The sequence below is a fragment of the Erpetoichthys calabaricus genome, chromosome 13 (genome assembly GCF_900747795.2).
Source record: "Erpetoichthys calabaricus chromosome 13, fErpCal1.3, whole genome shotgun sequence".
In the NCBI taxonomy this organism is placed as follows: Eukaryota; Metazoa; Chordata; class Cladistia; order Polypteriformes; family Polypteridae; genus Erpetoichthys; species Erpetoichthys calabaricus.
In genome coordinates this window covers 120,916,085-120,986,110 of record NC_041406.2, presented here as the reverse complement: position 1 = coordinate 120,986,110, position 70,026 = coordinate 120,916,085, and the positions used below count along the sequence as shown (strand labels likewise).

The following is a 70,026-nucleotide window of genomic DNA, read 5'->3' as shown; positions in this document are numbered from 1 at the left end:
CACCTCATGATCAATTTCTCTTTACTTTGTCTACATGTATGAAACACATTTATACTGTAGACACAAGCACAGGGTTGTCCCAAAACCACCCAAAACACACCCACCCAATGTTTTGCCTTTTCCAAAATTGTTATGGGTATGATATATTTTCTAAGAAGCACAAAAACTACACCCTGTCCAACTGATATTTTCATGCATGGAGCAGTTATTAACTAGCCCACATCTGGCAACACGGTCGGAACGTCAATTCCCTTTTTAATGCATGCTAATCAAGGTTTGCTCCCATTGACCCCTGCACCCTTCAGTCAGAGTGACTGCTGGGAGCTCAATAACAGGCTTGGTTATTGAATAACAATATACAGTAACACTACCCTCTAAGTGCAAAGAGGAAAGTACTTATCTTTAAAGTTTTTAAGGGTCAAAAGAAAGTCCTCCAAAGCTATGGAATGTTTTTGGCAAATTTAAACAAACAAATAAATAAGTAAATAAATGCATTGAGAAATGTGCATGTTGTGTAATTTTATAAATTGGGGAAATCTATATTATAAAACACTAAGGTCATGTGTGTGTCCAATGTCTATGAGCAATAAGATTAGTCAGTTTGGCTCTGATGGGATTTTTCTGTTTGGTTCTGGTGACATGATAGAAAGAGGAAGTGTAAGTGAGAGACACACAATGAGGAGTAAAGGCATAGGAGGCACGCTGAAAGTCACTTTCAAGGATGGAAAGTTAAAAAATGAATTGGGAGTGAGCAAGGGACCGTGAAATGACAGAATCTGAAATGACAGAAGTAGGCTTTATGGGAATGTGCTCAACAGAGGGAGAATTGAGCAAGAGAGGTTCAGACACATGAGGATACAGAGGAAAGAAGATAAAGGCAAATGTTAGGTAAGAGATACCAAATATTTTTAAAATTATTTTGTTATCTGCCTTCGACAGGTAACGTGGCTCGTAATTAAATATACTGTATACATAAAGCAATACGCAAAAAAATGTATGGCTCGTTTGTTTATGCTCATATTCATTTCATTAATAGTACTTTATTTTTAAATTAAACAATTCATATATTAATTTGCATGCACATTTATGTAATTATTTTGTCCAAAATATTCCTCTATAAAAACTTATATGGGCTGAAACTGAGAACACGGCTGGTGTACACTGTTTACAACCTAAAGAACTGTTGGTATTATAGCACCCTTACACTCTTCATCTTGATGCCCCAAATAGTCAAAAACTAATGCCTGCATGGCATTCTGATTTATTAATTTCCAAAGGAAATCTCTGCCCTGGTTCTCATTCCTTGCAGTGGAGTGCTGCCACTTAAACATCTTTTCTGGCCCATCCTTCTGCTACATACTCATCTCACCCTCTTCCAATATGTGAAGAGCTCGCATATAGCCATCTTCCATTCATGCCTGTAAAGAGCTTTCTGCAATAAGCTACAATATTATTCTGCAAACTCAGAAATGGGCACTAAGTAATTTATAACACTAGAACATATTTTTATATTTATTTTTTATAGCCCCCCCACAATATTGATTTTTTTGAAGGTCCCTGACACTGTGCTATATTTATTTACTGATTTTGTTTTCAAGAGTTTAGAATCTTGTTTATGCAATATTTTTCCAATTTCATTGTTGTATTATTATTTATGTCCTTTATTTTATGGCTGAATAGACAGGCTTTTGTCTAGCGGGTGAAACACATTAATGCACTTTGCAACTGTTTTTGGTCTGAAAAAAATTGATCCAATATTTTGTTTCAACATTTGTGAGCACAATTTTTTTATCAATGACAGGCTCTGGGGAAGGGTTAATGTGTGGGGGTGCCTTGTGTACTGACACAGATCATAGAGCCAACTGACTCTCACACACGCACACACGCACACACGCACACACACACACACACACAGTCAGACTCACAAGGGGCCGGTTTGGAAGCTCATTTCAGTTCAATACAATATATTCAAATGTGTTAATATCATATCTTACATTACAATGAAATGTATTTTTTAGTAGTTCCACCAGTGCAGAAACATAGGTAGAATGACAGAATACAGTAGATGCAGGTCACTAAATAAAGAAAAGGCAGCAAACAGTATCACTAGGCATAAATAAACGTAATATTATCAAATTAAACATTTAAATAATACATATAATTATACTATAAGTTCTAGACAGAGCAAATGACAACTGGACAATACAGGTAACTGAGCTGCAGAATTGGTGGGTAAAATGATTGAAGTGCAGGGGCTTGTATTATGTCCTGGTAATAAATCAAGCATTTGATGATGGCATCTTAAATAGCAGTGGACATAAAAACTGTCTGTTGGTTGTAGCAGTAGAGGCTTTTATCGACCTCTTGAACCCTCAGGTACCATTCCAAACACCAGGCAAAAGTACAATTATTATTTATTTTATAATAATAATGTGCACAAAGCACCCTCCACTCCACACTACTCATATGATAATCTATAAACACTACAAATACCAATCCTCCTCTCCCAGACACTTCGCCACCCTTCCTCCCAGCTCAGCTCAGTGTCTGGGCTTGCCCAGAGTCCTTTTATACCCCCTGACCCAGAGGTGTTCCTGTCCCACAATCCACAAGTCCTCATTACTTCCGGGTCAGGGTAAAAGTCCTTTTCTTCAACCCGGAAGCATGTTGTTTCTTCTTGTCATGTGATCATGACTCACTTCCAGGTTATAGGGCACGTAAGAGTCCGACAGCCTCCCTACAGCGACTCCTGGTGGTCCCCATGGTATCCAGCAGGGCTGTGAATACAAACTACAAAGTCCATGAGGCCCTGCTGGAATTCGGGGAACGTCCATGCTGTCGGGAGAGCTCCACCTGGCGGCCTGGGGGTGAGGGCCAGAATATTTAGCCAGCCATCCACCACATGGTATTACATATGGTAAGGCCAGCTGGATGACAGAAAAGAGAAAAAATCTGTTGCTGTGGTGAGTGCATTTAAAACAATAAACAGTTGTTTTTTCAAGCATTTCTTTTTATAAACATAACACAGGAGGGCCTTGTATTCTGCCACAGTGCAGATACCATACCAGATTGTCATGTAAATAGTCAATGTGCTGTCCAATGTGTGTCTGTAGATGCTAGGGAGGACCTGGGGGAAGCACTGACTTTCTTCACCTTTCTGAATAAAAATGAAAACTCCACTGAGTCTTCTTAAGAAGACATGTGATCCTCAGGTAGAATGTTGTATGCAATCTTTCTCTCTTGCGTAGCCAGACGGTCAACCCTCTACACTTCACTGGATGGTATAACGTATACTGCCTAATTTACACTGCTTGTATTTCCTGCTTGCATTCAAAAGACCTTTAGAAGTAGAATTTTAATGTACTTGTTGCAAATAGCAAAAAACTCCAAACTTGACCAAATACTGTGAATTATAAAACATTTTCTCTCTCTCCTTCTTTTTTCTGTTATCTGTTGTCTAAGCTATTTTATCCATGGTGCTTTTGATGGCTCTGTCATTTGCAAAATGGTTGCCTGCAAACCACTTCTGCCAGTTGCAGTATGGAGTAGTTCACCACTACCATACTGCTATTTACTGCTTCCACTGCTGCTTACAGCATTATACACCCACCCTCTGTAGGTGTCGAAATTCCAGCTGTGTCTTCTTTTGGACTCAGACAGCAGACAAACTCCTTCAGGTGGAGCACTGGCCTGTGTATGAACTGTGGTCTGGATGTAAATGGTGATGCAGCAGCTGTGTGGCCAGATTTGTAAGAGATGGCTTGGATAGTGTATTACCATGACATTTCTGAGACTTAGCAGGAATGTTTATTAGGTTTATCTTCTCCTGCCCTTGAAAATTAATACACATACACATAGGGATCCTACCCAAAGTCGAGAAAGGAGCCAATCGGTGCCTCAATATTCCACATAGCACACAGCTACACACACATACTTACAGTATAATGATCCTAGCCAGGCAAAGTCTCAGGTGATGTAAATTGTGAATCACTCCACAATATTTTGTATAGGATTCACTACATGGGGACTTACTACCACCAACACTAACAAACATGAAGATGCCCTCGCAGCACACATGAAAGCACAACTCTTTTGGTTATATGCCACATACTAACCAAATTATGTCTTGCTTTTACCACAGTTATTCTAATTATTGAGGAGCAACCTCAATAGCCTTGTTAAAACCAGTGCACAAGAAAACAGTAATCTTCCCCAAACTAGGTGTTCTGTTTTTACTTCAATCACTCTAGATAAAACACAAAGTATAGAAAAAAGAAAAGCAATGTGGTATCTATTAATGTATAACAATATCAAATAGAAGAAAACATAACAGAAAATAAAATAGATAGGAAAGTCTGGATATAACAGTCTTAGAAAAGTGTACATAGAATCAGTAATACAGTATCAAGGAGTGGATGTTGCCCTGAGCAGCTTTTGATTTAGTGATCTGTCTTATTTCCAGGTTATGTTTTCTGATATCCAAATCAGATGGTCTGACATCTCTTTATTTCTGACGTTGCTTCCTATGCCATTGCCCATCTGTCGTCATTTCTTTGGGCCCTCGGATGAGCTATATTTACAGTATGTTAGAATGCACACATGGGATTCTGTGACACACAACATACATTTTTGATTGGCTTTCTTGTCCTTATGATGAATGGCAGTGATCAGAGTGTTTGATCTTTTAAGTACCTCTGTATTTCTTCCTTTCTCAAGCTATAATCTAATTCTGTAATTCCTAGTCCTAGGGACTAGAATTGAAATAAATTAAAACATGTTCTGTGACATCTGCACTTATTTCTCATTCCCAGGTCATAATTTAATTGCAAAAAAAAAACAAAAACATTGCAACTGATACATAAATTACTGGTACAGTGCAGGAAGAATATACAAGAAAGGATACTTGCAATGCCTATAATTAAAGTCCTGTAAATTCAGTTGATCCTGGCTCATTTGAGAAAAGTAACATTTGATAAAAACAGTCCATAGTTCAAAAAATGCACTTCAAGACAGATAACTATAGTTGTTAAGAACATAGGCAGCAGGATTGTTGGAACAGTGGAGCTGGGAGGAGGCACTTAATTTTGAGCTGATACGGGGTGAGTGAACCACAGTGGAATTCTATTTCTTAGCACATACTTTAGCTGGATATATCACCTCTTTCAGCAGAGACAAAATGTTACAGGTATGTTGTTAGACTTAAGCACAGCATTTGACACAATTTATATTCTATTTTACTGCACAGGCTAGAAAATGATATTGGGCTTACAGGCACTGTCCTTTCCTGGTTTAGTTCTTATTTATCAAATTGATTCCAGTATGTACAGTAATGTGCTGACAGTGCTCCATCATTATACATAGAACTGAGATATGGTGTCCCTCAAGGCTCAGTACTGGGACCTTTGCTCTTTTCACTTTACATGCTTCCACTGATCTATTATTAGAAAAACATAATGTTGATTTTCACTCGTACACAGATGTCATACCATTCGTTTAGACCAAATGAAGTTCCTCCAGTGTTGTTTTTAATTAGTTGTGTTAGTAAATTAAAGGAGTGTATGGATGAGAACTACTTGTCTTTATACACAGATAAAACAGATATGTTAATTATTGGAGGGAATGATGCTGATCACAATATTGTGTCATCATTTAACTCTGTTTGAATCACCATTAATTTTATTGAATCAGCCCAAAAGCTAGGAGTTATCTTTGACTCTAGCATGTGATTTAAAGTGTACATTACAAAGTTGTCTAAATCATATTTCTTCCATCTTACAAATGTTGGGAAATTAATGCATTTTCTAAATACAGGTATGTAGGATTCTGAGAAATTAATTCATGCATTCATCTCTAGTAGGACTGACTGCTGCAATGTGGTGTTCACTGGATGTTCAAACTGTTCTTTATACAGCTTCCAGTTAATCAAAAATGCTGCTACAAGACTTATGTGTTCATATTTTCTTTTTTCTTTTAATAACTCCAGTTCTTAAATTCTTACACTGGCTCCCAGTTAAGTTTAGGGCAGATTTCAAAATTCTCCTTTTACCATATAGAGCCTTAAATGGCCAAGGTCCAGCTTACTTATCTGAACTTATCATGACTTACAAACCATAACAAACATTAAGATCTCAAGATGCCAGTCTGCTTATGATTCCGAAGATTAATAAAATAACAGTGGGAGGTCACGCTTTTAGTTACAGCGCTCATAAACTGTGGAATCATCTGTACTGTACTTTCAGAGATGCTCATTCGGTCTCAGCTTTCAAATCCCAGCTGAAGACTAACTACTTCAGTCTAAACATGCTAATTAACTGTACATACTGCATCTCTGCTGTTAGTCATTAGCACTAAAACACAAGTAATATGATAGTTATAATTTGTTACTAACCCACACCTATTCTGTTTCTCTTCTCGGTACTCAAATGTGGCACTTGGTGCCATTGCCCTATTGCCAAGTTGTTTTGCCTGCCTAAGGTAAAGTTGGGTAGAGGGGTCCTTTCCTCAGATTGGCTGGCCCAGTGCTGACTCAGTTGTGGAATGGCCAATAGCAGGAGGCAGCTTGATGGCCAAGATCTCCAGGAGTCTGAACAAATTCAAATCATGTTATGGAATATTATCTACTGTTGAATTCTTCCCTGTACTTCTAATATTTCTATTGCACTATTATATTGTATTGAGGATTACTTCTATTCTGTGTAATGTATTGTATTTACCCCCTTTTTTGACACCCACTGCACGCCCAACCTAGCTGGAAAGGGGTCTCTCTTTGAACTGTCTTTCCCAAGGTTTCTTCTTGCCTTCTTAGTGAGTCAAGGCTGGGGGGCTGTCAAAAGGCAGGGCCTGTTAAAACCTATTACGACACTCTTTGTGTGATTTTGGGCTATACAAAAATAACTTGCATTGTATTGTATTGTATTGCACTTTGGAGGAAAGGCTGACAGGAGAGAGCACCAGCACTAGAATGTCAGGTTCAAGCCGAATGCTTGATGAGGGCTCCTTGAAGTTTAAAAACCAGGTGAGTGAGGTGTGGTCAGTTTGCAGAGCAAATGGCTTACCATACAAGCAGGCTCAAACTAGAGCAGACAGCAAGCATAACCCTTCTAGACCCGCAATAACATCTGTCTGGTTTGCATAAATATCAACTGAAGTGATCCGACAACTCTATCTGGGCTCCCCCTCAGCCAAGTTGGAGCAGCACTGACCCAATACCCTGGTTTCTGGCACTAGTGTCCATAGTGAACCCTATCAAATGACCTGGTACAACAAGCACTGGTGTGGTGATAAGGGCTTCATTTAGTACTTGGTTGTCCAATGAAAGATGGACATCAGAAATTGTCTTTGTTATCAACATTGGAGTCTGTAGCTAGTAGAGGTTGCACCCTAGTACTCCTGAGCATCCTGAGTAAGAATAGGAAGGGGTGCACATACTCTTGAATTATTCCCTAGTGCACAAAGAAGTTGGGATAATGTGATGTCACAAATAGGTATGGGAGACAACTTCAGGGTTTGTTGACCCTTAATACCACTCTGTGTCTAGGGTTGTCACCTAATGCCTCATGGCTCGTTATACTTAAAAATCAAGTGATTTTCACTTCAAGTTCAAATGCAGTCATACCCCTCTATTCCATCTCGCACACCTCATAACTGGGGCTGTCTCCATCATCGTGGACATTGTGTTACAGGTAATGACTCATCAAGCCCTGTTTGAAGAATTGGAAGATCATCAGGTGGCCCCAGTGGCTGCTTATATGGAAAAAACATTCAGCCCCTCACGGGTACTTATACTGCTCTAACCTAAAAACAATGTGGAGCCTTATTTCCTCATCTTTCAGCGGCATACAGCTACCTGGCCTCATTGGGAATGTACAGAGTGGGTACACATACTGGCCCCATTCCTAATGGGAGAGGGTGGGAAGGCATACTATGACCTCGATGATCACGATGCCATGGATTACAATCGGCTCAAGGCTGAAATTCTTGACAGGTTTGGTGTGACTGTGAATTTGTAGCTGAGGCAGTGTTGGGAGTGGCACTTTGACTCCCAAGCATTTGAGCTATGAGGGAAGTTCAGATGCTGGCTTGAGCCTGGAGCCAGTTTGAGAAACTACTTGAGAAACTAGTGGGCCTCACTATGGATAGGGAAAACCCACCCCAAGTTGCCTCTATGTTGTACTCTTTCCCTGGGGAAGCATGACAACTCAATATGAGGCTAGTGACAGCAGCCAAGACATTGCAATCTGAAGTTCCACCCCCGGAGGGCACATCTGATCCTCTCTCCTAGCTTCATTTTATATTCTGGTAGTTGTTGGCATCCTTTAAGAGGGAACAATGGAAAGACGATTCCTTGAATTTTGCTAAGAAAGCAGCTGTTCTACTAGATGGGCAATGGACTGCATATTGCATGACACAGGGTCCACATTTTGTGATAAATAATGAGGACACAAATACACTTTGGTTCTCATGGACTATGCTACCCAATATCATGAGGCTATCCCACTGCAACTCTAAAAGTATCACATAAGAACTTGTGGGGGTGTTTGCACATATGGGCATCCCAAACAAAGTCCTCCTGGACCAAGGGACAGCCTTTCCCTCAGTTAAAGGCAGTTTCCAAGTTACTCAAAATAAAGCACCTTAAAACCTGAGTATACCATCCTCAAACTGATGATTTTTTAGAGCAGTTTAATTAGACACTCAAACAAATGTTACATAAAGTAGTAGCCAAGGATGGGAGGAACTGGGATCAGTTCCCCCCACCTCGTGTTATATGCATGCTGGGAAGTCCCACAAGCCTTGATGGGGTTCTCACACTTTGAACTACTATAAGTAAGACAATCCCAATATCTACTGAGCATCCTAAAAGAATGGTGAAAAATGAAGCACTCACTTCCACCAATATTCTTGTGTATATTATATTTGGCAAGATTTGATCCCTTGTTAAAGAAAACATGGAGCATATGCAAGCAGTACAAGTTTTCCGATACAACCACAACCATGGTACAACCCTCTTTGAGTTCAATCCTGGTGATCATGTCATGGTCTTTATCCCCACCTTGCATTTCAAATTGTTAGCTCATTGGCAGGGCCCCAATGAGATCAAATAGAGAAGAGGTTTGATAGACTACTTGGCGAAACAACCAAATCATCAGCCAGCTGAGTATGTTTAACTCATGAATTTGCTAAAGTCATGAAGGAACAGGATCTCAATCCCCACTCCAGTCAGCCAAAACCTTTCTTTGTTAATAGAGAGCTTTAAATGTTGGTACTAATCAGAAATCCCAGCAGTGATGTGAGCTAGAATCAGCCATCCTGTCTGTCCTGCGATTGGTGAATGAAAACCTTTGGTGGACTTCTCTGATTGCTCACAATATCATCGTGGAACCCAGACTGATTAAAAGAGTTTAGCAAAATAAGCAAAAGTAGAGCTTGAAATCAAGCTAATTTTAGACCTTGGTGATATTGAGGAAAGTTTTAGTCCCTGAATTAGTCCCATCTTTCTAGTCCCAAAGCATGGTGGCAGCTGGCACTTTTGCAATGACTTCCATCAGCTTAATCAAGTCTCCTGATTCGATACCTATCAGATGCTGCAAGTGGATAAACTCCTTGAGTGCCTCAGAAAAGCATGTTATCTGACCACTCTTGACATGAAAAAACGGTACTGACAAATTCCATTAAAAGAATCTGCCAAGTATAAAAATGTGTTTAGCACCCCTAGTAGACACTGGAAATACCATTTGAATTTTATGGGGCACCAGTCACCTTCCAGCATTTGGTGGATAAAGTGCCATGATCCCACAATTTCTTTTCTTTTCTTTTTTTTTTTTTTACATTTTATTGATCTCTTTTAAAAGCAAGTAACATTTCATACAAGCCAGTCAAACTTGACAAAACTAAATTAAAATTAACCCCCACCCATAAGAAAGAGAGCAAAGTCAACAGCTAGGGGAAAAGGACTAGGGGAAAATCCTTTTCCCTGATTTAAGTGCTTATTCTAAAATGTTATTGATTAGATCCTGACAGGTTTTAAAAAGTATTGAACAGATTCTCTAAGTGAGAATTAGATTTTTTCCAATTTCAAATAGTATATAACATCAGTTGCCTAATGACTTAAAAGTGGTGGGTTAGGATTCTTCCAGTTACGCAAGAAAAGTCTAAGTGCCAATAGTGAAGTAAAGGCAATTACAATCTGTTTGTCTTTCTCCAATTTAAGCCCATGTGGGAGTACACCAAACACAAGATGTTAATGGATTAGGAGAGACTGTGACACCAAGGCTGTCTGAAAAGCATTTAAAGATTTTTGTCCAGAATGATGTTAATTTGGTACATGCCCAAAATGTATGGCCCAATGAGGCTGGAGCTCGATTGTAATGTTCACAGGTTTGATCTTGCCCTGGAAACATTTTGGACAATTTTAAATGATACAGATGTGCTTGATAAAAGATTTTAAGTTGATTAATTGTATGCTTTGTGCATATAGAGCTTGAGTGAATTCTGTGCATGGCTACCTTCCACTCCTTTTCTGAAATGTTGAGTAAGAGATACTTTTCCCACTGTACTCTGGGATCTTTGAAAGGAAGGGACTTTAAAATGTATTTATATATTACAGAAATTCTGTCTGAGTCCTCTAGACTGTTCAATACTTCTACCGGAATAGAATTATGTCGGAGGTGAGGAAAATTGGGCAGATTTTGGAAATAGTGGAAGAACTGTGTTGATAGAAAGTTAAATTTGGAGTATAATTGTTCGTAGGATGCATAGACATTATCTATGTGCAAATCTCTAAATGATTTAATCCTGCATGTTTTCTAAACATTAAAAACTGTGTATGTTTGAGAGGGTGGAAAAGGTGGTTATCATGCAGAGGTGCCACAGATAAAAGCTTCTCTAACTTGAAATACTTTCTACATTGGTTCAATATTCTGAGTGAATGAAGCACAACTGGGTTTTTAGTATATTGACAGTAACTCATTTACTGGGGTACAAAGCAAGGAATTTAAAGAAGTACTGCAGGATTTTATTTCTATTGTGGACCATAATCCCACAATTTCTGTAGTGCCACCAATCTAGATAATGTCATTATCTATTCCAGCACATGGAAGGAACATATGCAGCACATTCAAGCTGTAATTCTGATACAATGTGTGGCTGGCCTTTGGATAAGTCCAAAAAATTGCTTTTTCAGACTTACCAAGGCCAAATATTTTGACTAAATGGAGTGTGGAGGGGTGGTTCATCCACAATATTCCAAAGTTACTGCCATTTTACATTGGCCCTGTCCACAAACCAAGCTGCAACTTAAAGCCTTCTTGGGGTTAGCAAGGTACTATTATAAGTTTGTTGCCCACTTCATTGAAAGGGCTATGCCCTTATTTAATTTTACAAAATAGTGGGCTCTGAACATGGTGGCATGAGATGATAAAGTAGAGACTGCATTCTGTGACATAAGCAGGCCCTCATGTCAGCACCTATATTGATGTCTCTTAACTTTTCTTTCTACTTTATTCTCAGGGCCAATCCTTCAGACACAAGTTTTGTTGCTGTGCTGAACCAAAGCATTGACGGTGGTGAACACCCGATTATGTACCTGAGCTAGAAACTACTGGACCAGGAAACAAGATAGGCTGCCAAGGAACAGCTGAGATACACCTATTGGGCCACAAATTCACTCTTGTCAATGAAAATGCCCCTCTCCAATGGATTTCTTTGCACAAAACGTTGAACCCACACATCATGAGATGGTTCTTGGAGCACCAGCCATTCAAGTTTAAGGTACAACATTGCCACTGTGCCAACACCAGCACTCTTTCACTGGTATATGACCTCTTGGTTTGGGCCACCTGAACCTAAAGATCTGAGCTGAGGTGGGGGCCATGTCACACATGCACACTTAGGAGATAACTAAAGGGCTTGTCTACCACTCCGTGCCAAGGGATGGCACTGTCACTTAATGCCTCCCTTCTCATTATACCTGCAGATCCAGCAATTGGTGGTGAGTTGCTGAGTGACGTCACTTCCGGTTCGCATGAACCTAGACCGGCCTCTTCCCTCATAACTGGACCTGCCACCATCATGGAATCTTCTCCATTTTAACTGGCTTCAGGTGTGATTGCTATATTGCCAGCACCTGTTTCTTGCCACAGGTGAGTTCAAACGAGCATCATATGCTTGAAATAAAATGATTTACCCACAATTTTGAAAAGGTGCCAATAATTTTGTCCAGTCCATTTCTGGAGTTCTGTGTGACGTCAGATTTGGCTATTTTCTCTGGTTTTTTTTGTGTTCTTCCAATGCACATAAAGGAAATAAACATGTGTATACCAAAACATTTGTAATTGCAACAATTTTCTGGGAGAAATGGTGCATTTTCTGGGAAAATTCCAGGGGTGCCGATAATTTCGGGCATGACTGTTTGTTACTTCAAACCATTACAGCAGTCGAGGTCGCATCCAACAGAGGCCATGCAAGAGTTGTTTCTTGAATAGCTGCCAAACGCGCTTTGATGGAGGCAGGCGTGACAGATAACGCTGGCTACAAACTTCCTACTCTGGCGGATTGGTTTTGTAATTGTTTCTCGCCACTGCAGCTGGTTACACTCTCCCTTGCTACTGACACTGTTAACTATACGGAATTGCGCTTAGTGGTGTACTGTACACTGGTTGGCCATTTGTATAAAATGCATTGCACTTCACCAGAAGGGAAGTGTACCATATCCAGAAAAGGTTGGGGGAAAGGGGGAGGGGTTGAAGAAATTAACATTTTAAAAGCATAGCTTATGTAAAATGCGTATAATTATTTCAAAAGCATTTTTATGTTGAAAGGAAACAACTGGTTGAAAAAATAAATGGTTTGCTTTGAGTTTCAATATATTACAATCAATGGTGCAATAAAAATGGAACAGTTTAAATAACACTTCAAAAGAGTGTTGAAGCCTTAAGAAGTAGGTGATTGACAAACCCATCCCATTCCTGATTTGTTAGGTAAGAGTATTACAACTTTTCTTCAATACAACTATTTACCCTATTGAATTTTCATGTCAGCTATCCTTTCAAAAGGAAACTGTATTTTTGGTGTCCTGAAAGCTTTGCATTATTTTGCAGTAATGTATTACGACGCTACGTGTTCAGATTCATGCAAATGTTTTGCTTTTCCGATGTTTTAAATACCTGTATACAGAGTTTTAAACGTTTGTTATAGGTTTACAACGGTTTAATAACAAAGCATATATATATATATATATATATATATATATATATATATATATATATATATATATTCGAAATAACAAATTTGAGCGAAACGATGTTGAATTTGGTTCTGTGTCATCTTGTTTCAATCTAGGTATCTGTAAAGTTATTTTCTTTTACGTCTGTTTTTTTTTTGTCTGTTACTCTGTGTAAGTGCTAAGCACGAGCATTCTACTTAAAGTGAACGCACCCGCAAAGTCTCTCGGTGCCCACGACAGTATACTGGAAAAAGAAGGTTCAGAATGTGGCTCCCAAATGTAGTTTTACATGTTGGTTAATTCACTTTTATTATGCACTTTATAACATAATAATAGCATTATATAAAGACTTAGTTTAAACTTTTTTTTTTTAGGTGTCACCCAACCAACCCTAAACATCTGCGCATTTCTGCGCTACAAGAACGTCCTTGGTGGTATATTCCTTTCCACCCTCCTTTTTTCTCGTTGGTAAGCAATGGTTTATTCGATGACGCAAGCGGAGTATAAATTAAGACGTATTTGAATGTACTCCTCCCCTAAACCCCGGCTGTTAGTGCTGTGTGTGTGAGTGTGTGCTCCTGAGGTAGCCTCGGCACACATCTTATTTAAAAAAATTAAAAAAAAATAAAAAAATTAATAAAAACAATAAAAACACAAAAACATTTCCTTTTTATTTTTTTAATAAAAAAAATACGGTGAAGCATTTTCCATCGACTGGTCAAGAAAGTAAAAAAAGGAAAAAATCGCAGAAGAAAAACCTTGGTGTCTGGTGACGGAAAGGCCTACCATTTTTGCATTTGATTTTTTATCTTCTCTTTTGGTTTTACTCCAGTCGTTCAGTTTGAAGAGGCAACTTGAAAAAGATTTTTAATTTGACCATCTTATATTTTCACTACTTTTGTCTTTTAAGAAGTTAAGAATTACGACACTAAAGACGCAGCCTTGATCTACACGTTTAATTGGGACTCTTAAACGACTTAACGAATTCTGACGTCGTCGTATTTTTCATTTTTATTTTGTTTTCGTGAACTACCGAGATGAATCCCAGCGCACCGAGTTACCCGATGGCTTCCCTCTATGTTGGCGATCTGCACCCGGATGTCACCGAGGCCATGCTGTATGAGAAATTCAGCCCAGCAGGGCCTATCTTGTCGATCAGGGTGTGCAGGGATATGATTACACGTCGCTCTCTCGGTTACGCCTATGTCAACTTCCAGCAACCCGCCGATGGTGAGTATTAACCGGTCGTCTTGCTAGATATTTTCCAAACATCTTGATGTAAGTGCGCGGGGTGTTGAAATAATTAAGTTAAACTCGTGATCTTTGCAGAGTATGGTACTATGCAGATATTAACATCCGGTAGCAAATTGCTTTTTTAAAATTAAGCTTTAGCTTTGATTGGATTAAATTATAGGCACACAAGGTTTGCCTTCCTTAATTTTGGTGGGAAGGCGATTTGTGTGCCATTATGGCGTCGTGATATATAGGCCTTCAACCACGCTTTAATGACGTTTCAGTGGGATGGGCGGTGTTTTGCGACGACAGTGACAACGGCTTAATTCATTTTCTTTCTGATTATACGTATAAAATTTCCTAACAGCAGTGTTCAGTTTGTTTTGAAGTGACTTTAGCGTTTGACAACGATGCATGGACTTTCTTGTAACTTTCTAATCGACTGTAATTCAGTAAAGATGGTGGCCATTGGGCGAAACCTAAATGCACGTGGATTTCGTCTTCCCATAGTTCTAAAGTGCTTGCGCAACTTGTTGCTGATGTGGGCGGGCTTATTCGACAACTAAAACGCAAGGTTTGTCTGCTGCAGGCTTGTTGGCGGACCTGGTTCTCCCCACCTGGAGAAAACGGCTTAGAGCGGGTTATTTTCCGCATATTGCAGTGTTTTTTGTCTTTTAAATTAACCTTGCATTGTCCTGTCGCTCTTTTTGTAATTGACTGAGCACGTTAATCTTCGGGGTTCCTTTTAAGTGTAATGTGTTGAGTAGTGTTGCAAGTATCACTTCCCCCATTTGATTATTTTTGTTTCATCTGCAAATCTGGATTTTTAAATAACGGGGTTAGACGATAATTTTTATTGGCTTCATTTTGTTGGGACATTTAAGCAGTCAGGCGGATGTGCACTTTTCCTGGTTTCTATTATAGGGTGGTAGTTGTCGGGCCAGTTGCCGTTGTGTAATGTTTTCAGTAACTTGTCTTGAAGTAAATTATTTTTGGAGAACGAGATTTTTCTAACAGTTTTCCTCTGATTTAAGTTTATTTGAAGCAAGTTTTTTTTGCAGAATTTTGGTAAATATGTGCAGTTACCCTTCCTTGAATTGAACTGATGATGCTGTTGAAGTTAATTTTTTGTGTGTGCATTGCAACTCTGGCGTTTTTTTGGTTTAAGATGGTTTGGCTTTATATGTTCTCCATGGATTACAGAATTTCCGTTTAACCCGTTATCACCCAAGTTGTCTCATTTACAATAGCTACCAGATGGAGGAATATTTACATAACTATGAATTGAAGGCAGCTTTTCTCCATAGTGCAAAAGCACTATCGCTGGTTTTTGCACATACTAATATAAGTTGTTGCCATAATTTTTAAATTTTAATTTTGTGAAATGGGGCCTCCTGCATAACGCCGTGTGTGTAGGATGGTCCAGATCTAATTATGCAACAATTGAATTGCATTGCATTAAAAGTTGCATAGTTAGATCTGGACCACCCTCTAGACTTTATACTAAAACATGGCGTACGGACAGAAAAATTCCAATTGTATCCGGCTGCAGGTCGCAGACTCGGCCTTCCGCGCCTCCTGCCTTCCACACTACGCCCCCAGCATTCGCGTCCGTCCTCTGTAACATCGCTTTCGTTGAAAAACTAGTAACGTTGATTTACCATGTAACCCTAAAAGACGATATTAATATGACTTCCTGCAATCACGAGGCAAGAATCCGAGTTTCTCTTTATGGTATTACTGTCGTGTTTACTTAAACAGTTTTATAATTTGAGTCAGGATTCGATTGTTAAAAGAAAGAGGGCATAACATATTTTTAGATTAAGGAAACCCCATACTAAATTTGAATGTGGATGCTCTAACTGCTATTATAGGGAATTCTATCATTCAAAATATTTGAAATTATTTTTATGGTACTTTTGTACTAAACGGCATGTCTGACATTATTTCTGGAACCTCGTTCAATAAAGGAAAATTCCGTTAATGACATTAATTTGTTATATTACAAAAGTACTAGGGTGTTGTACCGTGTTAGCCATTATGAATGTAGAGAAAAGCCAAGCAAAATGACACCTTTTATTGGCTAACTAAAAAGATAGTTAGCCAATAAAAGGTGTCATTTTGCTTGGCTTTTCTTTATATTACAAAATAAATGATGATCAGTATGTTTATATTGAACAATTTTTTTAAATGATCCAGCTTACTAATACAGTTCATACCTTCATTTCCATTGTTTGTCTTGAATTGTGTTTTCTTAATTTTGTTCTTCGCTGCCGCTATAATGTTGATAAATTTCAAGTGGAGTTATTAAACTTTCAGATGTTTACCTGGTTTTTAATTTTAATGCATAATTCCATCCATCCATTGTCTCCCGCTTGTCCGAGGTCGGGTCGCGGGGGCAGCAGCTTGAGCAGAGATGCCCAGACTTCCCTCTCCCTGGCCACTCCTTCTAGCTCTTCTGGGAGAATCCCAAGGCGTTCCCAGGCCAGTCGAGAGACATAGTCCCTCCAACGTGTCCTGGGTCTTCCCCGGAACACCTCACCAGGGAGGCGTCCAGGAGGCATCCTGATCAGATGCCTGAGCCGCCTCATCTGATTCCTCTCGATGCGGAGGAGCAGCGGCACTACTCTCCCGGATGACTGAGCTTCTCACCCTATCTTTAAGGGAAAGCCCAGACACCCTGCGGAGGAAACTCATTTCAGCCGCTTGTATTCGCGATCTCGTTCTTTTGGTCACTACCCATAGTTCATGACCATAGGTGAGGGTAGGAACATAGATCGACTGGTAAATTGAGAGGTTCGCCTTGCGGCTCAGCTCCTTTTTCACCACGACAGACCGATGCAGAGCCCGCATTACTGCGGATGCCACACAGATCCGCCTGTCGATCTCACGCTCCATTCTTCCCTCACTCGTGAACAAGACCCCAAGATACTTGAACTCCTCCACTTGGGGCAGGATTTCGCTACCAACCCTGAGAGGGCACTCCACCCTTTTCCGGCTGAGGACCATGGTCTCGGATTTGGAGGTGCTGATTCTCATCCCAGCCGCTTCACACTCGGCTGTGAACCGATCCAGAGAGCTGAAGATCACGGCCTGATGAAGCAAACAGGACAACATCATCTGCAAAAAGCAGTGACCCAATCCTGAACCCACCAAACCGGACCCCTTCAATGCCCTGGCTGCGCCTAGAAATTCTGTCCATAAGTTATGAACAGAATCGGTGACAAAGGGCACCCCTGGTGGAGTCCAACTCTCACTGGAAACTGGTTCGACTTCCTGCCGGCAGTGCGGACCAGGCTCTGGCACCGATCGTACAGGGACCGAACAGCCCTTATCAGGGGGGCCGGTACCCCATACTCTCGGAGTACCCCCCACAGGATTCCCCGAGGGACACGGTCGAATGCCTTTTCCAAGTCCACAAAACACATGTAGACTGGTTGGGCAAACTCCCATGCACCCTCCAGGACCCTGCTAAGGGTATAGAGCTGGTCCACTGTTCCGCGACCAGGACGAAAACCACACTGTTCCTCCTGAATCCGAGGCTCGACTATCCGACGGACCCTCTTCTCCAGGACCCCTGAATAGACTTTTCCAGGGAGGCTGAGGAGTGTGATCCCTCTGTAGTTGGAACACACCCTCTGATCCCCCTTCTTAAAGAGGGGGACTACCACCCCGGTCTGCCAATCCAGAGGCACTGTCCCTGATGTCCATGCGATGTTGCAGAGGCGTGTCAACCAAGACAGTCCTACAACAACCAGACCCTTGAACTCCGGGCATATCTCATCCACCCCCGGGGCCCTGCCACCAAGGAGTTTTTTGACCACCTCGGTGACCTCAGTCCCAGAGATGGGGGAGCCCACCTCTGAGTCCCCAGGCTCTGCTTCCTCATTGGAAGGCATGTTAATGGGATTGAGGAGGTCTTCGAAGTACTCCCCCCACCGACCCACAACGTCCCAAGTCGAGGTCAGCAGCGCACCATCCCCACCATATATAGTGTTGACAATGCACTGCTTCCCCTTCCTGAGACACCGGATGGTGGACCAGAATCTCCTCGAAGCTGTCCGAAAGTCGTTCTCCATGGCCTCCCCAAACTCCTCCCACGCCCGAGTGCCTCAGCAACCACCAAAGCCGCATTCCGCTTGGCCTGCCGGTACCTATCAGCTGTCTCCAGGGTCCTGTAGGACTCCTTCTTCAGCTTGACGGCATCCTTCACCGCCGGTGTCCACCAACGGGTTCGGGGATTGCCGCCACGACAGGCACCGACCACCTTACGGCCACAGCTCCGGTCAGCTGCCTCAACAATAGAGGCACGGAACATGGCCCATTCGGACTCAATGTCCCCCACCTCCCTCGGGATGTGGTCGAAGTTCTGGTGGGAGTTGAAGCTACTTCTGACAGGGGGCTCTGCCAGACGTTCCCACCAGACCCTCACAACACGTTTGGGCCTACCACACCTGACCGGCATCCTCCCCCACCATCGAAGCCAACTCACCACCAGGTGGTGATCAGTTGACAGCTCCGCCCCTCTCTTCACCCGAGTGTCCAAGACATGTGGCCGCAAGTCCGACGACACGACCACAAAGTCGATCATCGAACTGAGGCCTAGGGTGTCCTGGTGCCAAGTGCACATATGAACACCCCTATGCTTGAACATGGTGTTCGTAATTGTTCTCCCTAACTTATAAATATGTACTTATCAAAAAAAGTGAAGCAATCTCTCAAATTGCTTAATAGATATTATATCGTTTGTTTTTCTAAAGAAATGCAAACATTTGCATTATTGAAAGTTGCACTTCCATAAACCGTCGTTTTTATTTATTTTGGAACAGAACTAACAGATTTTAAACTTTAAAAATGTTTCGTTTGGGTCGATACAATAATTACAAATCAATTTTTTAGTGGTTTTAAATCATTTAATCGCCATATACCCTTTCTTGTATTAGGAATTTGTCATTTGTTGCATACCCCAACTTACTCTCCAAATGGAGATGTACTTTTTTGTAAATAAGATTACCGTGTTTAGGTCATTGGTGTCACTGCCTGCTCAGGATTCTTCCCGTAGTGTGTTCAGCTGTCTTTGACCACTTTGTGCCTGCGTGCGTCATCGTCTCTGTTGTCTGATTTGTTGTAACGCCTGAATCATACAAAGTGTCCCCTCTTGATTAGTTAATGGTTTTTTTGATTCTGTCAGACCAAGTATTGTTACCTTAATAAATGCTAGCTTGATTTCTGGTTGTGTTCCTGCTGCCTTGAAACACGCTGTGGTGCAGAAACGTATTATAAAAAACAAAATAAGGACCCTCTAATGTGTCAAATTTCAGGCCAATTTCTAAACTGCCTTTTTTATCTAAAGACTTTGAAAAAGTTGTCCTACCTCAAACATTTCTAGATGAAAATAGTATTCTGGAAAAATTCCAATCCAGATACAGATATTCTTGCAGCACTGAAACATCCTTGTTAAAGGTTAACAGTGACCTCTTCCCAATTACTAATCCTGGAGATTCTGCCTTTCTTGTACTGCTAGATCTTACCTCAGCTTTTGATGCTGTGGATCTTATGATTCTTATATCCTGCCTTGAATAGTATGTAGTCATCCAAAGTAATGCCCTGAAATGGTTTAAATCTTATCTAAGAAATAGGAGCATTTCTATTCTTTTGCGTGAGTTCTCATCCTCTGTAGCTCCTCTTACTTGTGGGGTTCCATTCTTGGACCAGCTATCTTTTTGATAGGCATGTTACCTTTAGGCTCCATTGTTAACAAGTATGGCTTCTCTATACTGATGACACTTAAATATATTTGCCACTAAAATCAAAGCGAGAAAATACTCTCCATGTGTGCTTGAATGATATTAAAACCTGGATGGCAATGCATCTTCTTAAACTAAATGATGATAAAACTGTGATCATGGTGTTCAAGAGTTAGTTTGAGTGTCTCTGATATTGCTCTTGGACCCCTTTCCATATACATATCATAAAGCTTCAGTTAGCCCAGGTGTGATCTGTGACAGCTCATTCAAACTCGACAAACAGATAAATTGTGAAGTTAAATGAAGCTTTTTCCAGCTGAGACTTTAAGGTAAAGGCTTTTCTTTCTTTCTGTGATCTTGAAAAGGCCATCCAAGCTTTTACAGCATCTCATTTGGACTATTGCAGTTCTTTGTATGTAGGTATTGGTCAAGCCCTGTTACGACACCTACAACTATTCCACAACTTTGCTGTTCGCTTATTGAAGGCTCTGGTAAGTGTGGCCATATTTCACCAATACTGACCTCACTTCACTGGCTTCTGGTCCATTTCAGAATTGATTTTAAAATTCTGTTTCTTGTTTTTAAATGTTTGAGTGGATCAGCCCCATCTTGCCTCTTGGCATCTCTTCACTTGTATATGCCAACAAGATCCCTGTGGTCTACTAGCCCGATGCTCTTAGTTGTGTCGAGGCTGAAGCAAAGGAGGAATCAGGTGTTTGTGGTGGCTACTCCTTTTCTCTGGAATGGCTCTCCTTATTATATTAGGTCTGCTCCATCACAGGCCATTTTTAAGTCATCATTAAAGTCTTATTTGTTCTTGCTGCCATTTGACCCTCCAAAAGGTTGACATTTTTTGTATATTTTGGCTCACGTACATTCAGGATTATAAATATGTATATATGGGTATTTTAAGTTTATCTTTTATGTAATGGCTGGTTATTCTTGCAGTTGTGATGTGTACATATGGTATATTTGAACTGCTTGTTTTACCCTTTCTTGTACAGCACTTTGGTTCAGTTCTGGCTGCTGTTGTAAATGTGGTTTATAAATTATTGCCTTGCCCTGCTTTATAAAACATTATTTTAATACATAACACTAAGACAATGGACTGTAAAGATGAAGTTGGTTTGCAACATTTATTACAAAAAAGTTAAAGAATATATACAGTATAGAACAAGAATTGTAGGTTGTAACTGAACAATGAGGGACATGTATGTTTGTTACATTTTCTCACAAAACTCAGTCATTTTCCTTTTTCCTCTCACGATAATCTAAAAACAGATGCATGTCTTCCGTATGTGAAAAAAATATGTCTAAAGACATATTCCCTCTCCTCTTCTTCTGGAAATTCAGATAGCAAATCAAATTTCTGAAGGGCCTCCTCAGTGTCGTCTTTGTCCATTGACTAATGCAGGTAGTGAGATTCGCCCTCTGAACACAAATGTTCTCAGCACACCACTTCTGTGCCTCGGTGAAATGCTGAAGGATTCCATGCTGCTGTAATACATTATATTAAAAAAGAAAAAGAAAATTCTTTAAATGGTCATCATAAAGCTCATAGCCTTTTCCTCCACATTTACAAGGAATGTAAGGAAAGTAAAAAAAAAAAAATGTACAGTAAATTTAATTTATTATACATTATTAACATTACTGCTTTCGATCACTGATTCTACAAGTCTTCAATGTTTCTTACAATACACTATTATTAATACAGCACACAATGCATTTCAAATGTGTTAAGGCCTTTAAGAGTTGTACTAGTACTACAGTTTGTCAGATATAAAACAGGTTTTTAGTTTTTTGGGCTTTGACTCCTACTGCTTAACGATTAACAGTCGGCATCTGAGACCAGCATTAAGTCTTTTTATACATCTTCTTCACTATACCACAGGCATTGTAAGCCAGCATCAACAAAATGTAATTTCTTTCTTATGGAAGTTTATAAAATGATGCGTCTGTACCTGCTCATCAGTGCCCTGTGCTGGATGTTGGAGAAGGGACGCTGACACTTCTAAAAGAAAAAATCTGAAATCTGCAGAATGCAGTGCTATGGAACAGAATAGCAAGACATTTGTTCATTTCAGATGTAGTGCCAAGTCTTTACTCTGTCTTCTCATTAATGGCTCAATAAAGTCTAAACCTAAAAACATAGAAAATAATATTTACCTAAGGAAATGTTAAAAAAGAACCAAAAGAATAAGCACAAAAAATGACCCCTTCCTGGCTGTTCATTGTTTCTGTACCTTCTAATTTTTTGTATGGTTCTTGGCCTTCATTTAGAAAGGCGTTTGCTCGCTCAGTCTGATGTGAGCAGTTACTTCAGTGATTTCAAAAAGAAGCACTAAGTTTATAATGGTAAACATTTGGACTATTTGTCTTTGATTTACAATATGGCTAAGTATATTTGCCATATTGCTGCAGAACTAAATTAGAGTTATTAAAGGAAATTTAAATTTCATTTACCCCTTGGTGCTGGAGTTCTCAAGTAACATTCTACACCAGCTCTTCCACAAAGCCAGCATGTCATTCTAAAGAGGACTGAGCAGAGTCACGTTGTTAAAAGGAGTTTAATGTTACAAAAATATTTATGCAAACCATTATAAACATACATTTAAATGATCTGGATTTTGAAAGGTAGGCGTTTCTGGAACTTCAAAATCACTATGGACAGTATGTTGAAATTAAAAAAAAAAAAAAAAATATATAATAAGTTAAACATAACACAAATATCCAACACAAATTGTAGAAGGTGACAAAAATGGGAACCAGCAACCAGATATAATCCTCCCTCTACAAATACTACAATGAAAGAAGAGAGGACTAAAGTTGACACAACTCATTAAAATTGAAGGGGGCCTCGAGGATGAAATACAGAGACACCACAAAATGGTCCTTTGGAAACCTGGACACAACATTAAATACAGACATACAAAAAATGATAGTTACAATATGAAATGGTCATACCATCAACATAGAAGTTCCACAGCCATGGCTATTCATTTGGCTTGGAAGGCCCGAATACATCCATCCATCCATTCATTATCCAACCCGCTATATATCCTAAATACAGGGTCACGGGGGGTCTGCTGGAGCCAGTCCCAGCCCACCGCAGGGCGCACACACACCAAGCACACACTAGGGAGGCCCTAATACAAGGGGTAAAAAAATTTAATCAAAGAAAAATATTAAATACTGACATACAATAAACTGTTGACAGTGACTTTTAACAATGGAATTGGCCACTTGGGGAAACACCCTGTGTTACATCTGTAAATAGTAAAACCTGGCAAACAACGGAAAATGCTCAGCTTTTTAACCTGTATTTAAAAAAAGTTCCAGTTCAGAAATCTAAACGTCAGTATTGTTTGCAAGCACACACTCTTAGCATACATATACTACCTGCATACTTGACAATGTGGCCTTCACGACTCTGAAGGTGACGTAGCAGGATGCTGTAGTCTCTGTGCTTTTTACAAGGTGACGTAGCAGGATACTGTAGTCTCTGTGCTTTTTACAAAGCGGGCACTTGGATTCATTTGGATATTTAATCAATGTTATCAAAGTTGTTTTTATATTCTCTGCCTTTATGGTGAAATGTGACTGTGGAAATCAAGACAAAATAATATATAATACTAATTTGGCAGAAAGTGCTAACGTGCTTTTATAAATAGCTAACTTAACTAAGTTAAGATATTTAATATACGTTAATGACGACGATAAACATAAATACCTTTCATATTGTACACTAACATTGCAGATTCTCTACATAACTTTTTCACTTATTTATGAGATGCTAATATAGATGAAATAATACGGCAAATATTAAAAAGAAACAATACAAGAGGTAAAAAATAATTAAAACGATATGCTTAAAAATAGGATATGTCGGTAATGACGATAAACAGAACACTTGGATTCGCTATACTGTATATAATCGTACATCTCATTAGTTTTGTTTAATGGATCTAAAGTTTCTTTAAATATACTGAGCTTTTTATTCTGTGAGTCCATACCTGGTTCTGTTGTGCCATTGTTCCGTGTCGGAAAACGTTTTCAGCTCCTTTTCTTTTTTGAATTGGAAAAACTGTACAGCAGCTCTTCTCTTTCTACGGACTATAGGCGGTTGTGGGGTGGACTGTGGAAGGCCGGGGGCGTGGAAGGCCAAGTCTGCGACCTGCAGCCGCACCCTTCTCAAAAATTCAGCTGCAGAAATCCGTGCGTAAGACAACTTCCGCTACGTAAATCCCGGTCTGCGTGAAATGTAACGCTCGTGCACACGCCTACCTCCCTCAAGACTCCCCCCAGACTTAACGCCTCTTTGAATATGTAAATCAATATAAATACTCCCTTAAGTTTAAAAGACTTAAAAGATTTTAAAAGACTTTAATGACAAAATAAACTACGTGATTAAAGTGGAAATGTCGAGCTTCACACTTCTAATTTACTAGTTTCTCAAATCCCATTGTATCTAAAGTAGCGCATTAAATGCTTCATATTTTTTTTCTATGTACTGTGTGAATCACTACTAGCTTCTTAAATTACAGGACACAGAATACATTACATTAATTACAGCTCTCTGAACAATTCAAATACTAAGATGTATACTTGATATCATTTTCATGATGAAATTAAAGCATGTATTAAACATGGGGCCACATTGGTGCAATGGAAGTGACAAGCTGGCGGCCCCATTCAGAGATTGTTCCTGCCTCCTGCAAGATGCTATCTTGCTCCTTGCACAATGGTTGATGAAATGTATTTATTATAGTACTGTCCTTTTCAAACGTTCCAATTCCTGTCCATCCTCTTCTTTCTCCAAGTAACCAATTGCCACACTATCAGCTCTTTAATGTCAAGCCATCTGTCAGCTTAGAATGCAGATTCTTATTTTCAAGGACCATTAAAATCTTCGTAGTACATTTTTAATTATTCCATCCATGGTAGTACCAGTCCCAGGAAGCATACAGTGTGAGGCAGGAACAGTCCTTGAAGGGGCACCAGTTTGCTACCACTGTCCATCGTGAACATACGTTTATTAACAGTATACATTATGTAAATGAAGTTAGAAATTTCTGTATAATGTAATATATACTTTATTGTGTTTCATCAAGAAAGATAGTGCCTGGAAATTGAAGTCATCTTAGAAGCCAGTCGTCCTCAATACGTGCTCTCTTCTGTTGAATTTAATTCCTTTGTTTTTGTATGGTACAATGAGATTCAATATCCAAATCCTCTAAACTTATTTTTCTATAAAATGGTTAAAAAAAAAAAAATACGTTTAATAAAATGAGAAATACACAATATGAAAGCTACAACTGTAATGCAGGTTTACAGTGAGGTAATTGTAATTATAATGCAAACAGTTCTAGAAGGTGTGCTTGATGGACTGATTGAGTGCACTTGTGCCTCTTGGGATGAAACTTTCTGAACCACTAGGTTCATGCAGGAAAGGCTCTGAAGTGTTTGCCAAATGAGAGAAGTTCAAATAGTGTGCATGGCTGAGGCAGCGTGTGCTAGAAGCTGTACCCCAATAATTCTCTATGGTCTTGACGCGGTGTGTGGTAGTTTTCCGATCAGCTGCTGTAGAGCAGATTCCACACTACAATACAGGGGATTAAAATACGCTGTGGTACACTGAGTAAGAATGCTAAAGCAGCTATAGATTTTGGAATAGTTTGGCCATTCCGTGCACCATTTATATGGTTACAGGTTGATTACAATCGGATGCCTTAAACTAAAAAACAATGTGTGGTTAATGTCGGTGTATTTGATAAAGCCATGTCAGGGATGTGAATCTAAAAAATAAAGGGTAGCTACCCAGGAACAGTAGCACTGCTTTGACGCTGGGTCCTGCCAGTTTGCAAAACTGAGCCGAAAACTTCTGTACGCTATGGTTTGAGCTAGCTTGCGAATGTGCCTGGCTTTACACCAAGTTTAGCCTATACATCGCAATGTGAGCATGGAAACGGGCATACACAATAATTTTGTGCATACACACAGTTTGTACATGAGGCCCCTTGTGTTTACCATTTGAGATGTAAGTAAGGTACTTGCCTTCAATTTTGTATGTTAATGGGGCAAGGTTAGTTGGATGTATTTAGCCTAATCCTACATGCAGACTTCCATGTGAGGTTTTTCTTGTAACAAACTTATCTGAAGAATCACAGAATTGGCATATCACCTAGATTGCACTTTCATCCTAACCAAGATTGCTAGTCCTCTCCATGTAATTCTACTGAAATAGCCAAAAAAAAAAATTTTTTAATATAAAAATTAAAAAAAAAAATAAATAAAAAAAAAAAATAATAAAGTCCTGCTGTATCACATTATTTGGTTGCTTATTCCATGTATCTATGGTTCTGTGTAAAGGCAAACCTCCTGTTGGTGTTAAATTTACCTTTAAGTTTCCAGCCGTGTCCGTGTTCTTGATTAACTCATTTTAGTCTGTTCACTGCACTTGTTCTGTTCATAATGTGTGTGTGTGTGTGTGTGTGTGTGTGTGATATATAATAAACACACACAGGTGATCAAAAGCAGAGAGAGATTTATGAACACTTGGCTTTTTCTGAAATAATTTTCATTGCTCAAAATTTTAAAAGAACATTAGCTATGGATATCGGTGTTCTAGCATGTTTTACAAAATCAAGGCACTTCAACAAAAAATACTTGAGCACAATTAATTGCACCCGTTGGACATACCTAGTTTTTCTTGCTGATCTGGATTGATCTGTCTACTGTTTTTCCATTATATTCCACAGTTCGGTAACTGTTGTGGGTTTGTTAGCCTTCTTCAAAGCCATAACCCCAAAAACGGAGATCAGGTTTACATGTATATCTGTATTTTGGGCTGGCCATTACATCGCTTCAATGAACTGCTTTACCCGTTTTTCAATGTGACCAGGGGGTATTGTCTTCCATGAAAATTGTGAACTGATTGTGAGATGCTTGCAGGGAAGGAATCGGATGTTGCTGAAGGAGGTTCTGAGACATTTGCATTTGCACAGCCATGTGGCTGTATGAGTGGCCAAGTTCCTGCTGCCAAAAAAATCTCAAACCATGGCATTTCCTCTTCCAAATGTAACTTTTTTGCACACTTTGGGTTCAGTCTTTACTCATTTTTACACTGAACATAATGTTTCCCATCAGACCCAAGGAAATGAAACTTGCTTTCATCACTAAAGTGAACTTTGGACCAGTTATCCCCTCTGTCCAAGCAACAGCAAAGGTTAGTGTAGCATTTTGATTGTTAATTACAGACTTGGTCACTGCAGAGTGAGCTTTCAGTTTGAATTTTCATTTGAATGGCGAGACACTGCATACTCAGTCTTAGCCTGTTCAGAACTGGACTTGCGTGCAGTTCCAGCTGCAGTGTTAAACTGATTCCCAATTGAGTCTCTGCATTATCCTGTCTTGTGTGGATGACCATTTTTGGGGGAATTGAATGAACTAGTGTCATTTTAAGGCTGCAAATATACTTGGAACAACCAAGTTCTCTTGCAGTGGTTGAAATTTTAATATTAAGGGTCTTGGTCAAGGGCCCAGCAGAGTATGATCCCTTCTGGTAGTAACAAGATTTGAACTGGCAGTCTTCCAGATACCTGCACAGATACTTGGCCTCAGAGCCACCACTTCAAATAGGTATAAGCAGTGATTTTTGAAATTTAGGAAGTTTGTAAGTTCTAATTTTGATCACCACTATATATATATATATATATATATATATATATATATATATATATATATATATATATATATATATATATATATATATATATATATATATATATATATATATATATATATATAATATAAAAATTCACTAAGCCAGAAGACAAGTAGCCAACCATGGAAAGCACGCCGGAAGGAGCCACGCCCACCAACTCTTAAGACCATTGGATGCGATGACAACTCGCAGAGCCACGCCCACTAACTCTGACGCGACGACACAGAAAAAACGGCGTCATTTATATTTGTCTGTCGTAGAGGCCACATGCACCTCCGAGCCACGTTGACTTTTCATAGAGGCATGTTTCTCGCAGAGGTGAATCGCCATATGCAGAGTGTAAAACGGTTTGCGAGGGGTATCCCATGGGATCCTTAAAACAATCCTTTACAATTACAATACGCCCTGTGCCTCTGTTTCATTAGCGTCGGTTGTCCTCCAATTGTAAGTCACGGACAATTGTTTCCCTCTCAAAACACAATGAAGGAAGCAGTCTTTAAAAATCAATAAGCCCTGTGCCTCTGTTTCATTAGCATCTCACCTGCTTCATCCAATGGTCTTAAAGTTGGTGGCCGGGGCTCCGTGAGTTGCTCTTGCGAGCGGGCACATGACCAGGGGGTATGTAAGCTTAGAGAACGAGGATGGAGGGGGGAGGACCAGGTAAGAAGAGGCATGTTTGTCGCGGAACTGAATCGCTGAATGACCGTGCGGCAACGGTCGGCTGGTAAAAACTGGCCGGCAAAAGCGTGTGCATTATACTTACTGAAAGGAGCGTTACGGATTTTGCAAATGTTCATTTTTTTTCCCTCCTTTTAGACAACTGTGTCTTTCCGGAAGTGTTCAGCAATCAATATATTATTTTTGCGAAGTTTGCCTGCAGGACCACTTGCAGCGAGAGAGAGAGAGACAGTGAGAGCGTGTGACACACACACACACACACACACAGGCACACGTGCACGCGGGAGAGAGAGTGCGCTGGACACATTGGAATAATAATACTTCGTTACATTGATATACCGATACTGATTCTCAGTATTCAAAGCGCTATCCACACAGGAAGGAACCGGGAAGCGAACACACAATCTTCCAGAGTCTCCTTCCTGCAAACCAACAACACTACTACAGCCCCACAAGGCAGTTAAAAAATACACCGGTTTTGAATTTTTCTTCACTTCTGTGCATAGCATATGTTACTTTTCTTGGTGGCTTATTACATTACGGATGTTTCACATGTACATTGTTGCCCCTGTGCTTAAAAGACATTAAAGTGTTTCTCAACTACGCCATGGTCTTAATATTGGTGGGCGGGTCTCCGTGAGTTGCTCTTGCAAGCGGACACATGACCAGGGGGTGTGTAAGCTTAGAGAACGAGGGTGGACGGGGGAGGACCAGGTAAGAAGAGGCATGTCTGTCTCGGAACTGAATCGCTGAATGAAATTAAAAAACGCGTGTGCATTGTACTTACTGAAAGCACCGTTACGGATTTTGCAAATGTTCATTTTTTTCTCTCCTTTTAGACAACGGTGTCTTTCCGGAAGTGTTCAGCTATCAATATATTATTTTTGCGGCGTTTGCCTACAGGACCACGTGCAGCGAGAGAGCAAGAGCGTGTGACGCACACACACGCACGTGCGCGAGAGAGCGAGCGAGCGAGCGCGCGCGCTGGACACATAGGAATAATACTTTGTTACATTGAAATAGCGATGTTCTCAGTATTCAAAGCACTATCCACACAGGAAGGAACCGGGAACCGAACACACAATCTTCCAGAGTCTCCTTACCGCAAAGCAGCAACACTACTACAGCCCCACAAGGCAGTTAAAAAAAAAAAAAAAAAAAATACACGGGGCACAAATTTATTTTCACTTTTATAGATAGCATTGTTGCAATTTTACTTTTCTTGGTGGCTTATTACATTCCGGATGTTTGACATGTTCATTGTTTCCCCTGTGCTTAAAAGACATTAAAAAAGTTTTTCTCAACTGTGACTACAAGTACTGACAACTGTGTCGTTCAGGAAGTGGTCACCCATCAATACATAATTATGCGGCGTATGCTACGCCGCGGGTTGGCTAGTATATGCATATTTAATGTTACTGTCTGTGTGAAATTAGGCATTGTGTAGAATACCATAGTAGGACATCATAGTATGAAAGCCTGGGGAAAGTATATAGCATGTTAAAGTAAGAGATTTCATGGTTTGCTTAAAAAATTGCACATTATATAGTTTTCCTAGGCATTCTATACAATACCTGTCTTTCACACATTGCCGGTAACGTATTTCAAATAGCAGCGGCCCTATCAATGACTCCTTTGGAAACCCCCTCTTAACGTCCGGCAATTCTGAAAGGGTTCATTGCACCATAACCTTTGTGACTGAGCCAATTCTGCACCCATCTACACACAATACCTTGAACTCCCACTTCTTTTGGTTAGATGCCCACCCTCATGTGGCACATTATCCAATTAAATCAAGTCTGGACTAGTAGAATTCTTAATTTACTGAGACTGAAGAGAGTAGTTTGACCTTTGCAGAAGTTTTTCTTTGATTAGCAACTGAGGGTTTTTGCTATCTTTTGGAATAACAAGACCTAGCTTCCAGATGGGCAACCAGACAGATACTTGGTATTTTATTGAGGTGGATAATTGGAAGGTATAAATACCACATATTAAATGGTTACACAGGAAATTCAATGCCAAAAGATTAATTTTATGATGCACAGTGGTGCAGTGGATAGCATTAGTGTCTTGGTATACAGCATATTGGGATTAAAACATTAAATCTTGCCTTTGAGTTTGTATGTTCGTCCTGTGTCAGCTTTTACTCAAGTTTCTATTTCTGTCATCCCACTTCCCTAAAAGGGAAGTCTGGTTTGGTCCTTGGTTGAGTGTCGTCAGTTGTGGGAGAACATCTTTCAGAGTTACTGCATGTTAAAAGTTGTTGAGCTGAGAAATTAGTTGATATCTTGGTATATATGAACAAGTGAATTATATCCAAGATTTCTCAAGTTGCATGTGAGAGTCACTTTCGGGGTATTTGTATTAAGATTCTGCACCCATTCTACTTTTTCTTTTCTGTGCTGTTTGACAAGTTGTGATATTAGGTACAGGTTATATTAAATGAAGTGTCCCTCAGCCTTAAGATAAGGTCACTGGTTAAGCAAGTCTAAGCATACCTGTTTGTTATACAAAATACTTGCACAATTTTCACATACACAGCTGGGTACAACACTTGACTAATGAAGCTAAAGAAAAGTACAATACATCATAAACTTAACAAATTCATCTATAAACTGTTTTTGTTTAACTATTATGAGATTGTAATCCTGACTTAATTAGCTTTTTTCTTTTTATTATCTAGCTGAAAGAGCTTTAGACACTATGAACTTCGATGTGATAAAGGGAAAACCAGTTAGAATTATGTGGTCCCAGCGTGATCCCTCCTTGAGAAAGAGTGGAGTTGGTAACATCTTCATCAAGAATCTAGATAAATCGATTGACAACAAGGCTTTATATGATACATTCTCTGCTTTTGGGAATATCCTTTCTTGCAAGGTAAGTGTTAAATTTTGTTTTTTTTTCAGGCAATATTGGTTTTGAGTTTGCAGTTTTATGTAAACAGACTAATAGGGCTGCAACTAATGATTATTTTGGTAGTCAACTAATCGTTTTCATTCAACCCCCCGATTAGTCACGATTATTTCATGCCTGACTATTTTGAAGCCTGAGAACCTGTGGTTGCACATCCTGTTTAGGGTTCCAGTGCATGTCTTACCTCATCTGCTCACGTCTGTCCACCTGTGAATGTCACCGTGATGTCTCTGCATTAACACGATTAAAATTAATAATCAAATTAAAATAACCATGAAACATGAATTTGAAAATGACCATCACAATAAAAAAAATAAACAATATAAAGTGCACATAGTCTTTAAACAAAAAAAAAGAGCATTTATTTAACTTAACCAAAAAATACATCGTTAAAACAAACGTTTTTCATATATTAGTAATAAATGACAAAATGTAGACAAACTATATAATGTGTAAAGCCTGAAGTGCAAAGATCAAATGAACACTTTCACAAAAGGTTCAAGGATGATGCAATAACTTCCATGGTGCAGCAGTAGGAATTGCTGATCAAGAGTTCTCCAGTTCGATCCTGACTGCCTCGTATATTTACCGTTTTGAGTAGTGAGCTGCTGTTATATAATAAACACATTTGATTTGCGTCTAACAGCCACTGTAAATGTATAGTACTTGTAAAAGTAATTTTTTTTTTCTTCATTTTTATTCTCTCGATCACGATACATACTACTTGTTATAACACAAGCAACCTGCCACCTGCGTGCTCCTGATAGCACTGAATAAGCTCACACCTTCTGGTGTCAGCACAGCACCGGGAGGGGGAGACAAATATGTGACATTTTGAAGAAATCATTGCATAGTAGCAATCCAGAAAACATCATCGCACTAATGCAATATTATTTGAAACCGAATAGATCAGGTGTAAATTTGTTACTTGTAAAAGTTAGCTTTTTTTTCCACTTATTTGCTGTCTCGTTCACGCTCTCCCTCCCCTCTTGATCTGACCCTAACAGCAGCAGCATAAGTTCTCAAGAGACAGCAGCATCACTGCTCCAGGATGCTTGCATTTCAGATGCTCGTGCATCATGGTGGTGCTGCCGTGAAAAGAGCTCCGCTTTGCATAATCTGCATTCAACTTTTTTTTTTCTTTTTTTGGTGACGTGCTCCCACACTTTCTAAAGTGTCAATTTTTTTTTCCATCTCCTTCCCCCTCCTCAATCTGACTCGCCATTGCAACCAAGTTTGTTTTCCTCTACATTCTTCTTCTCCTCAGACGTTCGTTCTTCGTTGGTAGGACTGTGTGCAGTCTTGACAAACAATAGCAAACGATACTGCCCCCAGATGTTCATGTAGTGCATTGCAGTTACAAAAACCAATATGGTTCTTTGTGACTTGAGCCTCTATTGAAGGTTGTGTTTATGACTCGTTGACTATAAACATAAAAATACGATTTTTGTATAGTCGACGTCGTCAATTACGTCAACTAATCATTACAGCCCTACAGACTAAATGGTGAACATTTCAAATTTAAAAAAAAAAAGCAGCCCTGATAAAGTTAAGAAGGCTAGGTTTTACGTAAGCTGGAATTCTAGAAGTTGTTGTTGCGTCCTAAAATGCATGTAACTGAAACCTACTGCTTTAACCAAGAAATGCATTAATGACTACTTGTGCACAGGGGAGACCTTCAGCTGTCATGTTTTCTCTCTGTGTCCAGGTCCTTTTATAAGGTGCATTTGCGTATCGGTTTAGTTATACCTTTGCTGCCTTTATTCGTGTTGTAGCACTGTAAAGTTGTTTTTTGAAGGTAATGGATCCTCAACATCATATTTGCATATGTAACATGACCAACCCTTGGAGACTTGTTTGCATCTAGCTGAACAGATTATAAAGTTCTTATTTAATGGTGAAGGTATGGGTAGGGTGTTTTTTTTGCATAGATTTGGATCTGTTTATCTGTGGTGTCTGAAGTTCAGTCCAAGTGAATATTGGCACAACAAATTTGAACAAGGGTAATCCTAGTTGATTTATACCAACAGATGAGGCATTACTCCATTACTGCCATTTGGTGTGTGTTTGGCTTTTTTTTTTTTTTTTTTTTTTAATTTTGAATAATGTACTGCTGAACTCAATCAACAAGAGCTTGATACATGTTTAAAGTGGATCAGGGAGTTTACATCATGCTGTAGGTTTCACCAGGAACCTTGGTAAATTGTGAAGAATATTGAGTCTGATTTTAAAATTTTCTCTTCTGTAGTACCAGTGTTGACCTGTTGGTCAAATTAACTACCAGCATGCAAATCGTACTAGGATTTTGTAGGGTACCAGAAAAAAAACATTGGGTGGCCATAGCAAGCAGCCTAATAGCTTGTGAAGTATTTGTAAAACTTCAATACGAGATCTAATAACATTGAGGTAGCCATATCTCTTCAAAAATAAATGCAACATTTTTTTTTTTTTTTGGCTAGAACCGATCACTTAAAAAAAAAAAAAAAAAAAAAAAAAAAAAAAAGTGAACATAATAGTATGCAGTGTCTGTAGTTCAATATGGAGCCAAATGCTAATGTACTTAATGGTGCAGGTCATCAGAGCCCAGCATTTTTTTCAGTTAAGCGTTTTTGGTTTTTCCCCTTATGTGCATAGGGAAATATCATTGCCACATGTTAAGCGGAGTACAGAAACCTCTGGTCTTTACAGTGTCCAACCTGATTTCAATTTTTACTAGACTTTTTTTTTTTTTTTTTTTCCATTTGTAGTTACTGATTCAATATTGTACTATATACATTAAATTCGTATAGTACTGGATGAGTGTGGCTTCATGCAAGCACCGACCTAATACTGGAGTATTTGGCAGGAGCTAATGGCAGAGAAAAGTTGTCCACACTTAATAGAATTAAGAACTACAATTCAAAGACTGGTACTTGAGGTTGACCGATCTGCAGAATGTCTCTCTTGTGCACTCGTGCTGTTGTCTATCTTACTAAACCAGTTAATTTATGCACGGTGGACGCACCGAGGTGCATGCGCACTGCGGCCTTGGCACCTGCCCCAGAGTCAAATGCACGCATGCGTACTGCGTCCTTGGCGCCTGCCCCAGGGTCAAACGCAGTGGCTTCCCAGAGTCAGTAGGTGGCACCCAGACAACACAACCTCTGAGCGCCCAAACAACACAACCTGTACAGTCATGGATATAAACAATGAACGAAGGCGCCCACACAAAGAAACCGCTTTAGTTCAAATAGGGTTTAGTGAATTAAATGGAAACTTTACCATGCCTACGACCTGTGAACTACACCTGAGGTAAAGCGTGCAAGCCGGGTTGTATAGCCGCCCGGACGCGACTGCCCACACCACCGCATATACCCTCCATGATATTTCTTCACGCAACAGCTTCCCACCGAGGTGCATATTGCGCCGTGGCGCTCACCCCAGAGTCAAACGCAGCGGCTTCCCAGAGTCAGTAGGTGGCGCCCAAACACAACCTGTTCAAGCAGTCGGTGTCAGCGAAGGCAAGAGTAAAGTCTCCACAAAACGAAACCGCTTTAGTACAGATATGCTTATTGAATTAAATGACATTTCCCCAGACGCACCCATCCTCCATGATATGTCATCCATCCAGATATTGGACGGAACAGAAACTGATTGCCATTCTTGGATTTCCGATTCGCTAGCGAATTGCGGGCTTACTTGTATTGGCTATAAGAGAAGATACAAGCCGAATAGCACAAGTTTTTAGCTTAGGTTTTCCTGTCCTTGATGTAGTATGCAGCATAGCAGTTTCTATCATGGTGGCATTTCAGCAGATGTCTGCTTCTCATACTCTTTGGGCCCTATGGATTCAGTTCGTGGAATCATGTAAGAAAGTAGGGATTGTGCATATGAAAATGGATTTTCTAAACTAAGGTGGAATTACAATAAATAGTCTTAAAACATTTATCACATATCTAAAGAAAGCAGTTTGCTTCATTGATTTGGCCAAGTGCATCAAGTCACTTTTCGTGAGCATACAGAAATGTAATAGCTTTTTTTTTTTTTTTTTTTTTTTTGCAATTCCTTCTAAACTGTAACATGTTCAAAGCATTAGACAACTAAAACATCAAAGCCATCAAAAATTGACTCAGTGTTGAGTAGTACCCTGACTAGCACTGTATATCAGTTGGTCAGCTATCCTGCGAAGCCTGCCAACCATCGAGTAGACGTGCAAGGATGCATGTGATAACCACTTACTATCTCGGGTATATCTTGGAGCCAAAGAACAGAGGCAGGGTCATGGAAAATGTGTACCTTGTCAAACTACAATCAAGTGCACAAAGAGCTTATGATTTCATACTTAAGTTTGTGGAAGATGTTACAGCATATGCTGAATCCAGTATTCAGCTTGGGAAAATCTAGGAATTTCATCCTGTTTTAATTTAAATGTTGAAGGGCACTTTTCCAAAATTGACAGAGCTAGCTATGCAATGTTTGTGAGCTCAGTCGACCAGAACAGTGTTTCTGTAAGTGTAAAATGGTAATTGCTGAAAGTGGTTAGTATTGGGGGATGCATCGCCTGTGGTAAATGTCAAAACTTTATCTATGAAGACTGCTATGAGTAGACACGTGAACACAGGAAATGTTTCCTTACCTCTAGAATCTGAGAAATTTTTTTTTATTCCTGTCTCAGAAATGTGAAAGGTGTGTTTATTAATCCTAGTTCTATGCTGGTTCAGAGTCTACACCATACCATGATTGTAAAGAAAAACTTTGACTTGAAAAATGCTTTACCTATCCTTCATACTATATTTGTCTGTGGTTCCCTATGTTGCCGATGTTGAGAAGCTAATAAGGTGGTGTTCTTGAATTCTTTGCCCATTTGTGTTGCTTTTGTACCATTGTGTTGATAGAGGTGGTTTTTATTTTTGTTGACTGCTGGACCTGTTACCTGCTAGGAAATTTGCAAAGCTTATTAGTTATATAAATAGAACCTGCACTGTGTCTTGGGTTCACACAAGGCCCATTGCAAGTTTGTCTGATCCAGCAGTTGGTTTGGGTATACCTTTTTATAACGTTACCCAAGAATAAATTTTAGCATGGACAAGTTTACTAGGGAATGAACTATTGTGTGGTATAGCTACCTATCCTATAAATTGCTCAAAATTTAAAACTCATGCTTCATGGCCTATCGTTGCTATCCAACTTCTGATGCACAAGCAACTTTGGCAGAATTATGATCTGTGTTGGATTTAAGTGTCTGTTTTGCCAGTAGTTTCTAGTGGTAATTAAATGAGAATTGAAACCTACAAAAGCTCTTTTGTGGAAATGCCACCGAATTGCTTTCAAGCTGGAAGTGATATATTGGCCGTGAATAAAAAGCTGTGATTTTAGGAAAAGTTTCCTACAGAGCCAAATTGTCAAGTTCTGTGTCAAAAATGTAAACTGTACCTAATGAAATATTAAGTTAAAATTTGTGTTCATTGAATAAATTACATATTAAGATGAGCAGTTACTACATAAAGATGTTAAAGCTTTTTTTAAGCAAACAGTCCTTAGTCCGTGCTCTTAGTTTTGAGTAGTTTTCTGAGTCTTCCTGTTAGTCAGTGTGTATACGTTTTGTGTTCTAATGCATTTCTAGACAAGATCGTTCTATTTACCCAGTTTAGAGTGTGTGGGTTTCCACTACTAACATTTAAAATTTTCATCTTTATACTGTGCTAGATTTAGAGCTTCATGGGTGCAATCAAATAGTTTTACTAACATGATGTACATCATTTCTTTTGTGAACTACCTCTTTGTTTGTAATATTGTCAAAAGAAAAGTTTCGTCCTGTGTATTGATTTTTTTTTTTTTAAATGGTAGCGAGTGTATCTTAAAGCATCATGCCAAAATACCAGATTGGTGCCATTATTCTAAAGCATTGGAACTGCAATTTCTAACCTGATGTTTCTCTAAACACTTAGGTGGTATGCGATGAAAATGGATCCAAGGGATATGGATTTGTGCATTTTGAAACACAGGAAGCAGCTGAAAGAGCAATTGAGAAGATGAATGGGATGCTTCTTAATGACCGTAAAGTGTAAGTAGTTTTGTGAGTTGCGGAGCTAGTGCAGCCTTGTCAAATTCAGTACATCTTTCCAGAGACTGTACTGGCCAAAATGGCTGCTACATTATGTTTGTAGCTCACAGTCTCCATATGCTACGGTGCAAAATGGGGATAAAGTGATGCCACTAACATTTTTATTTATTTATTTTTTTTCCTGAAACCAAGTAAAATTTGCATAATCATAAAAAATGAATACAGAACATAATCTAGGATAAGACGCTTAGTTTGACATGCTTATTTTTGACTGTTGGGACTGGGTTCTCACCCTTTACTTGGCTATTTTAACCTGCTACAGCAAAACATTTTCATTATAGAAACAATCAAATGTACCTGTGCATCTCTAACCCACTGATAATGGCAGCATGTGGTGTTTGTTTCATACTAGTGAGTGGCCATGGAAACAGTAACATAATACTTGGGCCAACCAGATTGAACCTGTGTTGCTGCAATATTGACAAGGTCATGAATGCATGCATATGTACTGCTTCAGCCATCAGTATATAAGTGAAAACTATTCTTGATTAATTTTTACTTTTAAAATTTTTAATTTAGCAGTAAGTGAATTGTCAGTTGTGATTTAGAAAACTTTTTTTTTTCTTTCAGGTTTGTAGGACGTTTTAAGTCTCGCAAAGAGCGTGAAGCAGAACTTGGAGCTAGAGCAAAAGAGTTCACAAATGTTTATATTAAAAACTTTGGGGAAGACATGGATGATGAGAAATTAAAAGAGATATTTGGCAAATATGGTACATTTTTGTGTGTGTTCTTGGCATTTTGTAGGTTGTTTTTCAGAATTTGACTGAACTATACAGATTTCTCCCCCTCAATTAGGTCCTGCCCTGAGTATTCGTGTGATGACTGATGATGGTGGTAAATCTAAAGGTTTTGGTTTTGTCAGCTTCGAGAGGCATGAAGATGCCCAAAAGGTAATCATAACTTTTATTTGACCGGGTTAAGTAAATCTTTTATGTTAGGTCTTTTGCTTCAAATATCTAATGTTTTCAAAACAAATATGAACTTGATGATAAGGTGAAATAAGCTCACTCATTTATGACTTTGGGTAATGCCACATTTTACATGTTGTAAATTAGTGTTTTATATAACCTAGAATGTGGAAGATCATGAAAATCAATTTCATCACAGTGGGGCGATTGCATTACTCTAATGTTAAACAGTAGGCAGTATGTACCTTAGATTGGAAAATGCACGTTTTTTTGGTTTTTTTTTTGTAAACCGATACCGTAGTTCTGTGCGAAACATTCTATGGTGGTTTACTGCAGGCCAGAGTACTAGGCTGCTATAAATGTAAAAATTACTATGAGGGCATTGTTCAGCACATCTTTGTAGTTTGGGGAGGCATTGGTAACAATGATAGTAGTTCGTAGCTTAACTACACTGTCTGGGGGGGAAAAGCCAAAATTTAACTGAGGTAAATGTTGAAACCAGGTTGATTGCCTCCTTGCATCATAACCATTTTGGTAACTGACCGGTCAAACGTAGCGAAGTGGTAAAACTTGAGTGAAGTCCTCTGATCGCTGAAGAGCTTTTTTTTTTTTTTTTTTTTTTTTTTCTCTCCCGTTTTATAGGCAGTTGATGAAATGAATGGCAAAGAGATCAATGGAAAACAGATATATGTTGGCCGTGCACAGAAGAAAGTAGAACGCCAGACAGAACTAAAACGTAAATTTGAGCAAATGAAACAAGATAGAATGACTCGATACCAAGTAAGTTAGATGAATCTTTTATATGCGCACATGTATTATTGTGTTCGTGTTTATTAATGACCAGTTTGTTTAAATGTTGTATGTAGGGTGTTAATTTATATGTGAAAAATCTGGATGATGGGATTGATGATGAGAGGTTACGTAAAGAATTTTCACCCTTTGGCACCATCACCAGTGCAAAAGTATGTATTTATGGTTATCCTGCTTTTATTTTCAAATTTTAAATATTTTGGCTGTTAAGTTTAGGGATTACAAACAAAAATGTAATGTCTCTTTAGGTAATGATGGAAGGTGGACGCAGCAAGGGGTTTGGCTTTGTTTGTTTTTCTTCACCTGAAGAAGCCACCAAAGCTGTGACTGAAATGAATGGTAGAATTGTGGCTACCAAACCTTTATATGTTGCTTTGGCGCAACGTAAAGAGGAGCGCCAGGCCCATCTAACCAATCAGTACATGCAACGAATGGCAAGTGTCAGAGCTGTGCCCAATCCTGTCATCAACCCATACCAACCAGCACCACCTTCAGGTTACTTCATGGCAGCTATTCCTCAGGTAAATTCTACTGAGTTTGCATGATTTTGCATATGCTCCTGAATGCAGAATAAAGTAAAAGTTGTGTATATTGAAATTTCTAGACATTTTTGCCCTGTACTTGCATTTAGCCTTCAGAATAGTTTTATGGAGTGTATCTGCTTAAAATGTGTTTGCAACCTCTAGATAAGCCATTTATTCCTAAAAGCTAAAGAGTTCTAGTCAGTCGGTTTTCTGTGCATATTTCTCCTGTCTTGAGTTTATTTCTGGGACCCTGGCTAACGTTTACATTGGTTTAATCAATTGTGTGTGGTTAGTGAAATACTGAAGTATGGTCCTACATGTCACATTTTGGTGTAAACTTGGGTGTGAGTTTTCTGGGATGAGAATGTCATGTGGTTTTGTGCTGGATTAGGGGTAGAGGCATTATAAACCGCAGTAGCTTCATGCTAAATTATTGTGACTTAACGATTTATTTTTTTTGGTTTAGTTTACCAAGTGGTAACATTTGTTTTAAGTGCATACTTAATACACTAAATGATTTTTAAATATTGTCCCCTCCAGGCCCAGAATCGTGCTGCATACTATCCAACCAGTCAAATTGCTCCTTTAAGACCTAGCCCTCGTTGGACAACACAGGGAGTCAGGCCTCAGCGTGAGTATCTTCCTAGTATTTCAGCCTCCTTGGATTTAACATTAGTGTTCTTGTTCGTGGTTTTTTTTTTTTTTTATTTTTACAGTAGATTTGTTCAAAACTGTTTGCTTTATTTAGATTTCCAGAACATACCAAGCACACTCCGCCCATCTGCTCCAAGACCCCCTGCATTTGGTCCAATCAGAACAAATCCGTCCCAGGTGCCACGGGTCATGTCCACTCAGCGAGTTGGTATGTGAATTTGTCTTGCAGAGGTTTTCTTACTCATCTAGAGTTAAAATTAAGTCGTACAACCCCAAAAAGTGAAACCGCATTTAAACCACTTAACTGCCTTGTTTAAAAGTGTTTTAATACAGATTTTAATTTATTCTAGTACATATAGCAACATATACCACAGAACTGCACCTCTTGGTTTAAGGCCAGTTTTGTTTGACTGCTAAAGATCCAGAAAATTAAGAGTGTTCTTGCAGTTCTGAATAATGTGGATTTGGCAGTTTGCTACACCAGCAGCCATTTGGTTATGAATGCCTACAGGAACAGAATTAATGTTTCTTTGCTGCCATTGTTTGTAAACCAGTCTTGTATGCAAGTTGGAACTTGCTTTGAAAATATCATGTATTATTGACAAACGTTTTAAGCTTATTAAGTGAAGCAATATTACTGTGCTTTGAATTTAATATTTTTAAACTATATTGAACCATGGGTATGTACGTTGTTTAAGCACAAGATTAATATATTCTACATTTTTCGATAATGACACAGTAACTCAAAGCTGGAAAAGGCATAAGGATTGCATGAAAACTCACTCCTGACTTCTGATCCCTCGGCACACTCGCACACTGCTAAATAAACATGAGTTTTGTGTATGTTAAGGGACAGTTTAAGGTGTAAAGAGGTGTATTATGACTTAACATTGTGTAGCTGTTGTCTCCCTTCCAGATCTTGTACTTTAAAATCAGTATTAATAATTTCTCATTGTAGAAGTTTATTCTAGTAAAATGATCCTACCGTAACTTTTAGGGCTAAATTTTTTTTTCCCTCCCAGGGCTGAATATTTTTCCAAAAACTTTCATTTATTTAAAAAAGAACACAAAGCAATTGTTTAACATGTCAAATCAACAAAAAATATTTACTTTTGACAAATGTTACTGTCTTGCATGTTGTATGAGCCTGCATACTCTGATTTCACAGGTCTGATCTCGCTCAAAGCAGCCAATTTCAGTCATTGCCACATTGCACTCCTTACAATGTGTTGCTTTGGTGCCTACCTTTCAATTGTTTGTTGCTGCACTTTCTCACACATTGTTAGTGAGTACTGTAGAGAGACAAGTCACCCGTTTTGCCATTGTGCCATGCCACTGCCACCAAGTTTTCTGCCCGCATGAAAACCATATTGTCACCTCTTCATCTTCAGCCTGTCTGGCTTCAACTGTGAAGTCGTGTGTCTCCTGTTCACCCTCACTGTGCCACAAGCTCCAATTCCTCTGCTCTGTAGCTCCATGAACAATTCTGGGCATGTATAAAAATTGTCCAAATGTTCATAGCCCTGAAGCAGCTCCAGCACAACCTGACTTGTCAAGGGACAGTTCTCTCTTTGAAAGAAATACTTTCCTGTATATGTAATTGCTTTCAGGCAGAAACCAGTGTTTGCTTCTGCCAGTATAAAATCCTTTATGCCATATTTTGTGGGCTTGTCTGGCATATATTTGCAGAAAAAAAGGTGTCCCTTTTATTTTATCATAGATTCATGCACTGACAAATCACGGCCAGGCTGATAAAATTGTTTCTATGTTGGTTCCACAATGTCAAGCAGGGGCTGAACTTTATGCATGGCATTATAGCCTGGCTCACCCCTTCGGATTTGCTTCTGTTTATTACAGAAGTGAATAAAACTTTGCAGCATCACGTACCTATCATCACACTGCATAACCTGTCCAAAGCCACCAGGGAACAAAGCACGTTTGGACCAATGCTCCCTGAAGTTATATCACCAGTTCTGTTCTATCTCTATTTGTAATGCCACAATGCCCTTCATCTCGTCTTTTGTTGTGGGTTTCCACTTTGAAAAACGAGAATGTGATGCAAGCGCAGCCCGCGATTCAAAAAATTTCTCTGCCTACCTGTTTCTCATCTGACAGTAGCTGAAAAGCAGCATCAGGAGAGAGCAGCCTGAAGTAGTCCAGCAGCTGGTGATCTGTCGTGTCCAACAGCAAGCTGTGACGTCTTGTGAAGTCCGGTAGCCAGTTCGGCTCCCACGGATCAATGTCTGTGTATTCCTCCCACGCGAACCTTGCCGTAGATTCATCGGCTGCACGAGTGCGCTCAGCTGGCACGGCATCGGCTGGTGTCCGATCAGCTGATGCTGGCTTCTCACTCTCGCTCGATCTCCTGATCACTGTCAATAAAATCCGATTCTGAAAAAATCAGAGTCCGGCTCCACGATAATGCGCAAAACATCTTCTGCCAAGTGTTTTCTTTTCTGCACTCGCCTCGCTCCCTTCTGACATGTCGATGCCATCTTGCCTTTGTTTACATTTCACAACTCAAGCACACGCAAGGATTAGTTGCCGAGTCAGTCTAGCATTCCTCCAAGCACAAAGGGAATGCCTGTGACGTGACCGTGAGACCACTAACAGCTGATTTTCGCCCTCAACCCGTCCTGTCGACAAAAGGCGACATCCTCCCTAAAAGTTAAAGTATATTTTGCCATTGTTTAAATATTTTTATCCTCCATGTGATATTTTAAACATGTTCCTTGGCTGTAAAGTTCACCATACCAAATTATTCCTTTTCAAATTACTTTTAACTGATCCAGTGTGTACATGGTTATCTACTTTGATAGTGTGTAGTCCCCTCAACACTGTTTCCTTAATCTTGCTGGAGTAGACACCATCTGCTATATCCCTGCAATGCATTAAGCTTGTTTTAAAAGATGGTAGATGATATAATAACTGATTGTAACATTACAGTTTAAATAGTCTAAGCACCAATTTAAATTTCTTTCAAGGTCCTCACTTTTAAAATGATTTTCTCAAAACAGCTGCACAGACTATGGGCCCCCGCCCTGCCACGGCAGCAGCAACTGCAGCGGCTCCTGGGGTCCGTGGAGTTCCACAGTACAAGTATGCTGCAGGAGTGCGCAATCCACAACAGCACCTGGGTGCACAGCCACAAGTTACCATGCAGCAGGTAGGCCTGAATCTTTTTTGCAGTTTAAATTGAGCTTTCCACTCATTCCGAATTGTTTGATTAGCTTATTTCATTTAAGCTTTTGTTTGTTTGTAAACACCTGGAGCATGGCTCTGTTCCATGAATATTGTCCAGCTACCATAGAGTGGGAGAGGGAATAGAAATTAACTTTTTTGGTAGTTTATTTCTTATATATGATGGCAGCAGAATACTGACCCAGGTGGTGTTCAGACTTCACACTTCATATTCCCTCAAAATCCTTTTAACCGGAGTACTACTTGGTCTTGACTATATTTACATAGCAGAGTCTGAGCAACACAGGGTTAATGCCAAGGAGGTTAATGGATCTTTACCGTGGATGACACCTTCACATAATGACAATGCCGGTACCTTTTTATCTGGAAATTTTGGCTGTGCTAAATGGATGTGTAAGCTGCATACTTGAAAAAAGAGAAAATTAGTATAAAAGCTGTTTGAAATTAGTCCCTGCCTACTACTCAATGAAGGCCAATAAGATTATTCTTTCTGTGACAGTTGCCACTTGTTTATAAAGCACCACTGAATATTTGTCCCATGAAACAAAATCGATGAAGATGCTCTGCACAATGATTTCTAGATTCAATCAGTTTCCTAGAATTCAAGGTGATGAAGCACCTTTCAAAAATCCAGCGATAAGGGATTTTGAAATTGCTTAGAAGGGTTTAGGGGCCAATTGTTCTACTTTTGTAAGCTCTTTTTTTTTTTTTTTTTTTTTTTTTTGAAAATTTGATAAATATTGCACTCTTCCATTAAATTAAATTAGAAAATGTTTCTTGTACTGTTGAATCAGACCATTTATGCTATATTGCACCAAAGATTAATTTGATTAAATGAGACAGTATTTTCAAAATAATTCAGTTTGTCATTTTGTCATCTTTTTAAGGCTTTAAGTGTTTGCACACATTATGGAATATTACAACACATTCAATTATGCCTTGTTTTTGGAATTGGGAATTGTTTTCATTATGCTAAAATGCTGGTGATGAGTCAAGAGCAGTTTTGATGCACTTTCATTCATGGCAGAAAGTATGGAATAAAAAATGAAGACCTTTTACAGTGATATTGCATTTGTGGTGTTTATGGAACTGTCCTAGCTGGCTTTGTCTTTTTGTCATGACAAAGATGGAACACCAGCATAGGCAGGTCTTGGTGTTTTACAGTTAATGGGTTGCAGAGTTCGGAACTGATCTGTTTGACTGAGAAAAGTTGTCTAATTACACATCTAGTCATTGTCTCCTGGATGCTTAGAACAATTGCCATACGTGAAATGTCTGAGTGGACCATCATGGGCTGCTTGCTAAGAAAAACATTACATTATTATATAGTCTATATAACCATTTCATTTCCATGCAAAGTATCATGCAGTTGATTTCAACTAGATTCTTTGAACACTTTATCATAGTTCTGACAAGCCATTAAGAACATGAGAATCCTTTTAAAATTCGCTTAAAGGGGAAAACTATATTCATATACTGTTTGTATCTTCAGCCTGCTGTACATGTGCAAGGACAAGAACCTCTTACTGCCTCAATGTTGGCTGCAGCTCCTCCACAGGAACAGAAGCAAATGCTGGGTAAGGGTTTTCAGCATGTTTGAAGAAGCTTGATAGTGCATTGATCATAAACAGTATTGGAATAACATGCATTTGTTTCAATATGCATGCACTTTCACTTATGTGATATGCGCATGCAAGTGTACTTCAGGTGGTGGTGGTCTGGCAGTTCATGATATTTTCATCTGTTTAACAATTAAAATGGCTCCATCCTTCACTGTAATTTTAAGTAAATTAACAGTTTGCCAGAATCACTAACTTGTGAATTTTTTGTTTTTTTTAGGTGAGCGTTTGTTCCCTTTGATCCAAGCTATGCATCCCACTCTGGCTGGCAAGATAACTGGAATGCTCCTGGAGATAGACAACTCAGAATTACTCCACATGCTTGAATCACCAGAGTCTCTGCGTTCTAAGGTATGTTTACGTAACCGAATGTCCAGAGTAAGCACTATAATACTTAGGCTAGGTTTATATTTCATGTGACGCGACGCATGCTGCAGCGGACGTTCCTGCTACGCAAGCGTTGTACTGTTTATACTTGAGTGCGTACTTTAAATCTGGAGGAATCCACCAGGTGGCAGTGCGAGGTATCAGTCAGAACAGGTTTGGCTTTGCTGTGTTGTGAATTGCCTGGAACACCCATTAAATTTCAATGACACTTTACCGCAATATCACTGAAAAGGATGTTTAATGATTAAATCCATCAATCCAGGGATGTGTCCATTCCAGCTAGCATTGGTCCCGAGACAGAAACAATCCCTGGACGAGGCATCAGCTAATCACAAGGTGATTACAAGCACTCGCATACACTAGCATCATTTTAGTGTCACCAAATCTACATGTCTTTGGAAGGAAACCGGAGCACACTGTGGAAACCCAGCAGGAAAACATACAAACTTCAGAGAATACCAGCGACGTGACTCCCTGGGAGACAGCAGTGCTACTGCTGTGCCACCGTGTCACCCCATGTGTGTAATTAAGTGTTCGTTAAACGAAATTAATGATTTATCTGTAAAATGTAACATACATACTTTATTGCATTTCATCATGAAAGTGATACCAAGTATAAATTTTAGGATTCTAAATGTGCAGAGTTGGAATCTCATTTAATGTGTTGTGTGGCGATCTATTGCTGTCGGGTCAGGAGGAAGCCCCAGAAAAGAAGACAGTATGTATTGTGTCATTACGATCGGGAATATCCGATGCTTGAATATACAAGTACCACTAATGTATTTGTATGTCGGCATTTTGCTTCACCACATAGAACCATTCATCAAACCTCGAAGCGCACACATCGATCTCGTAGGACTGCAAAGTGGCTTTGTCACATGTAGACAGTAACCAGAGACTGTGACATCGTATTCCAACTTTTAGCACAATGCGTCCCCCGACTTTTTTGCTGGTACTGCAACTTGCACACGCGTCGCGTTAATTTCTGAGGACCTTCTCGGAGGACACGTCAAATGAATGCACGGCAGCCATGATGCATGTGTACGCGTTCTGAGCGTGAAGTGTAAACGAGCCCTAACTGCATTATTTTCTGTGTAAATTAATAAATTGTAGGCACCCTTCTACACTCAAGGACACCGAACAATAGACAAAACCAGATTATAAACAATGAGTACAATACAAAAGTTAAAATCGGAGCAATTGTAATCAAAGAGAAAAAGTAGTCTTAAACATGAGTTTTAAGTTTAGATTTGAAAAGTGAAAATAATTCAGTATTACTACGCTCAAGTGGGTAGTGAGTTCCAAAGCTGGGGAGCAGAGCAACTGAATGCTGTGCTCCCCATAGTGGAAAGACAGAATAAGGGGACAGTCAAGTGGATGGAGGAAGAGGATCTAAGGGTATGGGAGGGAATGGCAACATGGAGGTCAGACAGATATGGAGGGGCAAGGTTGTGGATAGCCTTAAAAGTTAGAATTTTGAATTGAATGCGGGACTTGACTGGAAGCCAATGAAGCTGTTGCAAGACAGGAGTGATATGGTGAATAAAGGGGGTTCCATTAGTGATGCGGGCAGCTGAATTCTGGACCATTTGAAGCTTAGAGAGATTTTTGAGAGACACCAAAGAAAAGGGAATTGCAATAATCCAGACGAGAAGTGACAAGGCTATGAACAAGGATAGCAGTGGTGTGGCGAGTGTGTGAGGGGTGAATAAGATTAATGTTACGCAAGTGGAAATATGCAGACCGGGAGATGTTGTTGTGGGACTGAAAAGAGAAAGTACTGTCAAGGATGACACCCAGACTCTTAACCTGTGGGGAAGGGGAGACGGATGAATTATCAATAACAAAAAAAATCAGTTTTGGATAATGTGTTAGTGACAAAATTGAGGTTCTCATTTGTACAATTTTAAGAAAACCAGGATTTGATTTCTGCTATGCAATCAGTGAGGAGGGTGAGAAGGAAGCAGTAGGTTTGCTAGTGAGATAGAGCTGGGTGTCATCAGCATAACAGTGGAAGCTAATGTTTACGAAAGATATTGCCAAGGGGAAGAAGGTAAATAATGAAAAGGAGGGGCCTCAGGACAGAGCCCTGGGGCACACCTGAAGTAACAGCAGTGGGTTGGGATGTGAAGGTTTTAAGCTAAACAAACTTGAGTGCGGCCTGAGAGGTAGGATCTGAACCAATTGAAGATAATCTATTGAGAATAGTGTGACAAATAGTGTCAAAGGCTGCACTTAGATCAAGGAGGATGAGAATAGTAATTAAACCAGAATCAGCTGCCATAAGGAGGTCGTCATTTTTATAAGTGCTGTTTCTGTACTGTGGAGGGGGACGAAAACCAGACTGGAACTGTTCATACAGATTATTTTGAGAAATGAGAATGAAGTTGAATAGCCACTATTTTTTTTTCCCCGAGAACTTTGGAAATGAAGGGTAGATTATAAATAGGACGAAAATTACTGAAATTAGTCAGGTCAGCACCAGGTTTTTTCAGTATTGGGGTTTTAAAAGATGAAGGAACAGTACCAGTAGTGAGATAAGGGGAACCAGAGAGGGGAGGCAGGCTTTGATTAGAACTGTAGGCAGGTGGTCCAATTGACGGGTGGATGGCTTAGACTTAGACAAGATCTGAGAAAGTAGGAAGCTCAAAAGAGGAAAATGAGTGAGTTGGTGGGTGAAATTCAAATGAAGTACTGGAGGAATCCATTCAGAGAGACTGGTGAATCTTCTGGATTTTTTCATTTAAAAAAAAAAAAAAAATGGCACAAGGGAATTGCAAAATTCAGTTGAGTAAAGGTGAGAAGGTAAAGAATCTGGGGGTTGTGTGATATTAAGTACTGAAAACAATGACTTGGTGTTTCCTTCATTGGAGGAAATGAGTGTAATGGTTAGATTTAGTTTGGGCAATACAGTCCTTGTACATGGTTTTTGTACATGTGTTGGTGAACAAAGAGTCCAGTTTTTTTATATAACCGTTCAAGTTGCCGGTGCCTGCCTTTGGCTTTCAAAAGCCGAAGTTCAGGCGTGAACCAGGGAGCAGAAAAGGAGAAAGAAACATCTACTTTTTAGTGGAGCAACAGAGTTAAGAATACCATTAACTCCAGCGTTAGTGTGAGACCAGTTCTTCATGAGTGGATAAATTATGAATGTCCATAAGGGAATCAGTACTAGAGGAAAGAGTAAGTTAATATTTTGGAAAGACATGAGATGGGAAAGCTTAGTGTTGGAAAGTGGAAGTTTAACACTGAGTGAAATAAGTGATCAGTTATGGGAAGTTCATCTGTAGTACAGTCAAGTGTGGGGTAACTCCAGAACAGCAAATCAAGTCCAGGATTATTGTCCTGTATGAATGCAAAGATGCATCTTGCTTCTAAATATTTGAAAGCTCCATTTGCTAATTGTTAAATCTTGTTTCAGGTTGATGAAGCTGTAGCTGTGCTTCAAGCTCATCAAGCAAAGGAGGCAGCTCAGAAAGCTGTGACCAATTCAGCTGGGGTTCAAAGTGTCTAAGTCCAAGTCAAGGTAATGTGGGAGCCTTTCCTGGGAGACTGTAGTTACCCTGCCACAGTCCTCTCATATAGAGTGCATTCTCAAGTTTTAAGTGTGATTGGTTAGTTTTCATGCTAGTGCCCATTGCATGTATCTGTACCAAAATTTCACCACCTGCTGCTCAAGATTTTTCTTGTAACTCGCCATCCTGTTCAATATGTATATTTTTGCTGCTTTGTTTTTGGTGTCCAATCCAGTAGATGTTGCTAATGTGCCTGTTAAGGCTTTCTACTGAAAAATCACTTTGCTGTCTCATATAAAATGGTGTGTCCTCTTAACTGAAGTTGGCATCTTCAACACTTAAATCAGATATGTGAACTTACTACGGGTTCAAACGGTGCATTTGTAAAGAACTGGATAAAAGCAAAGCTGTGCAACCTCAGACGTTAATTGTAACACAACAAATTTGAGATCTTTTTTTTTTTTTTTTTATCCCAACTTCACACACACATTTAATCTCCGTTGACCTCCAAACAAGTAGATCCTTAAACAATCTGCACTGGAGACAGAGGGCAGTTGGAAGCTTCTGTTTAATTCACCTTGTGCCCAAAAAATAGTCTAGCAGTTTCTGTCAAGTTTGAAACCCTACACCATTGAAAAATGAGGGCTTTCGACTAAGGATAATACAGGTTTTTGAACTGCATTATGCTATACCAACCATAAAGCAATTGAAGTTACTGTACCAAGGCTTAAGATTTTGACTATGTGCAGAAAAGCCCACGAAAATATGCCCACGCAAATATTTGTAATTCCGCACTCCCTTAAATTGCGCCTCACCTCTTCACCAGTGTCTGTTTTGCAAATGTGTCAATGGATGTGCGTGGGAATTTAAGGTGACCTGGTATTACGAATATTTTCGTAGGTGCCAGGGATCCTAGTGTTAATGAGGCAATATCAGTGAAGACGGCCAATTTTAATATTTTTTTTTTTTTTTTTAAATGTTCCATTCATTCCATGCTGCTGTCAAGCATCCGCTATAGATCCTGGTTTTAAAATGCTGCCTTTTTTTTTCTGAGGACACATTTTTGAGAATAGCGTGGCTGCCAAAAATGAACTGAAGAGGTGTAATGTACAGAATTATAAAAGGACAGTCTTCCAGCGGTGTATAAAATCTTGAATTAGTTGAAATTAAGTTTCATATACAGTAATAAATTTGGCTAACCGGTGTGTGTTGAAGCGTCTCCACATGGAGAGACATAACACATGAATTGGTTATTGAATAGCTTTTATTTAAGAAGCAATATTTGATTATACTTGCAAGATGGAGACATTTTATAAAGTAGATAACATTGCATTGTATTAAAACAAGGAGCGCCCCCACCACCCAGAAAGGGTGGACAATGCATGGGCGATTTTTTTTTTTTTTTTTTTTTTAAAGAGCAATGGTATTTTGTTTCACATATTCCAAATACCGATGTTAATTGTTCAATACAAATAATTTCTTAATGTAGACACCCTTCAAATAAGTGTTACTGAAATTTGTCACATTAATGTTCTGTCTGCATTTTGAAGTATGAGGGGTGTTCAATTTATCTACCCAAGTATGAAAAAAAGAGCATGTTGTGACAAGTCTCAAGGTTACTGATGTACAGTTGTGGCTCAGAGCGAGTATAACATTCCAAGAGACAGGATGTCAGTCCTCATGCAAATCAAGTAAGAAAATGTCTAGATTTGGAGCAACATTCAGTGATGATTTCTCACAAATCAAGGGAAAAAAGCCGAAGGAGACCCATGACTGCAGTTTATGGTGAGTCTTCCCCATCATCCTTATTTCAGTTGCTCCTGTTAGTTGCTCATCTTTAGCTCTGCCACCTCCACTTCTCTTTTTTTGGTCAGTGCCACAATCTCCAATCCATATAAAAAGCTGGTCTCGCTATCATCCTGTAGACCTTCCCTTTCACTCTTGGCAGATCCTCCCATTCCACACTGCATGCATTTTTTTTTAAACCTTTCTTCCTCAATCCCAGTTAATCTACTGTTGATCCCAAGTAGTTGCATCCTCCCCATTCCACTGACCTCCCTCATTTAGACACATGTATTCTGTCTTGTTTCTACTGATCTCCATTCCTCTCCTCTCTAGGGTCTCCTCAACCTTAACCTGCTCCCTATTCACTACGGATCACAATATCATTAGCTAATGTGACTCCTCTGTCAACCTGTCCATCACAATTGCAAGTAAATGGCTCAGAGCTGATCCTTAATGTAGTCCCACCTCCACGTTGAATGCATCTGTCACTCCTACTGCAACACTGGGGTCATTTATGTTGGGTAGAATGCCTAGAGGGGGCTGGGCGTTCTCGTGACCTGGAAGCCCTGTAGGTTTTTTTTCTCCTCTAGCTGTCTGGGGGTTTTTTTTTTTTCTTTTTTTTTTTTTCCCCTGTCCTCCTTGGCCATCGGGCCTTGCTTTTATTCTGTTAGTGTTCCCTAATTTTAATTCTTTTTTTCTCCATCATGTAAAGCACTTTTGAGCTACATTGTTTGTATGATGACAATGTGCCAAAGAAATAAATGTTGTTGCAGACCTCTCCACTGTCACACTTCCCTCATACATATCCTGTACAACTCGTACTTCTCTGCCATTCACGACTTACTCATATAATACCACAGTTCCTCTCGGGGCACCATGTCATATGCTTTCTCCAGCTCCACAAAGATTCAATATAACTTCTCCTGGCCTTCTCACTACTTCTCCATCAACCCCCTTGGAGCAAATATATTGGGTCTGTGGTGCGTTTTTAAGGCGTCCTACTGCTCACTCATCACCTCTTTCTTAACCTAGTTTCCACTACTTTCTAATAACTTTATGCTGTGGCTCATGAATTTTATCCCCCTGTAGCTACTACTCCCCTCTTCCTCTATATTACCATGCTTATTTTAACTTCACCTGTTTGTTGTTTGGTACCCATCTTGTAATCGATATTTAAGCCACTTCCTATTGTCCAAATGACTTAATTTTGCACATGTACTCAGTTCTAAAGACCATGCATGAATCAATCGGTTTCACGAATTTATCAATTAGTCCATGTTAGTTAAGAAATGAGATTTTCGTATGAAGAATAGTTTAAGATTTCATCAATAGATGGTGCTAGTAACGGATAGAAATATTAAAGGAAGTGTTAAAATATTGATTACAAAATTATACTGAAACAAACCCAAGACGAAAAAGTTGGAAATATATATATTTATATTTTACACACACACACACAGTGGAACCTTGGTTCACGACCATAATTTGTTCCAAAACTCTGGTCGTAACACGATTCGGATGTGAACCGAAGCAATTTCCCCCATAGGATTGTATGTAAATACAATTACTCCGTTCCGGACTGTATGAACTGTATGTAAATATATATTTCAGTTTTTGAGCACAAATAGTTAATACCATAGAATACACAGTGTAATAGTAAACTAAATGTAAAAATATTGAAAAACACTGAAAACCTTGAACAGAGAAAAAACACTGCAAGAGAGAGCGCTATGAACCGCTCGCTAAAAACTTTTTTAATGAGTTTTAAGCACAGGGAAAAAAATTAACATTTGAAAAATCCGTAATTTAATAAACCACCAAGAAAAGTAACATTGGAATAATGCACGCTACGAACCCGATTGCTGTAAACAGAAGTGAAAACAAAAACAAGCCCAGTGTGTTTTGTCTTCTCTGTCTTGTGTCCAACCCCCTGTCTCGCACGCCTGTGTGTGCATGTGTCTCTCGTGCGCGCCTGTGTGTGCGTCGCACTCTGTCTCACTGCAGAGAATGCACAGGGAGAGACTGAACACGTGCAGAAATCATCGGCGCGCACAAACCGAAAGGGAAACTGGCTTGTTCGTATACAATATGTGGTCGTGAACAGATGCAAAAGTTTGGCAGAGACGTTCGTGAACCGAGGTTCCACTGTATATTAAGTGTTTTTTTTATTTATATACATCCCCATTCCACCACCAGGTTTCCTTTTTTCTCTGTCCAGGTGTCATGCCAAGCACCCTTCTTGTCACCCTTACTCCTTCTGCTGTAGTTGCTCAGTTGGCTGGTAACTCGTCACTCCACCCAGTGCCCGTCTTACCTACTCCCTGAACTCAGCCTTGCAGCCTTCCTTTTTCAACTTGCACTGTCATGTTAATCACTGGCTGCCACCAGAGAATGTGGATTCCAGCAGCTGAACCATCCACCCTACAGTCCTGACCTGGCTCCCTCAGATTAATTCCTGTTTTGAAGAAATCTGTGTACAGTGGTTTGAAGGTAAAACAAAAGTAATTGCAGGAAAAGTGGATGAAGTGTATGGAGCTATCAGGACTATATTGAAACATTTTTTTGAAAACTTTCCTACTGAGGTAGATACATCATTGAATGTCCCTCATAATTTCTAAAGAAGCCACCACTTTAAGTATATACTGCCTGGTCAAAAAAAGTTACTGATATTACTTTGGACCGCCATTAGCTTTGATTATGGCAAACATTCACTGCGTTTCAATAAGCTTATGCAATGTCACAACATTTCCATCCAGGGTTGTATTTTTTCACTAAGATTTTATATTGATGGGAGAGTCGGACTGCTGCATAAAATTTTTAGCACATCTCAAAGATTCTCATTTGAGTAAGGTCTAGACTCTGTGGTTAGCCAATCCATGTGTGAAAATGTCTTATGCTCCTTGAACTACTTTCACAATTTGAGCCTGTTGAATCTTGGAATATGCCTGTGCCATCCGAGAAGAAGAAAAAAAATCGAAGGAAAATCCTAGACATGTGGGCCTCATTGTGAAGACTGCTGCACACAGTAAATGAACTGGGAAGTATTGGTAAATACATTGTCACAAAGATTGCCACAGTTGCCAATGCAAAAAGCTTTTTTCTACCCAAATGCATCTTGTGAAAGATCTGTATTACCACAGTATTGATTTTCTAAAATCAAATTAAATGTTAGCCCATTCTGTTTTTTAGGTTAATGTGTAAAATGTTAGGATAAAATAACAGTTGTGACTACATCAGAGGAACTAAACCTTGAGTAATGAATTGGCTGGAGTGCTAGTTAAAACGTACTAGACAAATGATTAGCTGAAGTCTTGCAGGTGTGAAGCTGTAACCAGTGAGAATAACTTGCAGTTCCAAAATAACTAGCAAGATGTGGTTTCTTTTCTGTAAAAGTACAACATAGTGTAATTTTTTCTAACAGCCATTAATAGCTTATTCATGTTCCGTATGTTCACCTATATACATTTGTGGCTTAAATTGAAATTGTGTTCAGAATATTCTAGCTATGAACAAAGATGCATTTTAACTGTAGTCTTGGGTGTGTTTGACATGTTAGCATCATTTTAGACTTGATTTTTGTTTTTTTGTTTTTTTCCACAGAGCTGAGGGAAGTTCAACAGACCAACTTGCTTCACTGAAGAAAAAAAAATTAAACATTGAAAAATGCTAAAATACTCAAAACATTGCAAAAAATAAAATTTATAAAAAGGAAAGGAACAAATCAATGCCGGGTCTAGAAAAGTTCATTCTAGTCCTAGATTAATGTTAAAAAATGTTAAAAAAAAAAAAAAAATGGAAAAGATAATTAACCCGGGGTTTCAGTTTTCACCACAGTACATGAGAAAAGCATTCCTTTCTTTTGTATTCCTTTACTGTGCAACTGCTCAGATTGTCAATCTTGTTGACAGTGTGATTTGGTAGCTGAGCAGTAGAAAATTTAAATGCTTGCTTTAATAAAAATGTTACATTAAGACTTGTCTTGTTTCACAATTTTGTTTTTGTACAGTTTACCAGACCTAGTGCCGTTTATTTTTCCATTTCACTTCATTGAAAGTAGTAATGCATAAGCTAGTAAGTGTGTCATTGCACCAATAGCATAACATTTATATGTGCCATCTTTTTAGCTAATTGCTACTTTCATCCTACATCTGACCATTTGAGTAATCTCATTCCTTGTAATCTTCAGAGACCAGATGTAAATGCTAGACATGTATGTGGTGGTCTGCCTCACTGAGCCGCTATAGGCGTCGTGTGAAAAATTAAACGACATGTCAATCTTTCATAAGTTATACTGGGATGAGTTAATTAGGTCATTATATGGTGATGTGTAATTAGCACTGAGCCGTCTTTGAGGATGTATGGAAAGATCAAAGGTTGAAGAAGGTCAAGAGCAAAACTTAGACTGGAAAAGCCCTTCAATCTAGCAGCAAATATAACCTCATTAGGGAGAGCAAAGCAGAACATGGAGTAGATATGTACCATGGATAGCCAGCACCACTTGGGCACCAACTTTGAGTCAATTTAAGTGCTGACCTACATAAAATATGAAGCTGAGGGGTTTGCATGTAGTGTGAAAGTAGACAGATTTTGTAGACATGTAGTGAGAAGTCAAACAAAATTATCCCTTTTATCGACTGACTAAACAATTACACTATGCAAGCTTTGAAGACAAGTCTGGCCCCTTCAGGCAAGATGTAGATCTGCCTTGATAACATCTTGCCTGAAGGAGGGGGCCGAGTTGCCTTGAAAACTTGCATATTGTAATCTTTTAGTTTGCCGATTAAAAGGTATTTTGCTTGACTTCTCACTACATTTGTAATGGCTAACACGTTCCAACACCCTAGTACTACAACCGGTCGATACCAAATTAAGCAATTTGAGATGGACTGCTCAGAAATCATGAATGAGGCACTGTACCTGCATTGTGAGGGAGTGTCTGTTATAGTATTACGGTCATATGGCACAATTCCCCAAGGGTGACCTGACTCGCAACTGGACTAGGTCAAGGGGACACCCACATAAGACCTGGTTGCAGCAGATGGATGGTTGTTTCTGGAGGGTGAGACTAGACTGCGTGTCTTCCTTGGGGTTTGCCAACTAGCATCCTGAGCTGTTTGTTGTGTGGTGGGTGCAGTAACGTGCTGTACCACACTGCATGTTCCCCAACCTGACATGACAAAATTTTCATTATGACCCATTTATGTACTGCTGAAGCAGTTTGGCTTGGTTTTAGCTAATTGTGTTCTGTGGACTCCTTTCCCGTTTTTTAAATTTAAATGGCTGCATTAAGGTTTTTAAACGAGCAATAATTCAGTTTTCATTATTTGCTTGACCTGCCCACCCGGCCTCTACAGAATATAACTCAAAACTCCACATATGAAAGTTAGCGCTTTTCTATTTTTTGTTGCTATAAAAAATGTGCAGTATTGAGGATAAGGAAATTTTGTCGAAGTTGAAATCTTATTAGATAGAATACACATGTTGGGAATTGGTGAAATTTTAATATGCATCTTTAGATTAATAATTCTTTTTCCTGAGTAGAGAATTAAGAGACCTGACCTGCCATTGTTTTAGCTTGTCTTGACAGAGTGTTGGCTCCTGGAACCATTCTGTTGGATTTAAGTTGTGGCAGTGCCTAGATCAAAATAGGCCAAACCTAAAGTCCCAAGAGAATGAATGTTTTTCCTCGGATATAATGGGTGTGAAATCAACCAATGAAAAGTAATGTTATAGTGGTTTGTAAAGACTTCATATTTTTAGTGGTTTAAACTGTAAATTTATTTTTTTTTTTAATTTTTTGACTGGGATTAACCGGATTTATACTCCTGAACTCATTTTGGAGGGAGTCCACACAACTTCCAAGTGTTTAAACAGCCATCATTGACAGGTACATAAATATCAATTGATCAATATTGCCAGTAGGAGGGTAAATGTGGCACTGTCATAGGAGTCAGTATGTGAAATTTGATACATGTGCTCCTGTCTGCAAGTGAAGGTCTTGGGAGCAACAATCTTGCAGCCTCGAAATGACAGACTATGCAAACTATGCTAGGGGCAGAGTCCTGAAGTGCATAAAAATAATTGCATCACAACAAATTTCCTCTGGAAGTAACATCAGCACAAGAATGGTGTGCATCTAGAGCGTAATGAAATGGGTTTCCATGATAGAGCAGTAGCAGCACACTAGCCCAAGACCAGAATGCCAAATGTTCGCTAGAGTAGTGCAAAGCCTGCTGCAATTGGACCGTAGTCTAGAGCAGTGGAAACATTCACTCAAGTGATTTCCTCATTAATGCCAATGGTTTTGGAGTAGGATGTGTGTATCAAGCTCTGGCCAGACGTCACATTTTTGGCCATAGTGCATCTTGCACCCTGTAATTTTATTTATTTTTTTAACCTGGCCTTTTGTATGCGTTTTGGCCTTTCGTCCACACACAAACTGCATTTTAGGTCCGTGAAAATGACTGAAAACTGCACTGGGAACATGGAGTTTTTGACTTGTAATGTGTATGCAGCAGGTAGTTCTGGTGTGAACCTTGTTATAACGGGACTTTTTTCATGTTTGTTTAAACGTCCAATTGCTTATTTACTTTGAGCAACAGTTGCAATGTGCTACAGCAGTCACTGCTACATTGAACACTGTAGAAATAAAGCATCCATTCACAAATTCCATGGATTATTTGAACAGAAAGGAGTTTTTCTCTTGACATACAAGCCAAGCCACCTGTGATTACAAGTGTTCATTTATTGCTTGGCTTTTCTCTACATTCATGTCATAGTGAAATGGATGCCTGTATTTTTGTAAAGTCCATGTTGAATACACATTTGGGGCAGTGTACGTTAATCTAAATGAAGTTCCCTTTATCTGTGCATGGAGATTTGAGAGAGATTACCAGGAATAGATGACAAAATGATTATTTCCAGATCCCTTTTGTTGCATCAGAAACACTGAAGGGAGGTTTTCCTTTATTGAAGCTCAGAGGACGTATTTGCCAAGTTTTTAAAGATTTTATTTTCCAGTGGTGTGTTGTGACCTATGGCCTCAATTGTAAAAGCACCAGTGCGGGCAAGGTATTTTTTTAAATGTATAGAACCAAATCTCACAAAGCATATGTGGGGAAAAAAAACCCAAAACTTTTTAAATCCATGTAGAATGATTTACATTGTAGCTCTTAAAGGCAAATTTTAAAAAGTGGCTTTTTAGGAGTTTTTTTTTTTTTTTAAATGATCCAGTATTAGCCTGGCATTTCTTTACTGGTAAAGTGTTCCAGATTTTTGGTGCATAGCAGCAAAAGGCCACCTCAGCACATTTATTTCAGTCTATCAACCCTTTTACCTATTTTCTTCAGGGAGAAATGGACAAACCCGGTAACAAACCTGATGAGTACAACTGTCGCACCTTAACATTAACACGCATACATAGATACACGCATGCACACAGACCCTCAACAGTGCCCTATGAATAATGTGCACAGCTGGTTAATCTATAGCATTTTAAAACCACACACAACTTGTCACTCTTAGCACTGCAAGAGACTTACTGTCAGTACGAACAAAATTAGATGTTTTAAATATATCTCCAACCTCAATATTTGGGTATAGGCCATTTATCAACCAAGAATGCCTTGCTTTATGTACTGTTTCCTACTATTGAATGAAGCTCATACACTCTGCCTTTAATAAACCTTGGCGCACGGAGTGTATGGCAAACGTCTGACTGCTCCAGGTGCCCTTAATTAAATGACCTTATTACCACTATCATTCTAAATATGAAGACAAAAGTGTAAAAAGTTAAACGTGGTGTGGTATCACATGAATAATACCAATAGAACATGGAATAATAGAAAATGAGATTGATGGTAAAGTCTGGATATGATCTTTAGGAAAAGCTTAAAAAGTAAAGATGTCAAGAATGATTGTCCCAGGCGGCTTGTGATCTAGCCCTCAACGTTGTTCAGATGGAAACTGCTACACATTGCTGGTGCCCTCTTCTGACTTTGTTCTGTTCTCTTCTGTTGCTCTTCAAATGAGGCATGTTTATTATAAAATTCTACACCGGGGCTTTGCAACACGTGATTGTTAGATATTCCAGTTGGCTGGCTGTCAATGAATGAATTCCCCCAAACTCTTTAATCTATTTGAGTATGTCCATTTTCCCCAATCTCCTGTCTCAAGCTGTAAACTGCTTTGGCAATTTCTAGTCCCACAGCAATTCCTGCTGTTACCAGATTGTAAAGTAGTCAAGATGCAGCTTCATAGCATGTCTTCCTTTCCCAAGCTATAAACCAATTTAGTCCTGGAGCAACAGATGTCACTGTGCTTTGATTACTACTATAATTCAGGAAAACAAATTGCCTTTAATGTTAACTGTCCACGTAAGTGACCTATATTTAAGTTCACCTGCTTTGTCTTGAGCTAAATACAATGAAAATATTACCCATATTTGCAGATTTTGCACAAAACTACTTCTAAAAGGCATCATTAAAGTCATAAGGTAATGTGTCTGAATTCTGTTGAAAATGCTATTTGGTGGAAAAAGACTGCTTTAAATTGTTTTCATGATGGCTCTGTCGTGGTCTGATGCTGTTTATAACTCCCCAAGGGATGGGGCAATATCATTAAAAATATTGTTGCCAGGTTCGTCGGTTACTTAAGACCAAAGGTTCCCAATCACTTGCCAAAATGTTTGTAGTAAGATTTCTTTTGAATTTTGGAATTTTTGGATTCTAAAATGTTCCATCCCAGAGGTCAGATTTATAAAAATTGCATAGACTCATGAAGAGGCTCAAACTGTGTGTTCAGTTTTCCATGATTAGTTTAAAGAAAATTTGATGGAAAAGCTTGAATATATTTACGACAACTCTGACCCATCTGTACTCAACATTTTGTAAAAAAAAATGGGAAATGATGACACCCTTGATCAAGCACAAAAATGCAGCCCAGCCGTGTAAACACCACTCACACACTGTTCATATCAATGAGCTGTTATTAGAATGTGTGTTGACGTGACAAACATGTTAAACCTCTAAAGCAAAGAGTATGTGTGATATATTATGTGAGTTCCATTTTAAGAGGGCCAAGGCTGCGTATCTTTTTCCTTTCAGTTTATATCTACCTGTTGTCATATCTCAGGATTGGAAACCAAAACGCAGTAAAAACTGAGGCCTGATTCAGTCACTGGGTACAGAAAGTTCTACTTTTCATTTCCTGCAGCCTTTTTGTAGGCTAATGGTTTGATACCAACAGGCACCTACCAGAGGTAGATATTCCTGTCTTGGTGGCCACTTCCACCAAGCTTTAGCACCATCTTACTTGCTCTGCTGGGAGCTATAAACAACTGATTAGGCACTCTTTTCAGTTTCTTTATGACTTGGGTGTACATGCTGTCGCAGGAGGCTGGGGGACAGACCCAGCCGGGATGCCTGTAAGGACCGGGAGGTGGCGTGTTTGTCCTCCAGGCCACAAGGGGGCAACCGCCCTGGATCAGGAGAGGGCCATGGAAGGGGAGCAAGGTGGCTCAAAGCCCACCGCCAGGGGGCGCCCCAAGTCTCAGAGAGCCCGGGAAAGGTGTACTTCCACCACACCCGAGAATATGGACGTCAATCCTTCCAAGGACACCCGGAGTGCTTCCGGGTGCTTTCCTGTCACTTCCGCCACACCAGGAAGTGTCGTCAGGCAGAGCACCTGGAGCCCATCCGGGTAAGAATAAAAGGGGCCGCTTCCCTCCAATCAGGGAGCTGGAGTCAGGAGTGGGAGCAGGACAAAGCTCCCGTGGAGAGAGGAAAAGGCGGCCCAGGGACAGTGAGAGAAAGGCCCGGGAGAAAGGTGATTGGGGCAAGAAGCACAGTGTGCTGTGCAGGACTGCGTTGTGTTGGTTGCAGAGAAAAATAAACATGAGTTTTATAAAGATGCGGTGTCTGTCTGGTGGTGTCTGGCCAAGTCTCACAATGCAAACAAAAAGGAAATTTGCAGCAGTGTACGGTTTTCCTGATGCAATCCTGGCAATTGATTGCACTCGTATGGCAATAAGGGCATCTAGTGAGAATGGTGCTGTTTTTGTTAACCATAAGGAGCGACTTTCCATTAACGTGCAAATCCTCTGTGATGCCAAGATGAGATTGATGAATATAGTGGCTTGGTTGGCTGGGTCGGCCCATGAGTCATTTATTTTGAGGTAAAGTAAGTGTTAATCTGATAACTTGCTGATGGTACTGTACATGATGATTGTGATTTATAAAAGTAAGTTGCCTAAAAATGTGCATATGCTAGGTTTTATAAAGCTGACTAGCAGGAGTACCCAGCGTTGCCTGGGAATCTATAACTGGTGAATTTCCAAAATGAAAGAAACAGAACATAGAAATCGACCATCATTGACATTGATTGACATTTTAGTGTAATAGTTAATATAAGTGGTCATTTTAGAGGATTTGGATACACTATATTTTTTGTTTTTGTCTTGGAGTTCAGAAAATGAACAAATTGTGAGGATTGCCTCTATAGAACATGCAACGTAGAGTTGTCCGTGTGAAAAGTATGGATTTTCCAAATTGATGCCTTTAACTTTGAGTGACTGCCCTTCAGCCTTATTATAGATGTTTGAAATCAAAGGGTAACTCATTTGGAATCAGCGGAATTCTTGGTATGAAAACATCTTGACGTCTTGCGCAATGTTTGAGACGACCTTGAAATAGACTTTTTTGTGGCATTAGAAGTGGATTTTCTAATACTATGTCTTTTTTTTGGTGGCATGGGTATATTAGCGAAATGCAGGACAATTAAAATGTGTCACATGGTATTGCGTACGGAATAAGCACCAGAGTGAGATGAATGTACGTTATTTACAATACGTAGGAAACCAAACAAATAGCACCAGTCAGTCAGAAAGACCAAGACTGAAATCTTACTGTGAGTCGGAAAGCGAGCAAATAGCACCACAAATACGGAAAGCCAGTCACGCGCACTGGTCCGTTCACGTTTTACATCTATACGGCAGTTCCCCTGCACGCGATGAAAGTTGTCGGCTTTCTCATACTTGAGAAACATTGGTAAAGAGGGATGCACAGAGACCAAACGTGCTACTAGATGGTGCCGCCGTTAACGTCTGTTGCAACGTGCGGTCATTTTGTCGATGATAAGTACGGAGATGTGTGGCGAACGTTGTGTCGATCAACTGGTCCTGCGCTTCACCAAGGACATTGTTCCCAACCAAACATACCCCATGATCTCATCCTGCTCACAAAGAAGCCCCATGCCCAGTTTGGTGGTGATCGGACGCCCGGTGCAGATTTGTATGGAGGACAAACAAACATAGACTCTGCTTTATATATTAGATTTGTACATATTTTTCAGTTTTTTGGTGTATGAGTATTTTGAGGTTTTTATTCAGATCCCTGTAGTTTTACAGGGGTGTGATCAAGGGTTTACCCTGCAGTTATTGGAAATAAAATGCTGTGGTCCACTTTGGGTGTGGAGGAAAAAAATAAGATCTCTACATTTTTTACACATCCAAGCACCAAGCTTAAAGTGGTAAGGCGGTCTTTGCTATTATGCATAAAAGCTCAGGAATCTTTTTGTTTTTTCATAACTTCAGTTTATTCCTACTATTCACACACCAGAATAGAATTAACATAGAACTACAGTACCATTCTCTTCAGTAAATCTTCAATCAATTATTAATTTTTACTTTTCCCCATTTTATTTTCCGCTCCTAAACACCACCCCCAACTGATCAAAATCCTGTGCCTGTGAAGGCTGACTGAAAGCAGATACCCCAACGTGTCACAAGACATCCATCCATCCATCCATTTTCCAACCCGCTGAATCCGAACACAGGGTCACGGGGGTCTGCTGGAGCCAATCCCAGCCAACACAGGGCACAAGGCAGGAACCAATCCCAGACAGGGTGCCAACCCACCACAGAACACACACAAACACACGCACACACTAGGGCTAATTTAGAATTGCCAATCCACCTAACCTGCATGTCTTTGGACTGTGGGAGGAAACCGGAGCGCCCGGAGGAAACCCACACAGACACGGGGAGAACATGCAAACTCCACGCAGGGAGGACCCGGAAAGCGAACCCAGGTCTCCCAACTGCGAGGCAGCAGCGCTACCCACTGTGCCACCGTGCCGCCCGTCACAAGACATACCAAGTCAAATCCTCTAAGATGAAGCCTTAAAAAAAAAAAAATAAATAAATAATGAACGTATTAAGAACAAGGTCCACAGGGGGCTGGGTGGCCTTTTTGTCTGGAACCTATGGAGATTTTTTTTTCAACATATTAACTGGAGTTTTTAAAAGATTCTTCTGTACGCCGCGGCCATCTGACCTTACATGTTATGAAGCATTTTGAGTTACATCCTTTGCATGAAAATGTACTATAGAAATAAACACTGCTGTTCATGTAGGTGGGCTGCAAGTGTGCATCTGATGTCTTCAATGCAATGGAAAAGTTCTTCATTAGTGCAGTGCACATTAAGTTTTTTTTCCATAACAGTTGGGCCCCATCCATACTCCTAAGTTATTGCAAGGAGACATAAAATATCAATTGTATTTGTTTCATTTTTATAAGTGTGTTGTTTGACCTTTTACGTGTATTAGGCTTGCATTAAGCTGACAGCTTAAGGGCCCAGTTGACCGACTCATAGCCCCTATGAGTCATGGACATTCTGACTCATAGCCCCTTCCCCATCCCCTGATACCATATCATACTACACCATACACAACATGGAATAATTAAGGTGGAGCGTTCAGAAGAGGTTGGTGGTTTCAACGTTCTGACAAGCCAAATATTACAATGCCTGTTGCCGAGGGGTGAGAGACTTAGTCTGGACTAGAGCCCACCATCTCTCAGATGGTGCACACAAATTCCCAGTCAAGCTAGTGCCTTATTGGGTAGGACCAGCAAAAGTAATTAAATGCATAGGGCCAGTTAAGGGGACAGGAACAGATGTCAAAACTGACATAACACATGTGGATAACGTCTGACCATTCTATGGGCCTCCCTGGTTCACAAATGGGGGTGGGGATTTGTAGCAGGGCTTCATAAAATGTCAGTCGTGCTTGTTTAATGTTTATAGGTGCTGTGTTTGTCTGAACTTTTTTGTGTATAAAAACCATATACCTGAAAAAGAGTTTTCTCGCTGCATCTATACGGTCATCACCAATTATGATGCTTGACCCTTTTGGATGTGGGGTTTACTGTTAGTTCCAGGTTGCATACATTGTAAGCTAGGACTGTGCGTTTGAAGAAAAAGAAGGAAAGAGAAGCATTGAGAAAAGCTGTGATCCTGTGAACTCTGCTATTTTTTCACCAGAGGGAAAAAACCACAGATCATCACTGTTCAGCAAGTTACATACGGCAGTAAGGGATTCAGGACTTTCCATCATCCACCTCTCAGGGCTGTCGGATTGCTATCAGAACTTGCTGTTGAGACTATTTTGGTTCATACTTCTTAATAGCCCTGTTTGAATTGTACTGTGCTGTCATTTCATCATTTGAGACTCGACCAACTTTCATGTATTACTCAATCTCTGCAGTTTCTGTGGTTTCATACTGGACTTTGTGTGTATATAAATGTTTGTTTTTGTAATATATATATATTTTCTAATTAACATATATATAGAGACAGGTCGGTTCCATTTTGATTCTTTTTCGCTATCACTGTATACATTTGCAATTGCTTCAGGATAGGGGAATTTGGGTATATTCAGTATGTGTGTTATATTTCATCCTCTGCCAATATATTCATTTTACACATGCTGGACATTTTACCTTTGACTAATTTTTTGGGTTTTTTTTTCAGCAGCTGGGGAGCTTAAGTTTTTTGGTGTGTCCGGTCTTTTCTCCCACTTAGCCACAGCAGGTAACTTTCCGCATTCTGTGTATGAGTGCGGTTGATACAAAGTTTTCTTTCAAAAATGCAAACTTTCGTCTCTGTTTTCAACTTTCATTGACATATTGATGGCGTTTTAAACCAAAAAAAAAAAACCAAATACTTACAAATGCTCTCCAAAGCCGGAGACTTTCCAAACCACCAGAATTGTGTTTTCAGAATGGAAAGCCAAAAATGAAGATTTTTGAAAACGCAAAGCCCGTTGTGCTGTGGTTGGTGCATGCTTATTAAATTCCCCTTCCTGATTGGATCCAACTCATTACAATGTCTCATTCCTTGATTGATCACCTTACATCGATGAAAAACATATGCTAACATAGCTGGCTTATAAGAGCTGCTTTCAATGACACTTGTTGTGTTGCTTACCTATATGCGTTTAAAATGCATTTTGTGCAACTTTTAGAAATTGTGCTCAAGTGAGTACTCACACTGCATGATAGAGTTCATGTGTATGTTCAGTCTTATTGACATGCCGCAACGCGCAGACTGTACTTGTACAATGCACACTCACTGTGGTCACTGTATAATGAATTTTTGGGAATTTGATGGCAACATCAGAAAATTGACTTGAGACTCACACTACAGGACAACTGACTGCAATTTCTGATAAAACTTATTCTTCCAGTCATGCAACAGCCCAACCGTGGGAGACAATTGGGCATCACAACAACTTTACTATGCAATTGAAATAACATGGTCATGATCTGATGTTGTTTAATTTATAACAGTCATCAAGGGGACAGGACAATATCATTAAAAATATGTTGCATGACACTGTGCATTTCAATCAATTTTGTTGCCAGGTTCTTCGGTTACTTGAATTTTAAGACCATAGGTTCCCAGTCACTTGCCAAAATGTTTTTGTTGAATTTTGGAATTTTTGGATTCTAAAATGTTACATCCCAGGGGTCAGATTTATAAAAATTGCATAGACACAAGAAGAGTTTGTAATTTATATATATTTTCTAATTAACATATACAGTTAGGTCCATAAATATTTGGACAGAGACAACTTTTTTCTAATTTTGGTTCTGTACATTACCACAATGAATTTTAAATGAAACAACTCAGATGCAGTTGAAGTGCAGACTTTCAGCTTTAATTCAGTGGGGTGAACAAAATGATTGCATAAAAATGTGAGGCAACTAAAGCATTTTTAACAAAATCCCTTCATTTCAGGGGATCAAAAGTAGTTGGACAATTGACTCAAAGGCTATTTCATGGGCAGGTGTGGGCAAGTCCGTTGTTATGTCATTATCAATTAAGCAGATAAAAGGCCTGGAGTTGATTTGAGGTGTGGTGCTTGCATGTGGAAGATTTTGCTGTGAACAGACAACATGCAGTCAAAGGAGCTCTCCATGCAGGTGAAAGAAGCCATCCTTAAGCTGCGAAAACAGAAAAAACCCATCTGAGAAATTGCTACAATATTACGAGTGGCAAAATCTACAGTTTGGTACATCCTGAGAAAGAAAGCAAGCACTGTCAACTCAGCAACGCAAAAAGACCTGGGGCCTTATGTATAACGCCATGCGTAGAACTCACACTATAACATGGCGTAAGCACAAAAGCGGGAATGTGTGTACGCACAGAAAAATCCAGATGCAGGAATCTGTACGTACGCAAACTTTCACGTTCTTCCACTACATAAATCCCGATCAGCGTGAAAAGTAACGTATGTGCACGCGCCTTCTGTCCCACACCAACTCCTCCCAGAATTACGCCTCTTTGAATATGCAAATCAATATAAATAGCCTTCTGTGAAAAGACAATGGGAAAAGCACAGGGGAAAATAAAAGAATTTCAGCGAATACCAAGTGGTGGCAAAGGAAAAACGTACTATTTGTTGGTTTAAACAGTGGTATAATCAACAAAAGGAAGTTGATCGAGTGACAGAGTGTCGGAGAAACTTGAAGGCTCAAGTTCACAAAGTTGCACAGTGCCCGAAATAAAAAAGAAATCACATATCAAAGTCGCCGTGAAAAGGCGAGTCGTAGCCCACCATCTGTCATATGAAAGCGTATTAGGGTACAGACAAAAAAATAGGCACACAGTGGGAAAAAAGCACGAAATGTCAACTTTAATCTCGAAATTTCCACTTTAATCACGTAGTTTATTTTGCCATTAAAGTAGAGCTTCATAAACTTCATCTTAAAATCGTTTATTTTACTAGTTTCTCAAGTAGCATGTTAAATGCTTTGTTCTGTATTTGATCTTCTATGTACTCTACATGTATGAATCACTACCTGCTTCTTAAACAGGCTTTCTCTTTCTCCGACAGGACACATAATCCATTACATTCGTGATATTACAGCTCTCTGAATAATTAAAATACTGAGATGTATACGTGATATCTTTTTCATGATTATAGGAATGAAAGCATGTTATTAAACATGGGAACACGGTGGAGCAGTGGTTGTTCATGTCTCACGCAAGAGGCTTGCGGCGCCATACGCGACCTTCGATGAAATAATTTATTACAGAAGTACTGTCTCTTTCAAACGTACTAACCTCCAATTCCTGTCCTTACTTTTCTTTCTCCAAAAACCCAATCGCCACACAATCAGCTATATAGACATGAAGCCACCTGTAAGCTTAAAACGCCAATTCTTCAAAGCTTTTAAGGAACATTGAAATATCTTCGTAGTACATGTTTAATTATTATATCCATCTATCCTTCCAGTGTCGCGTCAGCACTAGCAAGAATACAACGCAATGCAGGAACAATCCCTGAACTAGCTAGCACTGCGGCACTGTGTCCTCACATGTTTAATTATTAACAATAAAGATTATTTAAATGAAGTTAAAGTTTTATCTGTATAATATAATCAACATATTTTGCTGCATTTCATCTTAAAAATGATATCGTCATCATATGTAAATACGCACTTCATAAAGTGGCGCAGGTTATGCAATATTATAACTGTAGTGCAAGTTTACAGTGAGGTGATTGTACTTATAAGTACAAACAGTTCTACAAGGAGCACTTGATGGACTGATTGAGTGCGTTTAGAGTTCTTGGGATGAAACTTGTTCTAAACCGCGAAGTCCGTACAGGGAAGTCTCTGAAGTGTTTTGCCTTGGCTCAGGCAGCGTCTGCTTCATGCTGTGTACCGATAATTCTCTTTCCAATCAGCTGCTGCTGTAATTCCCCACTCAGATACAGTGATATAAATACTCCGAGTGGTGCAGTGAGAGTAATATGGAAAAAGATAATCTGCTGTGGCAACCCTTAACGGGAGCAGCTGAAAGAAGAAGAAGATGCAATGAGAGTTATAACGCTAAAGCAGTTATGGTATTTGGAATACTATGGCTATTCCCTGGACCATTATATTGCTGCAGGTTAATTACAATCAGATGCATTACACTAATAAACAATATGCAGTTAGTTTCAATGTATTTATAAAGCCACGTCAGGAATGTGGAGCTAAAAAAGAAAGGGTGACCACACAGGAACAGTAGCACTGCTTTGACGCTGGGTGCCGCCAGTCTGCAAAACCGAGCGGAGAAATTGTGTACGCCAAGGTATGAGTTACCGTGGAAATGTGCGTGGCTTTACGCCAAGTTTAGGGTTTATACATCACGATTTGAGCGTGGAAACGTTCATACGCAACATTTCTGTGCGTACGCACCGTTAATACATGAGGCCCCTGGACATCCACGGAAGACAACAGTGGTGGATGATCACAGAATCATTTCCATGGTGAAGAGAAACCCCTTCGCAACAGCCAACCAAGTGAACAACACTCTCCAGGGGTTAGGCGTATCGATATCCAAGTCTACCATAAAGAGAAGACTGCATGAAAGTAAATACAGAGGGTGCACTGCAAGGTGCAAGCCACTCATAAGCCTCAAGAATAGAAAGGCTAGATTGGACTTTGCTAAAGAACATCTAAAAAGCCAGCACAGTTCTGGAAAAACATTCTTTGGACAGATGAAACCAAGATCAACCTCTACCAGAATGACGGCAAGAAAAAATTATGGAGAAGGCGTGGAACAGCTCATTATCCAAAGCATACCACATCATCTGTAAAACACGGTGTGGGCAGTGTGATGGCTTGGGCGTGCATGGCTGCCAATGGCACTGGGACACTAGTGTTTATTGATGATGTGACACAGGACAGAAGCAGCCGAATGAATTCTGAGGTGTTCAGAGACATACTGTCTGCTCAAATCCAGCTAAATGCAGTCAAATTGATTGGGCGGCGTTTCATGATACAGATGGACAATGACCCAAAACATCCCAGGAGTTTATTAAAGCAAAGAAGTGGAAAATTCTTGAATGGCCAATTCAGTCACCTGATCTTAACCCAATTGAGCATGCATTTCACTTGTTGAAGACTAAACTTCAGACTGAAAGGCCCACAAACAAACAGCAACTGAAAGCCGCTGCAGTAAAGGCCTGGCAGAGCATTAAAAAGGAGGAAACCCAACATCTGGTGATGTCCATGAGTTCAAGACTGTCATTGCAAAGGGTTTTCAACCAAGTATTAGAAATGAACATTTAATTTCCAGTTATTTGTCCAATTACTTTTGAGCCCCTGAAATGAAGGGATTGTGTTAAAAAAATGCTTTAGTTGCCTCACATTTTTATGCAATCGTTTTGTTCACCCCACTGAATTAAAGCTGAAAGTCTGCACTTCAACTGCATCGGAGTTGTTTCATTTAAAATTCATTGTGGTAATGTACAGAACAAAATTAGAAAAAAGTTGTCTCTGTCCAAATATTTATGGACTTAACTGTATATATATATATATATAACTGTATATATAACTGTATATATATATATATATATATATATATATATATATATATATATATATATATATATATATATATATATATATATAGGTCGGTTCCATTTTGATTCTTTTTCACTATCACTGTATACATTTGCAATTGCATCAGGATAGGAGAATTTGGGTATATACAGTATGTGTATTATATTTTATCCTCTGCCAATATATTCATTTTACACATACTAAACATTTTACCTTTGACCAATTTGGTTTTTTTTTTTCATCAGCTGGGGAGCTTAAATTTTTTGATGTGGCCATGTCTGGACTTTGCTCCCAAGACTGCTTTGAGTAGTGAGAAAAGCGCTATATAAA

General features: G+C 39.5%; 1 protein-coding gene and 1 non-coding gene across 3 annotated transcripts; both read left to right on the top strand.

Moving 5' to 3' along the window:
• Positions 1-13,746: 13,746 nt before the first annotated feature.
• LOC114641917 (polyadenylate-binding protein 1) lies at positions 13,747-54,990 on the top strand. Of its 2 annotated transcripts, none has more exons than XM_028790942.2 (15): positions 13,747-14,452; positions 31,287-31,480; positions 37,444-37,559; positions 38,190-38,329; positions 38,415-38,509; positions 39,170-39,307; positions 39,394-39,489; positions 39,586-39,858; positions 40,402-40,492; positions 40,610-40,723; positions 43,533-43,681; positions 45,209-45,293; positions 45,556-45,686; positions 49,141-49,239; positions 54,620-54,990. In XM_028790942.2, exons 1-14 carry the CDS (start codon positions 14,260-14,262, stop codon positions 49,231-49,233), a joined length of 1,908 nt encoding a protein of 635 aa, XP_028646775.1. In that variant the 5' UTR covers positions 13,747-14,259; the 3' UTR covers positions 49,234-49,239; positions 54,620-54,990. The 2 variants fall into 2 exon arrangements, with proteins under 2 accessions (XP_028646775.1, XP_028646774.1); XM_028790941.2 differs by having other exon boundaries at positions 49,141-49,245.
• Positions 37,589-37,720, top strand: LOC114641923 (small nucleolar RNA SNORA5). Its single transcript, XR_003714395.1, has one exon. It is a non-coding gene; the product is annotated as a small nucleolar RNA SNORA5 (small nucleolar RNA).
• Positions 54,991-70,026: the final 15,036 nt, after the last annotated feature.

Excerpts from the sequence above, each read along its gene's own strand:
- LOC114641917 (XM_028790942.2), top strand. The coding sequence starts at position 14,260 with ATGAATCCCAGCGCACCGAGTTACCCGATGGCTTCCCTCTATGTTGGC. Across the intron at positions 38,510-39,169 it reads GGCATGAAGATGCCCAAAAG|GCAGTTGATGAAATGAATGG; the intron begins GTAATCATAACT and ends CCCGTTTTATAG. Across the intron at positions 39,859-40,401 it reads TCATGGCAGCTATTCCTCAG|GCCCAGAATCGTGCTGCATA; the intron begins GTAAATTCTACT and ends TGTCCCCTCCAG.